General features: G+C 45.0%; 2 protein-coding genes across 6 annotated transcripts; both read right to left on the reverse strand.

Moving 5' to 3' along the window:
- Window positions 1–685: 685 nt before the first annotated feature.
- Window positions 686–20,874, reverse strand: erlin2 (ER lipid raft associated 2). 5 transcript variants are annotated; one of them, XM_069166113.1, is made up of 12 exons: window positions 19,227–20,873; window positions 18,452–18,533; window positions 16,817–16,863; window positions 16,497–16,558; window positions 15,716–15,841; window positions 14,515–14,588; window positions 12,685–12,743; window positions 11,302–11,393; window positions 11,118–11,207; window positions 9,797–9,876; window positions 9,547–9,700; window positions 2,761–2,973 (listed from the first exon to the last, which is right to left on the reverse strand). In XM_069166113.1, the coding sequence occupies exons 1-12, from the start codon at window positions 19,331–19,333 to the stop codon at window positions 2,855–2,857; spliced, it is 1,092 nt and encodes a 363-aa protein (XP_069022214.1). In that variant the 5' UTR covers window positions 19,334–20,873; the 3' UTR covers window positions 2,761–2,854. The 5 variants fall into 5 exon arrangements, with proteins under 5 accessions (XP_069022213.1, XP_069022212.1, XP_069022214.1 ...); XM_069166109.1 differs by lacking the exon at window positions 2,761–2,973 and having other exon boundaries at window positions 6,871–9,700; window positions 19,227–19,334; window positions 20,796–20,874; XM_069166110.1 differs by lacking the exon at window positions 2,761–2,973 and having other exon boundaries at window positions 6,871–9,700; window positions 19,227–20,874.
- Window positions 20,875–37,322: 16,448 nt separating this feature from the next.
- Window positions 37,323–40,678, reverse strand: znf703 (zinc finger protein 703). The gene is made up of 2 exons (XM_069166226.1): window positions 40,012–40,678; window positions 37,323–39,344 (listed from the first exon to the last, which is right to left on the reverse strand). The coding sequence occupies exons 1-2, from the start codon at window positions 40,276–40,278 to the stop codon at window positions 37,839–37,841; spliced, it is 1,773 nt and encodes a 590-aa protein (XP_069022327.1). The 5' UTR covers window positions 40,279–40,678; the 3' UTR covers window positions 37,323–37,838.
- Window positions 40,679–71,439: the final 30,761 nt, after the last annotated feature.

The raw sequence follows: 71,439 nt of genomic DNA on the forward strand, positions 1-71,439 counted from the left end.
ATCGCCTCCGTGTGCCCATCTCCCTCTCCGAAGCGTGTGAGTTGGGTCCTTGAGTTCGACCTCCCTTGTTTGTGTTTGTGTGCGCTCTGTAGCTAAGCTGCTGTCTGTTTGGCGACAGATGGAAGTTGTTCGATGTCTCCGTAGGATCATATGTATATATATATATACACGCTTGCAAGCTGGAATTTTGCTTACGCAACATCTATTCCACATCTGCGTGTGTGTCTGTATGTTTTTGCTTGAGGCAAGTTTATGATATTGGGTTATATAAATTACCTTGACTTGACACTGTGATGAAGTGCAGGAAGCTTGAGCAATCTCAAGCCATTTGTTATGCTTCTTTAATGTTAATGTTAACGAGTGCTGGAGGAGAAGTTGTTTTAAATCATCTGGCATCATCCCAGGAGAACCCGGCAGAAAATAAACTGGAAGAACTCAATTGTTACAGGATTTTATGGTTGTTTATGGACAACTCAAATTATACAGATTAAAACTGGAAATACAAGTAGAGTGGTGTCTGATCTTTAAAAACATGTGTCTTTGGTTGCTCAGTCAAATCCCAACGGAACGAGTTTACAACTTAGACTGCAAACAGCTGAGAGACCCGAGGTGAAGATATTACTAACCGCAGCACAGCAGAAACCTGAACCCGAGGAGACAAAACACGAAACACTCTCTCTTGTCCTGCGTTCATATATTTTTATCATTCACATGCAATATTTGTAAAAACCTTACAATCATACGTAACTGGCCAGATATAGCAGAATATAGAAAACTGCGCAGAATATCCAGGAAATGTGGCTCAGAGAGAAAAGCTCATAAAATATTTACATACAGATGATTCCACTAAAATATTAATTTTATATAAACATGAACTAACAACTCAGACTTGTCACTCTTCATTCAAACTTGCTCTGTAGTTTCATTTTCAGGCATGTCAGTTGTTTCAATCTCGTCCCTGCAATTGAACAAAGAAAGCATAATTTCCCCCCCAAAGTTTCCCTTTAACTGCACATATGATCAAAATTTGTGTAATCCATGTGGTAATTTCCCCTCGGGGATTAATAAAGTGTATAAAATCAAAAATCAAATCAAAAAATGAATTTCCTTACGTCAACAAATCCAATCACACCTGTGTCATGAGGCCACATCAGCTGCACATTACTTCAGCCGTTTGTTCATTGTTACATTTGTCTTGATGTTTGTTCACCTCGTGCTGTTTCGTGAGAAAAATTGTGGTAAATCCTGCGTGTGAACGGGAAGTCTGTCCATGACTTCAGTGAGCTGAGACAGAAGTGGTTCCTTTAGGGTGTTGTTTTCAAAATGCCTTGATACTGTGGGGAATGTAACTGAAATGATAGTCAGTGTATGACGTGACGGATGCACCGCACGACACGCTGGTGGTGAATACAAAAGCTGCAGAAGATTTCCTTAATTTTTATCCTGAAAGCACGGGTGGAACTTGAGTAATCCTCAATTTGCTTCGTTGCAACATCCCCTTCAGTCAGTGAATGCAGCACCTGATGCACCGACGTGGTATCACAGCAGAGCATGCAATACACCGGCCCGTCCACCAGAGGGCAGCGTCTTAGTGTCATGACTTTGCTTTACAAGGCCTCAAAAAACATACACTTAAGGATTGCAATATATAAGGACAAAAAAACACGGTTCGTAAAAAAAACCCTCACTTTGCGTTGTCGTCCCAAATTACGAACTTACGTACTCGCTCACTATTTTGAGTGCAGAAGTGCGTTCACACGTGGTATGAAAGTATGGAAACATGCAGTGCACTACAAGTTCCTGGATAGTGTGCTCAAAACAAACCACTAATTCAGTATGAAACCATACATACTCCTCATCCTCAGTGGTCGCCATGATGGCCTTGTAGCAGAAAGGGAGGGACCACCGACCTAAAGTATTTTCAACCTGCGGCAGACTAGTAAACTGAACGCCACAAAAAGAGTGCTTATTTTTCACTAAGTATAGTTTAATAGTATATAGTATATGTAGTATAATGCTGTCAGATAGAAGCCATCAGTGGGTTTATTTTCTTTGTTTTTTGCTTAATTAGGAAATAGTCTGCCGTGTTGAGCTCACACTTATTGGATAAGTACCTGAGACTTTCACTTCCTGCTTCCTTACGTAAGCATCGGGCCAAAACACTGCTGACATCTTGTGGTTAAAATGACATACTATCTTACCAACACATGTATTGAGTGTGTTAAACTGTGGGGCACAAAACCACGTTAATTTCTGGGTAAAATAATCGAAGCTCGTCATCAATATCCAATCATCAAAACATTCAAATGCTACGGTGTGCGATTTGAGACAACACTCCACTCCACGTGTAAGAGTACTACCACGTAAGAGTACTACCGCGTAAGAGTACTATATGTGAGTGTACTACGTCATTTGGAACAGCTCAGGACTTATTTCTGCATGACGATATGTGACTTCCAGCTCCCACCACCCCTCCAAGCCTCCTTACAGCAACTTCACAGTTTCCGTCTCATGAGCTCCATCGACGGACTCCTCTCAGGTCACCTGTGTCTACTTCCCTCGCCAAAGATACGCTGCTTTCTCGTGGATGGCGAGCGTTTCACGCGCCGTGATACCCGGCCGGTTGCTTGGTATGTGCCGAAGAGGTGGTCCCAGTGGGTGAAGTAGGGGGCGTAGTTGCGGTTTTGTGTGCCGTGGTGTGTTTGGTGGTGGGGGGCTCCTCCCAGAACAGGCAGCAGTCGGTGCAGAGCCCAGGGCAGGTTGTAGCCGCAGTGGTCCTCCACCGCCAGCCAGCTGTTGGTGAGGTGGAAGACGACTTCGCTGAGAGGGTGGCAGCCCACCACCCGGGTGCTGCTCAGAGCCAGCAGCAGCAGGGACAGCAGCTCGGCCGGGCTGGCGTCCTGGGCCGCCAGAGCGAAGGGAATGTGGTGCTGGTGGTGCATCTGGTGGATGCTGCGGTACAAACAGGGAACTCTGTTCAGGAACACACACACACACACACACACACACACACACACACACACACACACACACATCTGTCTCTGTTTACACTGTTCTTGTAATGGAAACACTCCCACAGTGGTACAAGGCCAGTGTGTCTATTGCTCAACAAATATTTACCTCTACTACATTATTCTATCACTGCTCCTACTGCAATGCTAAAACTATTACTAGAAATAATCAATTTACTAAAGGACACCTGGTGACCTAGCAACTTCAGAGTAAACGGGGACACTCCATCAATTTTAGACATGAAGCAGTTAATGTCCCCGGTGATGTCATTGGGTTTGTGTTCACCAGAATAACAAAAAAAAACCAGAGCATAAGATTCTGCTACTTCAGTCCTTTTAAGTCTGCTAACTTAATGGGACTGATTTTGCATTAAAAAATAATTATAAATACCTATAGGTATTATAACTGTGACCACCAGCAGTTAAACGTTCTACTGTAGTTCTTTCTTAAAAAGTTAAAGAGTTAAAATACCTGAAAAACCAGATTAGGTAGCACTTAAAATACAAGTAAATCACTTGAGTAAATGTACTTAGATACTTTCCACCACTGATTCATATGGAAATGTTCGGAACAAATGACATAAATGTGAACATTTAGATGTATTTTTTATGCCATATTTTTTTTTTGTCAATATTTTCCTGTCCTCGACACGATGGAAACGAGTTACTACCAGAACGAAGATGTGTAGATAATGCTTACCTGTGCATCGTGTAGTGCCACACGAAGAAGAGCGTGTCAAACAGCAGAAAACACGCCAAAACCTCCGCGAACAGCTGCCAGCAGGACGGAGCCAGCTCTGGAAACTTGGGGCTCTGCAGGCTTTGAAACAGCGCCGTGGCCGGGAGGACGGTGGTCGCGTACTTGAACAGCACCCTCCAAAAACACTCGAACCACCGCCGGAGAGACGGCGGAGGGCCCGAGCCCGCGGCGATCCTCCACGAGCGGACCGGCTCGCAGACGCTGCCCAGGGCGTCCAGCGCGAGGAAAGGTGCGCTGAGCAGCACGTGCGTCAAGAAGGCGCTGATCGCGGGCAGGTAAGGGGAGAGCGCGATGACCTCCTGCGCAGCTCTCACGTGCCCCCACGCCCCCTGGAGAACAAGCGCGTGTGCGTCTCCGCGCTCAGGTGAGGTTACGTTCATCACGGCGCTCACGGTCTGCTACATCTTCTCAGGCGTGATCTCCTCAGATAAGCAGCAAGTTTTTGAAGGTGGAACTCCTCCTCCTCCTCCTCCTGCAGTTGCCCGACGCACTTTGAAGAAATGAATCATGTTTCGGCATAACATCTACGATCCATGTGGAAGTAGGAGGGGCCCCGGTGCCCACTTTACATAAGCGGATTAAAACGCGTCTGCGTTGCTGAACAGGTGGAACACATTTCCAGATTTCAAACCACTTGCCAGCAAAGCTGGTGGCTGGAAACGCAGGGGATTTCTTGGAGGGGATTGTCACAGTAGAAGACAATGGAGGACATGTCTCTTTTTTTTTTCAAATAGTCTGATGGTGTCCATATCAGAGACTGAAGATACTAAAAAGCTATAAGGTCTCAGGAAGCGAATCACATTTCCTTGAAATCAGGGCTTTTTTAAAAATTATTTCAACTTTTTTTTTTTAGGCCTCTGCTTGAAAATTACATACCCATAATAAAAAAGAGTATATCTCTGCAACCACAATAATTTTTTATATATATATATATATATATATATATATATATATATATATGTATATATATATAAAACAAATATTTGTAATAATAAAATGAGATTTGTTCAGATGTGTAAATATCAATATATATGTCCATATTTTAATAATAGTTTTGCTAAGTCTTCTCCCTGGCCCCCAATTGGGGGCCTCTAGGGCACAAAGGATTAATATTACAATGTGCACAGGTGCCAGTGTGAGTTGTACTTAATTTAATAACCCTTTATATTTGTGTGGGAATTTCCACCAATAAAGTACAATATCAGCTACTTCATTATTATGCCATGAGTCCAGACTGAAATGCCACGTACTTATAAATGCGAGTTCTTCGCAGCTACTTCCCGAGGATATTAAGTTGGCTCACTTTAATGAAACATTTAACTGTTAGATTTCATAGCCATATAATGGAATAAGAGATTTTTATTTTTTATTTTGGAATGAACATACCATTGTGTAGCTACCTGAGAAAACAATAGCACACGTGTTTTTTATTATTGTACTCGATGGCTTGTGTTGGGGAGGAGGGAGGGGGGTAATAAGATTAATAATTATAAACAAAAAAATGTAAACAAAACAAAAAAAAAATAAATGTTTCCATAGAAGCTGGGTGGGAGTCTTTATTTATTCAATAAATAATTTTTCCTCTCACAAGCTCACTGCAGTGAATTTACTCAGTGTCAAATATGGTCACTTCCGGCTCCTCTAAAAAAACAAAACAAGATGGCGACGATAGCAACGCCAAACGTCACCGCGGTAGTTTAAAACAGGCTGATACGGGCCAGAGGATTTTCAAGTCGATTTCAAACCGATTTTTTTTTTTTTTCTTTTTTTAAAGCGTTGAATATCGCAGACTTGAGTTAAACTCGGCGTTCATACTAAATAGTTTCACGGAGGCGATTTAATGGATTTGAAATCTCACAGAAACCGTCGAGGTCAAACGTGACTTCAGGGCAAAACAAACATGGCGGCGGGCCGTCGTCATCGTCAAGTGTTTGGCGCGTGCATGCTAACTTCTGCGCGCAAAAAAACAACAAAAAAACGGAAGTAGAACAAAAATAAAATTGGATAAAGTCACGACTGAGATGACCGAATCAGCACGGCTGAAATATTCTGCGACGTGAACTGGAGGTGAGTTAAGAAATGACGTTTTGTCGTTGGTCTCAAAGCGAGCTCGTGCTACTGCTACGAGCTAATGTTGTCGTCATTTGTGCACGTGGAGGGTGAAACCTGTGAACATTATAAACGTGATTATTTTTATAGTGTCTGACTGTCCACCGCCAAAATAATATTTATAATATTAATATTAATATTATTGTGCTATGACAGGTTTTTTTTCCCCACATAATTATTTTCCTACTTCTGGATTTCTGGTCGAGTTGAAATTGAGATGAAATTATGAACTCTTCTGCAAATAATTTGGCTGCAGACCAGCTGGAAGCACATTCTACCATTATCACCTCAGGTGACTTATAATCAGCTGATTGGTTATGTTTGTAAAAAAAAATATGATTATATCAGTTGCAGCATCTTTCATCTGTTCCCAAGTTACTCATAATTGGATTATCTGAGTAACACCAGCAGCCCATTCCTGAGTTATGATTTCATACTTACAAACTCCCTGAGACTATTGTGCAATATTCTAGTGGGATTTTTTTGTTGTTGTTCTTCAGGGACTTTTAAAATGTTCTCCATAACAAAGTAGTGTGTCTCAGTATGTTATTATCTTGGCGCTTTTTTAACATTATACACATTGTTTGAGGTAACATTTTTAAAAATGAATTTAGAACTGTTTTCCCTGTAGTTTAAATCAGTGACCATGTGACTTTCAGAAACATAGAAGAAACTCTTATCTCTTAAATAAAGTGTTGGCCAAATCTTCATTTTTGGGGCCACGCTGACATGTTGTCAAGTCATGATATCAAGATGTTTTAAAATATATATACATATATAATTGATTCGTAATGAGAAACGTAAATAAACTCAAGTCAGAAGTATTTTTTTTTAAACTTTTAAAATAATCTGAAATGCATATATCACAGTGGTTTAGATACTACGGATTTTATTGTGCCTGAAACTCATTTATAGTTTTATTTTTGTTTTTGATAAGAAACATCCGATACATCACATTGTACTTGTTAATAAAAGATCTTCATAACTCCATTGATTTTCCAAAGAAACAAAGAACACAGTACTTTATTGTACGAAAGACAATATTTTGATTGTACATTCACAATCGAAATCAGTGCAAAAAAAAAAAAACCATTTGCCTGTTAAGTCAGTGTCCGTCTCAATCGATATGAGAAATTGTAATTGAAATTATGACGTGGCGGTCACCTTGAGAGCAAAATGGTTCACTTTCAGAGAGCGCTGCCTGTAAAAAAAAAATTATACATAATGACTATTTGTACAGGAAATGATGCATGGACGTTGCAACGGGTTCCAGGGATAACAGCAATTTCGATCTGGACTAATAAAACACTTAAAAAGGAAAAGAAAAAAAAAAGCCTTCATCACAGCGGCACTGTGAATACTTAAGAAAAAAAAAGAAGCATACCAAGTTCCCAGAAAAAAATGTTTAAACATGCCTCACACAAATTGCTCATTCTTTGCTTAGAGCTACAAAAGTAAAAGGAGTCAGTTCTAATTACCAAGATGTTCTTTGGAAAACATTACCACAGGCATTCTGTTAAACTCGCTGTTGATGTAACGTCTAACATCCCCCCAAAAAAAGCGTGACTCGCTGAGAATACAAGAGGTCACGCATAAAATGGAGTTGGGTTTTTTGGTCCTCATCATGTCTAGATTTCCAGAAGATGTGTCCACAGTGCATAAAACCTCTGTATTAACTGCTGTCTGTGGTTCAGTCAGTTTCTATATCGCAGAATCTATGATTTCTTCCTCCTCCAGGGCTATGACATACTGCCAAAGGCTCAAAGGCAATTTGCTGTACGCATCCTGTAAAGGTTCTTACGGAAGATACATAAAACGTTAACAATGAAAAATAGCTGGTGAAAAGCTAATGTCACACGTCTGTAGTTTGGTTATGAAAACCGCACTAAAATAGCTGTTTTTGAGTCAATATAATCTTTTCAAAGTAAGCAATTGTTTTTGAAAAAAAAACCACAAAAAAAAAACAGCAAAACTAATGAAAACAGATGTTAACGGTGAACGCAATCCTTCAAAACTAATGTACAGCGTGAGAAAAAAAAAAAAAGAGAAGTAAAAGAAGTGCTACGATCTACAGAAATATGCAGTTCGACGTCATACATTTGCAAAAATTCAGTAGAGCCCCTGTGCTTAAAAGAAGTTGTAGAAAACTTACAAACGCAGTGACGATATAACATTTGACAGTGAACAGCTACCGCAGTACATTCATCATCCCTGTGTTGTGTCTACATTTGTGGTCAGTCTGTATTTTTCAAGCAGATCAGAAGGAAATCGCGGCCGGTCAGCTCGTCCTTTTTTCAACAACAGCAACTTGGGCTTCTGCAAAAAGTGAAGTTACTGGATGAAAAGGTTTTGGGACTGACTCGTTTTTATTCTTATTGTTGTTGGATTTCATCGTCGCTTTGGATTTTTTTTTTTGGGGGGGGCTAACTGTAGCAATAGGCTAACATTAGCGTTTTTCAATTTCGGTGAAACACCAACAACCCCGGTCAAACTTTTTATATTTAACTTAGCCAGACATATCGGTTAGTCCTCATCAAGACAATTCTCAGGAAAAATACATTTAGACGATATGAACGAGCATTTAAGCTATAAACATGAAAACAGAGATTTATTTATTTTTATGAGCAATAAAGAGCCCAATAGATTTTTTTTCTTCATAATGCACTATTAATGCTAAAACAGTCTCTGCGCGATGTCTTCTATGCGACTCATTCGCTTGTAAGATTGCTGGCATTTTACAAGGGTCTTGTTTTGAAAGGAGGCAGGTGGAAAGGTACTAAGATGGAAGCAGTGTTTTCGACCGAAGATGACGTTGGTTTAATCTGCAAGACTACCATTTGTCATCCGAATGAGGAGGCCTCCTTAGTCCACCTTTGACCAATTGTTTGGTATAAATTACAATAAATTTCAAGCAGTACATTTACAAACTTTTATCATTTGTAAACTGAATGCGTGTCGCTGGAGGACTGACGGCTTGGCAGACTGTAACGAAGAGAGATGGCGCTTGGCGAACGGTCAATTCATGAAACGAGGACAACGCAGCTGAAATAACTATAACTTTAGTTGTTGGGGACTCAATTCATCTCGATTTAAGATGCACGATCAATAATTTCCATTAACATTTGTATCATGTCCTCTAAAAAAAAAAATCTAAAATGATTCACATGAATGGAAAAAAAAAAAAAAAAGACTAAACGCAGAAAGAGTGATGGATTCATGATATTTAACGGCGTGGCTAAATGGACTGAGCAGCAGCAGCAGATGTCTTTTGAACTATCATTCTTGCTAAATGTCAGTTTCAAAGGAGTTTATTATACACCCACGACTGATGTCATTTTCTCCTAATTCATGGTTTGGTATTTAGATGGCATCATTCTCTTATCGGGACAGACTCCTTAGAAAAGTAACTCAACCTCTGCTCTGATGCTGGACAATTTTACATCCTGGTCGAATTTCCGATGCGATTTCTAGCAGTGACTTTGATATGTTTGAAAATTACAGGCCCTGGCCAGCAGAGCTTCTCTGGGCCAGTGGAAGGACCCTCCAGCCAGCCAATCAGCCGGCCTGGGTGCCAGCCTCCTGTCCTCCAGCAGATAGCCCTCCAACCCTGGAGGTCCTGTGGGTCCCACCGCTGTCCTTGCTAATCAAGGTCCAGTATCTGCTCACCAAGAATGTCCATGGCGGCGGAGGCCGTGATGGAGCTCCCCGCGGAGCCAGAGTCCACAAACATTTGGGGTATGTCATTCCCGAAGTAGATTTTACTGTTGGTTGCGATGGCCTTGTACTTCATTAGCTGCAGGTACTCCGGCGTTAACTTCAGCTGGAAGAGGAGCGACACACAATTCAGGTTATGAAGGAGCCGTGTGGATGCTTCCCGTCCCTCGTGCCGGATGTGTGCTTTGTGTCGTCTCTTTACCTTATTGGCCTCCGCGGCTCTCTGTGATGTGTAGAACTCTGCGTCCGCCTTGGCTTTCTGCCGGGCCAAGTAAGCGCCGTCTTATCAATCACACACAAACACGGTTGAGAGTTAGCAGCGGCAGGGCGGTTTGATTAAAGAGGATTTACAGCTCAGAGCAGGAAGCTGGCGAACTATAAATGTGTGTTTGTATTGAACAGCTGTCTCCAAGACTCCAAAACTAATGCGCTTATGTCCTTTTTCCACTGTTGATATTGGCTCAACTTCACTCAACCCCCGTTGATTTTTGGTATCTGGTACTTTTTAGACCACTATTCAATGTGGTGTTGCACGAAAAACAACCGTTACATCATCTTCAGTCGTCATTTTGTCGGCAACCAAATAGAAAAAAAAACCGAGGTTGCAATAGTAAGTTAGCGAGTTAAATATGGTGGTTTTGTTCGGGACGTCCTGACACGTCCTGACATGCAAGCACCGCGGTGACTGTGATGGTTCTCCGTGTTGTCACCTTTTAGTATTGAGATGACACCATATTAACACCAGATACCATCCACGACTTTTGTCCAACGGTAAACCAAAAAGTTTCAGTGGAGCGGAGCCGAAAAGCGCCTTTAGAAAAAAAAAAAGACATGTTTTGACTGTCTACTCGCAAAACCAATTTTTCTTTTTAATGGCAGTGATTTGATACACAACTTCAAATCTTAACACTTATGTTCAAATGTTCATGTTGGTTTCTTTCTTCTGAGGAATTACTTATTGAATTGTTAAAACTGGAGGAGCTTGCAACATCAGTGATAGCTGTCCCTATAATGTCCTTATTATGGCGTTAGCGTGCAGGACTGTGGAATTAGTACACGCAAGTAACATGTAACAACTCGTCATGTTTCTACACGAATAATGATTTCCTGCCGAGACATGAGAAAACGGCAAAAGGTTTTCTTCTGTCTAAATTTGAATCTGAATCAAAGTTAGAGGCGCTCCATTATATAAAAAAAAAAGACTTAATACGTTTTATCACATATTTGTAGGTAGCTGTACTTTCCTTGAGCGTTTCCAATTTATTGTTTTTCTACACTTTTACATCAAATATAGATTTTTTTTGTTTATAACTTCTGGCAGTAACTTGACAGCTGTAGTTACTAGTATTTAAGAATTACAGTAAAATACATGTTTGCATTTGTATCGTAAAATGAATCAAAAATCATCAAATTAAGCCCAAATTGAAAGAATAATTATTTACCTTTTTTTGTAATTAATAACGAGTAGTTTATCCTCAGAACACTAAACGTAAAGTACGGTCATTAATTCTGTCATTACAAACCTTCAATTTGAGAGATCCTCTTCTCCGTCTCCTTCTCCATGACTTTCTGCCCAAACTTGATTTCGGCCACCTGAGCTACTTTCTCCGCCTCTACAAAAACAAACCGGCACAATTTAGTTTTAGCTTGTAGTGTGAATAACTCCCTAGATGACAGGCTCTAATCATGTCCTTAATCATTTCTCACCAATCACAGCTTTAATCCTCTCTGTCTCCGCCTCCTTCTCCACAACCTTCTGTGTCTGTTGAGAGATCAGCAGCTTCGTCTTCTCACTCTCCCTGCAAACACACGCAAGCACTTTTCTAAATTAAACATGTCAAACATCATAAATTCATATAATAAAGAGCTGGATGTGGTGTGAAAACTTGAACTTGGCAGCTGGTTTTTCCTGTTTCCGTTTTTTCAAGGAAGAAAAAGGGATTTACGGAAAGTATGATTTACAGATTAGGCCATGAGACAGCACTCGAGCACTGACAGATTAAACGGTTTAACAGCTATAAACCTTGGCAAACTTTCCACAAATGCACGTCTTTAGTAGAACAGAAATTCAAATTGGGCCTGAAACTGTCCAGGGACTTCCAGCTCCAAACTCCAAGACCAACATCCTGGGCCATCATGGAAACGTGGACCAAAATCCTTAGTCGTCACATGAAATATTGGATTCAGCGTATCACATCAAACATATCAGCCAGGCTCCAAAGGCCTGTTCATTCCCCCTGCTGAGCCCTTTTTTTAATTGTTTTTTCTTTTATCTATTTCTTAAACAACTCGAGGCTCATTTCCTTAATATGGACCGTCTTTTGTACAAACATGGAGACTTGTTTATATAACTTTCCAGTCCAGCGGAACCAACACCAACACCCATACAGCCTGTAAAAACAGGACTGAGTTTATACATGTTCACAAGCACTTATTAGAAAGAGAAACCAAAAGTATTCTCATGCAAAGTCTTAATCCTCCACTGCAACATGTGCTGTAAATAGAGTTCAGATGTTGTTCTGCAGAACTTTGTAAGATAACATTTTTAATTGTAACACGCTGAATTTGCGGAAACCTGACTGTATTTAAAAAAAAATAATTTACAGAAAGGTTCCTGTAAAAAGGGAACTTCTCATACACTCATCCTGCCTCATCCAAACTCTCAGCATTCACCTAATCCCCAAAACATGCTTTGCTCAATCAGAGAACTAAACCGCAAAGACTGTGACTAAACGAGAGACCAGTCGGAACGGCACAAACGCCGGACAGGTCTGCCGTCTGCAGGGTTTGTGAATCTGACTTAACTTTACTGTAAATCTAATTCGCCTTCTTGTAAATAGTGACTGACTAAGCGCGGCTGACTAAGCGCATGCCTGCTTTCGAGTCGCGAGGCCAAAAGGTAGCCGCTCACTGACTGACACGAAACAGCAGTCTCGCCCCCTCAAACAGAACGTGGCAAGCGGGAGTTGGATGCACAATGGTTTCATTTCATTTGGGATTGGGATGGAAAATAAAGACACAGTAGGGGCTTAGAAGGTCAGGGAACATCTCTTTTTAGACAGGGGAAAAGATGAAGGCAAGAAGACTCACATGAGCTCATAGTTCCTGCGAATGCTCTCTGGAATGTTGGGTTTTGTGACACGAACCGCCTGCAGATTAGAGAAACACACTCAACTTTTGTGAAGATGACATAACAAAAGACTACAATGGGGTATGAGTTAAAAAAAAAAAAAAAAGGTTTTCACAACCCGGGGAGTTGTGAAAGGAAAGACGAAACTAAACACCAAACTATGAGCCAACAGAAAGGACTGCAACTGTTATTTCAACTGTTTCTGGAGATTTACAGGAAACACAAGGCCAGAGTTTAAAAGCCCAGAGAGGCATTTAACAATGTGTGTTTCTCTCAGTGTACCAGGGAGGCGGGTGACTATTTAATATTGTTTTGAAAGTCGGCCATGATGTTGCACAAATTGTCCGAAAAAAATATTCAGCGTTGTGATGATAGACGCTCCGGCAGGGGGTCTTTAATGAGGCTGGGAAAGTTCGGAGACTGTGAAATGGTATTGAGGACTAAATATTATGTTTAATTTGGTTGCTTATTACTTTGTGTGGTTCAGTACTGCAGTTCGGTGTGTTGTGTCCCTTTTGGGAAAGATTTCGGCACACAAAACTTGTTACGTCGGAGTATTTATTTAGCCTCACATCACTATTAAATTACCTTGAAGTAGAGAATCCCATTGTTTGATCCTCAAGGTCAGATAATGTGTATCCATAGTGCCGAAGGCAGGGATTTCCCTCCCATTATAACACCGAGGCGCAGCGCCCAATTGCTTTTTTTCCACAGCTCCTCAGCCAAATGAACACAAACAACTATTCTGAGTGCCGAGGGTGTGTGTGGGTGTGTGTGTGTGTGTGGGTGTGTGTGTGTGGGTGTGTGGTCAAGAGAGACAGAGTATGAAGTTAGCAAAGTACAGCTGAGAACATTACACGGCAGTGTGCCTTCAGGTCAGGCAGTTCGTCGATGAGAAAATGCTATAACTCCTTCAGATTGAAGCCAACTTCCTGTCCAGCTTAACCCCCTGCTGTTTAATGGAAAGGGGGGGGGGGGTAGCTCCCACTTTAGCTCCGTTAGCTTAGCCTGGCAGCAAAGTGGCATAATCCATAAAAAGAAGCACAAACTACAATTTTAGAAAAATACAAAGAAGTTAAATACATATTACAGGATAAAAGCTGCAAAATGCAGGAAGGGGAGCTGGCAACTGTGTGAATAGCTGTCAATACGGCACAAGTAGATCGTTGTGTATCAGATTAAAATAATGTGCTGCTTAGATGTATTTTTATAAAGCGTATAAAATGTTTTGCCTTTATTCTTTCAGCTGCAGCTCCGGTGGCGTCGGACGGACCGGGAAACAAAAAGAAGCATTCAAAGCGGTAAGAAGGCTACTTTCTTATCTTGTAAGTACAACAGCTACACGTCTTCAATCGGTCTCTGTTGTAGGACGGTATCGCTATAAAAAAAAAAAAGCGTGTTGAATTTGAATTGTCTTTTATAAATAATAAAAAAAAAAAAACACGAGGGAAAGTCAGAGGTTTGAACTCTCTGCCCTCCTGAGACAAAAAAAACTTCTCACCATCCGCGCACCGAACCCCCGCGGGTTCTTCTACGGTTGGTGGTTTAATACACGTTGATCCGTCATCTCGAACTTATCCTGCCGCGGAGCAGGTTCGGTTTGCAGCGCGAGTTACCACGGCGACGTGAACCACCATCATAATGTCGAAAACCCTCGATTTAACTTGATGTTACTTGGCTAACCCCAAATCCTGCTGCGCAGTAAAGGCCTTTAGGTGTCGGCCAAAATGGACATTTCGTAACGCCTGAAGTTTACATTGCCTGCAGCCTCTCTGACAGTCTCACCGTACCTGTATGATGAGTCCAGGCGCCATGTTTGTTAGATCCTCTTGTAGTGTCAACTTCAGGTTTTCGTCGATTTGGTCTGTCGGGGGGGGGATGTATTAAAAAAAAAGGAAAAAAAAAAAAAGTTGAGTGAGTTGGTGAGTATAAAAAGAGCTTGAAAAGTGAACAGTGTCAAATAGAGCCCTTTTTAGTCGTGGATAATGTCACATTGCTGGGCTCAATTCTTCCAACTTTTCACAGTGACTCCTTTAACACATTGTTTTTACAACCGCCCGGTAGTAATACATGACTACTGCCAGAGGGTGGCGATAATGCAACTAAAAGCTGTTGGCGAACCTCTATTAAACAACAAAAGGAAGAGAAAAGGGAACACATTGCTTCTCGGTAAAACGTGTGACGATGTGAGATTAGCCGCGACGGTACAAACGGGTGAATCGTGCGAACGACGACGAAAACCTCAAAAAACACTTCCGTGTGGCGCTCCTTCAAAAATGAACAAATATGACGTGCAGGTGTAAAGTCTGCCAGGTTAAACTAACCGTATCATAAGTCTACTACAGCTAGGCACCGAGCAGAAGGTCCATCCACCCACAGAAGAGCAGCTTCGTCGCCAGAAGAAGTCAATTTAATGATCGGCGTGCAGAGAAAACAAAATGGCCCTCATTTCAAAAGATGGGAGCTAAAGACATGCTTCCAATCAGCTTGTTTACGACGTAAGCGAGTCTCTCTCCTTGTGTGTACTTATTTGGAGTCTTTGAATAATAGTCAAGTTCAGTTTTTTTTTTTTTTTTTGCTTGATGTGCCGCTCATCCCTCATTTCCATCCGATTCATACTAACACAGCTGGAAGAAACTTTCAGTTTGCTTGTTGATGCGTTTACCATTTTCTCTAATGACCATCATTTGTGTTTGTGTGTGTTGACATCACGGTGTGGCTTTGTTTACCGTCTGCGCTTAGGTCAGACAAACCGCGGCATTTACAAGAGATGGGTCATTTTTTTTAATAAATAAAAACGTAGCTAACCTCCCCCTCATCCATATGCACAGCAGCTGTTGCGTGTAAGGGTGGACTGGAAACAGTAATGAGTCGAGCTATAAATTCACTGCGTAAAAGCTATAATTGCACTGCACGCTGTTTACATGGAAGCGGTGTGACACAAGGCTGCGAGGAAGCGGTTCAAAGACGAGTAGTTGAGTTTGGACTCACCGAACAGGCCGATGTAGACCTCCTGCAGGGAGTGGACGCTGCAGAACTGGTTGAGCTCGTGGTGAACCTTGTTGAATATCAGAGCTTTGTCGTAGTCTGCCGTGAAGTTCCTCACTATGTCGAACACTGCAGAGGGAGGCGAAAACAAAGAGCTCTGTCGAGATACAGCTCACCGTGCTCTCGGCGAGATGTCTTGCGTGATGCGATAATGTCTGGCGAGTTATCTTCGGATGTGTCTGGCTGCAGCGTCCAAAAGAAATGGGAGGTGGAGTTCAGGATAAATATACCCCGCGTACCCGAATCGAACACTATTTCTTTTTACTTTTTAGTAAGATGCCCTTAAACAGTATGTACTGCTGCATGTAGTATTTCTACAATTGGGACAAACTACTTGATCATAAAAATGCGCCTTGAACTTTGACCCTCGTGGTCGTACCGATCCGTAGCGCCACATTTGAAGTAAAAAGGATGTGATTCGGAAGGAGTACGCTTCCTTTTAATGCCGCTTCTTCTTCTTCCTTTTGCGGGCGGAGCTTTAGCGCCGCCAGCTGTCTCGCCGCGCAAAGGATTGTGGGTCAGAACAGCATGCTCGGCCTGCATACGGCAAAATACGACCGGCTGCAGTAGCGCGTCCTGGTGCTTTTATCACACTAAATTTAACATACTGCGTGTTGGGACGCAGCAAAGCTTTTTCTTGCATACTAAATAGTTTGGTAGTACGGATGCTGCAGCGCAGGGATATTGCTTGATGTTTTTTTGGGGGGGGCGTTGACGAGTTTACCTGCTGATGGAACGAGGTAGTTCACCACTTCTATGCGGTCGAAGTAAATCATCACTCCTCCACTGGAAGACAGAAAATACATGACATTAAAGCACTTTGACCCAAAATGACGGTACTTTCCATCTGGTACTGTGTTTCAACTGGTGAAACTCCTGTGGGGGAGTGCAGTACTCCACCCAAACACCTCGTATGTGTGTGTGTGTGTGTGTGTGTGTGTGTGTGTGTGTGTGTTTTGGATACACGTGATGAATTGTTAAGTGTCACAACACTGGACAGCACATCTGATACTACTTAAGCCAATCAAAACAAAGCAAACCCACCTCGTGCCGCACGGTACGTTCTTCACCTCGTCCGTCTGCAGCGTCGTCTGCGAGATGAAAAAAAAACAACCAAAAAAACCACGGCGGTTAATAATTGTTGTTTTTAACGACACTCCACGTTCTTTGTGTTCCTCACATCATCACACAAAACACAAAACAGACACGCGGGGGCTGAGAGTAAACCCATCGACGCCGAGATCAGATCATTCAATGTTAAACTGCAGAAATGCAACGTAACACCACAGAGGGCTGAAACTACTTCTCTGTAACGCGGTCGGATGTATTTTAACCACCTAATTAAAATCCACTTTGGACAATTTAGCTGCAGATAATTGGAGAGCAAAGCAAGGTGCACGTTTTAAAGGAGTTGTACTGAGCTTCTTTAATTAATTAGGAGTGTGTTTTGGGCAAAACAAGAAATAAACCAATCAGTGTCATCTCCCGCTCTCTTTAAAAAACCAGGTGTGCTTGCACCTTGATGGATTGCTATTATTAACACTTCTCTCCAGAGGAAACAGATCTGCTCGTGCACCGGTTGATCTAAATAATAATCACTTTTCACATTGTAATATTTCAGTTTTCTCGTCTTTTTCTAGTTCTTGCATTGCTGCATGTCGCTGTGTGCGGAACGTGCCGAATGTAAACTCGTTGCGCCGCTGAAGGCGCGTGTTGCAATCTTAATAATGCGCCCTTAAATTTACAGTAAAATACCGAACCGTTGATTTAATCACGCTCGGTCTGCCTCAAGAGAGCAACGCACTAACAATGAGGCTCGCCACACCTCATTTCAAAACCAACAAACAACTTTGGGCCTGGAAAAACTAGGAAAGACACTTTGCTCAAGACCGAACATAAAAGTGGACGTGGCTTTCAAGGTCTGCAAAATGAGACTCGAGCTGCAATACCACCAAAGGTCGGCTCCGAAATGTCTCCGGCTCCGTAGACTCCCTTTCAACTTCTCTCCATAAACTTATCAATTTGTTTTGGTCCTCAATTTTTCTAAGGTTTTATAAGCTAAAGTCACTCCTCCTTATTAGCACGGCTGGATAATTTTAAACGTTGAACAGCTGTAACGGATTACAACCAACACACTCAATTTGAAAAGAATATATTGTTCATTACATTCGGAAAGCACTTTGTGGTGAGAAAGGTATATATTTAGCCTACAGCCCGCTTCCTGTTTCCTTTTCCTGCGCCTGTACTTCACTCACAAATTCTTATTGTCGCAGAGTTTTTCAGTCTCTTGCGTGGATGTAGTCCACGAATGCAGCGTATCGCTATATAACACGATGCAAAAACAACCCAAACACGCATGGAAAACGGACAAAGCAGACATCATCCTATTCAAGGCAAGGCTCCGGATTTCTTTTTAGTTTTGTGTGTCTCATGCTAAACTACGATCCTCTAAAACAAAATATTCACATTTGAAATAGTTTAGTATGAGGAAAAGAAATGGAGTAAATCAGGGAATCATTTTTCACTGCACTGTATATGTTTATACACCACGACACACATCCTCATGTGTCTGCATACTGTGCTGTTCAGATTAGTAGTGATTTATTTATTTATTTATTTATTTTTAAATTTGGGGGGGGGGGGGGGGCTATAAAAAATAACAGACTTCACTTGACTGACCTGAACAGGCTTGTAGGTGGTGATGAATGGAAGCATGAGATGGAAACCAGGGCCGCTGGTGGTGGTCAGGAGAGCCCCCCCCCTGTGGGACAAACACACACACACACACGATCGTTAATATCAGTCAAGGGTACATTCTCCAGGTTGAATTTTAGCCGTTAATAAATAAACGTATGATTACTTGTCGTAAAATCAGATGAAGATTTGGGTTTAACCCCAAATGATAAGACGTTCAGGAGATAAAGAGGGACAGTTGTTGACAGTTTTAACTCTGGTTCTTCTATCATCCGTTATTTTACTGCTGCTGCTGATGACGAGTTCAGATATTGCACAATTTAAAACGCTAAATTCTTGATCCCCGGTTTCTCCGGTTAGGGGATAGATTAATTGTCCCGGATTCATTTCCTGATGACGAATCAAATTTCACTCATCAGGTGGCAGTCTCAGTTAGTTGCAACTCATTGTTTATGTAAAAAGCCTCAGTGAAGCAGGACAAAGCCGATTTAATCTCACCTGCTAAACTCTCAGATATCTACTGCATCTCGGTGCAAGTGAACAGAACGAAAATACACCACGGCTGGCATATTTTGGAGTTCGTAGCGCCCGGGTAAATTATAGCACCCACTGTTTAACAAGGCGGATGTTTTACGGCAAACACATTTAAAGCATGTGCTCTTTTCTTTATTGCCTCAGTTTTACAACGGAGCTCCGTAACACTAATCACAACTTTAAAAAAAATAAAATAAAAATAAACAATGTGTGCCTGCAGCCTCACCTGTAGTAAACTCCAGTGTGTCCCTCATCGATCTTGTGCACGGAGGCTAAGAGCGCTGCTCCTCCCAGGGCGGCAATTATGGAGAAGAAGGCACCCCACTGTGCCATCCTTGGCGTCCAGACAGGAAAGCGAGCATGTGGTGACAATCAGCAGATCTTTTTTTTTTTTTTGGGGGGGACTTTCACAGTACCTCGCTTTTTAATTACATTATAAATGTGCAGACGCTCTTCAAGCTGCAACGTGAAACGGTCTCGAGCAGCCGGTGAACGCTCAGGGCTCTGCGCGGCGCGGCAGTAACTAACTGGAGCAGGCGTCTCGCTCAGCGGTTTATCTCCTCGCAGCTCAGGCTTAGCCAGGCGTCAGCTGGCAGCGGGGGCTCCGTGACCTTGTCACATTTTAAGTCGATCGACGCCTAAAAGGGCAGGAACGTCGGGAGCTCCTCTCGCGATACGCACAATAAACGTGGAAAACAAGCGTCCACGGAAAACGGTCTGCACTCGTTTGTATACGTACGAAAGTTTATGTTCGCCCGGCTGAGCCGAGGGAGTCGGATGAGGAGCGGCTTTGGTTCAGGAAGGATTTGCATGTGCAATCCGGGTCGGCGCTGCTGGACCAACACTGGACTTACCTCCAGTGTTCGCAGAGCAGTTTCATTTACTTTCTCTCAGGATCTGCTAAATATCGACGAGTTAAACATGCAACTTCCTTCAAAGCGTGTTTGATTGTGTTTCAGGTTTGTTTCATGCTTCATATTTTTTTTTTTTTTTTTACGACGAGTCTTAAGGTCACAGCTATATAAAGAAATGACTAAAGACATACAAATACGGAAGCAAGGACCCATTTACAACTCTTGGTAAAAACCACGAGTCATGTATATAAATAGAAAAGAAAAAAAAAGCTCTCTGGGAGCATTTCAGCATATAAATGACCAATAAAACAGAGCTTGGCTGATTTAATTATTATTATTTTTTTTTTTACATTTGTGAGCTTCTTCTGTTTAACGGAAGCGACTTGCATCGTTACAACAGTTCAAAGTTCAAAGTTAGCACTGCATAAAAGTTGGCCCGGTTCGGTGGTGCGTGTGAGCCGAACGGAAGATGTGACTCCAGAAGTCGGTTTGCGAACCGTAAAATAATCCAAATCTGATTTGTTCGTGTGATTTACGAGAAGGTGAACTTAAAGTAGACGCACGTTTGAACGGGATCCGGATTCATGGGGGGGGGGGGGGGGGCCGGGGCTAATAGCATTAAAGCGTGGTGTACGTTGTTATTATTATTTCTGTCTCGAAGACAGGAGCCCTCCTCGAGTGACAGACCTGTCCAGGTGTTTATATCCGACACGTGAATGTCCCGACCTTTTTTTTTTTTTTTTACATTCGTGTCAGCCGTGAAGCACAAGATTAAAGCCCGAATATTCATTCACCTTCTGCTAAGCGTAGCAAGTTAGCATCACAAGCTCAGCACGTCTGTTTACGTTTTAACGTGCTACTGTCATATTCAACAACACCGGAGGTAGCAGATAGTTTAAATAGATAAACAACACGGCTTACTCTTGTTCGGCAAGTCTTACCTGTAATTTTTTTCTTTCTAAAATGAAACCTAAAGAGATGGGAACAGGTACCTCAGGCACCTTCTTCTTCTTCTTCTTCTTCTTCTTCTTCTTCTTTAGAGTTGACCGCTCGGCATCCACAACGTTGCGTTAGCGCCCCTGGCGGTTTGTCAGCAAACAGCTCCTGTCTTCTTCCACACAGTTCAATGCTCTGGTTCTCAATTCGATTCTTTGGGGGCAAAAGGGCTTCAGCAAGAGTTTGAGCTGGACTGATGTTTGTCTTTCTCTTTTTTCTGTCGTCATTTTAATTACAAAAAAAAAACATTTTCATATAATTAATGTATTATTTGACCAATTGAATGATCAAAGAATACAGATGGTGGCAGATTGATTTACTTTAATCAAATGTAATGATTAATTTAGTTAGCAACAACTGTAATAATAACAAATGTGACAAATTTGTTGACAAAACCTTTACATAATAAAATGTCCTTAAATGCTTAAGTGAGGACCGAAAGTACAATGTTAGCCATTAACTATCTGCAATGCTTAGAAATTAAAAGGGTGAATTTATAGTTGTCAAGTCATACACTCAGTATGTGTGTGGAGAAGCCTAAAAACTCTTTATGTGCTTTATTTCTAGTTGGATTTGATCTATTTTTTTTTTGTGAGAGTACATATTGTGCTGCCACATGCAAAGGCAAAGAAAAACAGTTCATGCAACAGTGATTAGTCCTAATACACAGATAAATAAATTCAGTACAGTATGAATAAACTCATAAAATCAGAAAATTACCAGAAATAATAATAGCCAAGATGCTATTGATGTTTTTATGGTTTTGTATATTGCCCACCTGCAAATTTGTATATTTTGTTCCAAATGTCTGTTGTTGTTACCAGTTGCAAGGTTTCCTCATCTTGACTGTTTACCTCATTTTCTTTGCAAGTTTATGAGCTAGAACTCTCAAAAACGGGTTAATGAGCCTACATCACATTTACATCGCTGGTTTCTCATGAACCTAACTTGGGACATAAGTAATTATTTTTATTGCTGAATTTACATCAGAGAAATAAACAACAGCTTCTTCCATTGTAATACCATAAAAAAAATAGTATTATTTCCACCGTGTCTCCTGCAAATTTGTTATATCCACTCTGTCTCTACTCATTTATTTATCAACAGCTTCTATTTAATCTATTAGAAATGCAGAGAGCTTCGTCGGGTGAATTATGGTGACACATGCAGACTGTTTACACCCACCAAGAAAATCTGCAGCAAACGTTTTTTAATATATAATTTTGTCTTCTTTTCCCTTTTTAAAAAAATAAATAAAATTGAATTACAATAGCGATCTCAGCTTGTGTTGCACCACGCAGTCATTGTCATTCACTTGTCCATATTTCTGTAAACATGTCCAAGTTGGTGAGTAAAACTTATCCAACACTTTCCTAGAATGAACAGCAGGGGGCGACAGAGACCATCTCAGATGCACTGGTTCATTTATATTGAGGAGACCAGAGAGAAACCTGCATTACTCTGCTACCTCAGTCTGCCATGATTTCAACATTGTAGAGCTTTTCCTTGCCATCACGCTGCAGGCGTGTCATCAGTTTGCAGTGGATAAAGTTTAGAGGAAAAGCAAGATAGCAAGTGTTTTATATATATATATAAATAAAATTATTATTATTTTTTTACGAAAATTTAAAAAAGGGCAAAAAAAACCCAAGTCAATTTTCTGGATCTTCAATCACCAGCTAGCCACTAGAAGTGACATAGGTCTGAAGGTCTTGACACTTAAATGGCTGTGGCGCTTTATTTTTAGACGTCGGGCCTCTTGAGAAATTTACAAAGGACCAGAGCTAACCCCAAGGTGCTGCAGTGGCAGCTCTGTGTCGTGCATTTTAAACAGGGAGGGGGCGGTAGGGGGGGTGGTGGTGGGTGGTGGTGGAGGGCGAAGGGAACAACAGAGCAAGGGAAAAGAAGTTTGTCAGAGTTCATTAAGTATCAAGGGAACATCGCTGGAACTGGCAGCGTAAGCCGCGCCGGGGCCCTAGTGCCATTAATCACGACTGACAAGAAACCAGGGGCCGAGGGAGGAGGAGGAGGAGGAGGAGGGAGAAGGAGGGTGGTGGTGGTGGGGGGGCAGCTCTGCCAGAGACTCTGGTCGTGATTATAGGACTGGGGGTCCATGGCAGCTCGGGCCAGGGGGTGCTTGTAGGTAAAAAAATTAAAAAAAAAAACCGCACCGCAGCCGGGGCTGAGAACTTCAGCTGCCTTCGCACAGATCACACTCACATAATCACAGAAAGGCTGCGAGGAGAGACATGTGACTGCAGGGCTTTGAAGAAAAAAACAGAAAGAAACATGACGGAGGGTAATTGCAGAGGGAGTGGAGTGTTTTGGTGTGAGAGGGAGAAGTGCAGTGCAGTGCGGAGGCCCGATCTTCTCTCCCTCTCTCCCCCTCTCCCTCCCTCATTTATACGAGCCCGAGCCTTCTGGCTTAATAGCACGGAGGAAGAGTAGTGGAAGCGCGGCGGTGCCATACATCTCTGTCGGGCCTGCCTTACTCCCCCCACCCCTCCTTACTCCCCCCGTCCCGAGAAGTCTTGCGGTAGCTCGCCACAGTGCTGCCACCCTGGAAGAAGAAATAAATGGCAGCGAGAGAGCGAGAGAGAAAAGAAAGAGGAGAGCTCGTGACTCGTGAAGATGGAGGCCTCTGTTAAGTGCTGTGCTTGAAAGCCCGTCCGGCCTCATTAGCTGTCAGTTGTAACAATACTGAGCTGGCAGCGAAGACTGCTCCCAGTCTCGGTGCCATAAATCACAGGCTGACAGGGCCCTGACAGGGCTGGGAACCAACACACATGCAAGACTTGCTTGCTTTCTGTGTCTCTGCTGTTTCCCCTCCTCCCCCCACCCTCTTATTTTTTTTTTCTTCCTCTCCTCTCCTCTCCTCTTCCTCCTTTTTCATTTTTTTTTTTCCCCAACAAATCGTTATTTTCTTTTCCTATTATATCTTTCATTCGCTCTCCCTTTCTGCTCCTCTCTTTATCGGTACCGCTCCCTTTCTCTTTTCTCTTTTATCTCCCCCCCCCATCCCTCCTCTTTCTCTCTCTCTCTCTCTCTCTCTATCACACACACTTAACAGCACATTGCAGCATGTCAGCAGACAGCTCAGGACACATGTGCTAACACACTTGCCTTTTGCAGCACTTTTTTTTTTTTTTTTTTGCCATCCCATATGTAAAGTGTGTTTGACAGGAGGGGTTTGGAAAAGTCTGCGAGTATTTGATGGATGAGATGTGTTACTGGGTCTGTGTGTGCATGTGTAGCTCATTGTCCTTATTCTTGGTTTCTGTAACATTTCCCAAGCAGCCACATAAGTACCGCTTTCTATATATAAGCGGAGTCGGTCTGATCGTACGGCTCTCTTAGTGGAAATATAGACGTTAAAATGTTAAAAAAATAAATCTATTGTTGAATTATCAGCGGGCCAAACTTGTGAAAACCTGTTAAGAAATGTCTGTTCGGCTAAAACTGGACTGGTGGAGATTTGACTCGACGTGTAAATAATGTTTCCCCATCAGCTAAAATGACTAACTAGTGAGAACTGACCCTTGTTCTTTGTTCTCGTCAACATTTTGGGAAATCCCCTAATTGCCAAATCCAAGTCAAAACGATAGATACCACTCTCGTTCTGCCAAATATGCAGAGTCAGCAAACGATTATCTTAGCTAAGCATGGACTGAAAGTTTGACCCTGACCAAGAAAAAAAGGGAAGTAAAACCACAAGCTGTAATTTGTAAGCTATTTTTGTGCGCAGACTACAAAATACGGTATTATGTGATGTAATGTATTCACTGTTTTATGCTAAGCTAGCTAACTAGCTGCTGGTTGGTAGCTTCATGTTAAAATTTCTATAATTTCTATCTTTAGTTATTTGATATTGTAGTTCCTAATAATTCACGTTGTTGAAACATACGGTTACGAAGGTTACATATTGTTAATGTAAAATCATTTTATCGTCTTATAGGGAAATGTAATTTATGATTTGTTACTAATATGGACCACCAGGTGGCAGTAATGTTTTGAGTTACAAGTATCACAAAGAAGTGTAATAAAAAACACAGGAAGTAGAAACTTGAAAACTTTGATAGCAAGATAAAAACAACACGTTTCACAGCACAATGATTTAACAGCTATGTCATAAAAAAAAAAAAAAAAAAAAGAGAGGAGGTCAGGGTGGATGGGTCGGTCAACAAAACCCCGGTTCTCCCTTTTCATTTCTTGATGTTATCGTAACCACGACAGCAATCCTCAATGACCCGAGGGCTGCTTCAGGTGTATCCATCTGCAGTCCATCACTACAGGTGACACATTGACTGATAAACCGATATCATAAAAAAATATCGAATAGCGCCTCTTTAATAGACTGATGCGAGAGCCGTATTGATTTTCCGAGCAGAAAGTTGCGAGGCAGCGAAAGGGAAATATTATTGGGGGGTCGGTTTCCCTGCGACACCGAGCAAAGGCACTCGATTAATAAAGCGAAGCCAAAAAGACGTAAACTTTGAGAAAAATCTTGATTTAAAACAAACCGAACAAAAACAAATAAAAACAAATATTTTCATTACTTGCAAATAGTACCATCAAATAGTTTGACGCGTCGTTGCTTTAAGTTTAAGCAGTCGGTGTGACGGAGAAGAAAACCCCCGCGGTCAGGGGAGGACACGGTTTGCTGACGTCACGTTACGAAGGGGCGACGGACACGCAAAGTTGTCCGGGTCCGGTCTTTTAAAATGTAAACGCGCCGGACGCATTAGCGTGTGCAGGATGTTATGGTATGCGCGTATCGGCGAGGGCCCGAGCGTGAGCCGCCGCAGCTGCCTGCCGGTGTCACTTATGGCGACGTGTGATGATGTGTGTGACACGCCAGGAGGAGGAAGGAAGTTGAAGAAGGCAAGGGTCATCAATCATTGGTCTGTGACACGTGAACGCACACACACACGCACACACACACGCACACACACACACACAGATACCCGTGCTGAGTTTGCAGCTGGAAACTCAACTGAAGGTTTATGTATACACACATGAAGTGAGTATGTACAGCGCATTATGTGCATGTGAAAAACCAGAGAATGAGCTCACAGCTGAGCTACATGCCTCTGATTTATTTCAACTCCCACGCTCCTCCTCCTCCTCCTCCTCGACCTCCTCTTCCTCCTCCTCCATTCCGCAGCTGCATATTTGTACGAAAACCCAACAGGACCCAGCTGGATCTAACAGACTCGGGGTCAGCTCAGGTTGCACTTAATTGTTAGAAAGTTATTAGTAATTTAACATCAGTATTATTTAGGCTTTTTTTGGGGGGTGGGGGGGGGTAGGGGGGGGGGGTTCAGTTTGTATTTCAAATTAGAGCAAAAAAAAAAAAAAATGTGTTGAAACCTGGGTTGGTTAATAATTACTAAACTCTGCCAGGTCATGAGTTCTGCAGAGACCGTCCTCTTCCAAAACAAACAACCGTCTTTTGCGCAAGCAGCTTGTAGTGCTCGTCCAAATAACAACAATCTGGTGTCCGAGCGAGGTGTCGCAACTCAGATGACATTTATACGATGCGAGTTTTCCTCGGACGGCTGGTTCGTTACAACAATTTACTGGTTTACAGCAGACCGTTGCTCGTTTCACGTTTCCAACCACGAGTCGGTACAGTTTTTTTTAAGTTTTTTTTTTTAAAGCCGTATTTACTGTTGACATGACGATGAACATCGCATTAACTTTAAGGACGTTGTAACGTTAACAACACTCGAGTCATCATTTTAACCCCAACCGGGTCCGTAGACCTCACCGGTTTATCTTTGTTTTTCGACACGGAGCAGCTTTAGCATTTATTTGGAGCCGTGTTTCTGGCGGTTGTAGATTTAGTCTCTTTTAGCTCTGTTTCTGGTCTCCACCTCCAAAGCCAGATCGGTTTGTCTGCCGTTTTTTATTATTTTGTTGTTGTTGCTAAAACCGGCCGCTTTGCGTGGCCACCTAGAGTGAACCAACACTGCTGTGGACCAGAAAAACCCAAAACAATGATGCTGCAAACCTCCCCAGAGCACTGAGGAGGTGACAGTACATGTTATTATAGAAATATGTATCGAAGCAGCTGTGAAGTAAAGTGACAAATTCAGCCCATCTGTTGCATCCTGTCGGTTCTCGTCGGAACCAGACGTGAATGTCATCACACCAATAAATCACGATTTAACTTTTAAAGGTTTTGGACACCCGTCCTCATCCTCCTCTCTCCTTGTCCTCCCGGCGTCATGTATAACCATTACTGTTGTGAAGTTTAGGATGTCCTGCTCTTCGTGGTGCTGCGGCATCCCAGAGGAGGTCCCGGCACAAAGTTGCACAACGACATTAATCTTCCGCCCATTGCAGAAATCTCCCTCTAACGTCTTCCTCATGGGGGTGTCCGCCTGCTTTTGCTTATACGGGGAAATTTATTAGAGGACGTGTGTGTGTGTGTGTGTGTGTGTGTGTGTGTGTGTGTGTGTGTGTGTGTGTGTGTGTGTGTGTGTGTGCGCCCGTGCGGGCCTGCGTGGGCGGACGGGGTAATTGGTCCTGTGCATGTGCGTCGGGTTTGCTCTCGGGCAACCCGCGGCTGTACTGTATGTACGGCGCGGCGCGGCGCCGGAGCTGTGGGGGTGTGGGAAAGCGATCGCAGTGGACTTCAGAGGGAAAACCGAGCAAGAATGAGGAAATTGCAGACAGATAGGCCTAATGGTTGTGCTGAAGGAAGAGGTTGCAGGGCCAACAGCTGCTAGCCATCCATCTGGACCAGCCTGGACCGGACCGCCAGGCGGTGACGTATTCACCTTCAGGGGACGAGTGCGCAGGGACTTTCCATCAGAGCCAGGTCACTAAGTATTTGCAATAAATTCATGGAGTTTATTTTAAAATCCCTCGAAGGCCTCATTTATTCATAAGCAATAAGATTAGATGTCATTTATGACTGTGTTGCAGGAGCAAATAGTAAGATGATCATTCTTTGCGTAGGATGTGTTATAGAGTGCCTTTTTCTTTTCTTTTTTTTCTTCTTTTTTTTTCCACAATTTATTATAATATAAACTCCACTACTTCTGCCCGGATCATAATTTGGCAGCAAGGAGTAACACCAGCTCGTGTCAGGAACTCGGGGAAATGATTTCACAGTAATGTTTTTTTTTTTTTTTTTTTTAAATCTCCGGTTCTCATTGCTCTTCATTTCTCAGAGATTACCTGTCAGACGAGCTGTGGGGGATCCTGGGATGTGGGTTTTTTTTTCTCCCCCCCCAATGCTTTGTCAGTGAAGCTTCAGTTTCTAATAGCCGGTTGCACATTTCTTTGTCTGTGCTTCTTCTTGTCAGGTAATTGTTTCCAGAAATTAATTGCATTAATTCTGTGAAAACAGTTTCTGCTATAAAAAAAACAACCAAAACAACAAATCAGTAATATGTCACAGACCAAAAAGTTGAATCCAAATATAAGAGTTTAGAACGGCAAATGTAAAACATTTTATGAATTGATCGGTGGTTTACGTCAATGGACATCAGCACATATGTCAAAATGTTTTGATTTATTAATATAAATCTGTGCAGATCTGAACCGAGTGGAAAACCTTCCGGTACGAGACGAGTGACAGCAGACATGCCGCTTTGTGAAATGTGGGCTGACAGGTTTGGGCAAGTGAACTAACGTTTGTTAAAGTCCGACTGAATGCTTTTTGTTTGTCATTAAAGGAACAGGAAATTCTTCTGAAATTCAAACGTCACTCGGCCAGTTTGTTCACGTCAGCTGGAATGTGCGACCTGACATCCAGCAAATGTTCCCCGACTTGCCCAAAACCTGTTGGCTAACCTCTTTCACGCGACTCTTCGTGCTAAGTTAAATAGCTGGTTCAATTTCCAATTAATTTCCAGTCTTTGTGCTAAGCTAAGCTAATCGTGTCCGAGCTCTTAGCTCATTATATCCCGTAGCCTACAGACACCCAGTAGTGTCGATCACCTCGTCTGACTCCTTACAAGAGTGAGACGCAAAGTGTTCCTTCAAATTTCAAACCAAACCCACTCTGAACAGAAGTTCCTTGAAACCGTGAACTAAACTTTTTTCACGTGTCTTTATGCTAAGTTAACCTAACTAGCTGCTGGTCTGCAGCTTCATATTTAACACTCAGATACACTATCGTACTGATATTGGTCTCCTCATTTACTCTCGGCAAGAAAAACAAAGAACGGTTCCTCAAAGGCATTGCGCTCATCTGAAAAACACGTCGTGACGCCGTGCTCTAAATTTTATAACTGGACCGGTCGCTTGCCCTGCAAAGAGGGTGTTGTTGGGGTAATGTTATCTACAACACGGGCCAGATAAAACATCGGATAAACACCGGTTACAGTTGAGCAATGAGAGAAAAATTGCTCATTCTGTTCCAATCTCATCTGCGCGGAGGCATATTGGCAAGTGACAGATGAAAGCCTAAGTACCTCTGGACAGCTGTTTGATTCGTTCTGGATGTAACATCGATCCCGCTGTTGATGTTCAATCACGGAGCCATAAAATAAATGTACAAAAAAAAAGAAAAGGGGTAGTGGGGGGTGGGGTGGGGGAGGCTCAGCTAACCTGCTCTGGTTTGTGTTGTTGATTTGTCGGAGCGGAGGGTGAAAGCTGATGAGGTGAACGTACTCACTGCTCTCCTCTGTTCTCTGATCCCTCCTCGGCTCCCTCTGGTCATGTAGACAAACATGCCCACTCCACCCCCTCCACCCCCTCCACCTCCTCCACCCCCACTCCATCCTCCTGCTTTTGCGCCAGCGCACATATGCACACATGTGTGCGCACACAAACGCATGGCGTGCACACACAAACCCGCATGCACCCCGACACACACACCCTCTAACCCCGCTATGGTCTCACACAGCAGGCCTGCCATAAATCAATGGGCAGGATCGTGTCTGCCAGTTAGACTAAACAAGAGCATTTGTGAGGATTTGCTCTCGCCCATTAATCATCTTGACAGCTTGAAAAACACATTTCCCCTTTAATGACTGTATTTGGATAATCAGCTCTGTTTCCCTTCCCGCCCTCTCCCCGGCTCGCCCTCCCCCTCCGATCCCCTCCCCATCCTCTCTCTTTTTTTTTTTTTATTTTTTTTTTTATTTAATTTTTTTGGCCTCCAGGCGCACTTCTTAGGCATGCGGGTACCTCGCCATGAGGAGGTGGAGTCGGAGGTGGGACTGTAGAGGTGAGGGGGGAGAGGGGGGTATCTCAATGTCTAAAAGGGTTCTCCGAAAAAAGTTAAAATAATCACAGAGGCCTGTGGAAAAAAAAAAAAAAAGTTTTTTTTTTTCACTCTCATTCAACAAACCACAAGGCCTCTGCTAATATAAACTCGTGTATGTGTGCGCACACTCTGACACTGCCACGGTCCTGCTACATTAACCACAGAGAAGTCATGGATGGAGCAGAACTAACATGAACCATGAACGTCTTCATGTGAAAAAGGTTTGTCAGTAATTACAAAAATATATAAAGCGCCCCGTGTGAAGGTGTGAGGCAAAAAAAAAAAAAAAAAAAAACACGTTGCAGTCAGTAGACCGACCCGTAGACCAAGTGAGTTCATTTTTAAGTAAAAAAAAAAAATACGGATTTAAAACTACAAAGCGCGTGCCTGATTAGTCCCGAGTGAAAAAAACAAAACAAACTCAATGCACTCCTGACATGGTTTCCATCCATCTGCAGGACAGTGCAGCTTATTGCTGTGAAGGAATCGGGCCACTGTGCCACCACTGGACCGTCGGTGTCCGGGGACTCCGGCGCTGTCAGCGCAGCACCTCGGGGAGAGACGGGAAGTAGAGCTGAAAGAGAGGTTTAAACAGCTTCTTCTTTAAGTAGCGTTTGAGCAAAAGGAAAGGACGACTTTGTTAGTATAGAAATAATATTTGCCCTGTTTTGAAATTGGATATCTTCCAGTCATTACTGTCAACCTTCAGTATTATACATGTAAACTGTGGCAAAACCTAAAGACATGTACCCAAACAAAATAATCATTGGTGCAAAGTATTGTTTAGCAGTTGTCAATGCTCTTGCCTGAGTCGAAATTACCATTGTTTAAACACCCAATATACAATTCTTCAAAGCTGTAACGCAGTGATGCCAAGTGGCAGCCCACCGTGATGTCACTTATTGGTTTGGGAAACCGCTGTTTCAAAGCCTTGAGTCTCAAATTTCTGCCGTCACCATCTTTTGTTTTTTTTTGTAGTTTTTTGTTTTTTTTACGTTAAGTCAGAAATGACCATATTTGAACCATATCTGACTGAGTATCTGAGGACATTACGTTCATCCACCTTTAACGAAAAATCTGACAGCACCCCAGGCGGGTCAATCTAGACACGCCCCCAAAACACGCCTCTCGTTGAGGCCTGATATAGTTAGAATATAGTTCATGAAACCATAACGAATAAAAATGTATTGGCTTTGTATTTCACGGGAGAAGTTGATGCATTTTAAATGGGAGTCTATTGGAAGCAGACGTTTTTTTTTTTTTTTGGCGCCAGCCCCTGGTGGTCTTGAGTGGTATTGCACTTTAAAGCACTTCCGCATCGGCTTCACTTTTCAGACTCGATGACTACATCCAAATTATATATAGTCTATAAGAGATATAAAGGCCAAGACAACAAAAATTCACGTTATATTGAGTGTATGTTATATACAGTTAGTATGTGTGTGTGTGTGTGTGTGTGTGTGTGTGTGTGTGTGTGTAGGTCAGGCTCCTGCAATGTGTTGACGTGTGGAATATTTGTGTGTCTCTGAACAGTTGTCTGAATACCACGCAGCTGAGTGACACACAGAGGCACAGTGTTTGGTCCCGGCAGCTGGAGTCACAGTCAGTTAACAAACATCTCGTGTGGTCAAGCGACCCGGAGAGAGAGAGAGAGAGAGAGAGAGAGAGAGAGAGAGAGAGAGAGAGAGAGAGAGCTCGGCTAAAGGACTGTAACGTTACATTACACACACACACACACACACACACACACACACACACACACACACAGTCTCATTTACAGTTATGGACAGTTCTTGAGTAATTCCAGTTCACCTCATCAGCATATTTCCCCTCATTTTCTGTGTTTACATTTCTTTCCTTAAAGTGGCTGCATTAATCCTGCTAGAAAAGCTAAGCAGCTAATATAAAGCGGGTATAAACTGTGTAATCTGGCCGGTAGTGCAGTGGATGAGATGAGAGTAATCACGGTAATGGCACCCTCCGAGTCTGGATGCCCACGCAGACATTAAACAGGCAAACCGACCCGCGGTGGCTGAACGGAGTGCGTTTTGAACCGCGGGCCGTCCCAAAAGTGGAAGAAATAACCAAGATGTCAATCAGCGCACGGTTTTTCGCGATCATCGAGCGATGCCGCTCGTTTCTCGGGCCAAGGCACGTTCGCATTTTCGAAACGCTCGTGACATCCTCGCCGCGGTCTCCCAGCGCGGCCGGCAAATGGAATCCAGCTGGACGCGCAGCCCGAGCGCTATTAGCAGCGCACCGTGCTATAATTGAAACGTTCATTTCTCCGCCGGTGGTTAGGGAGGGTACGTCTATTAACGGTGCTCTCTCACACCACTGGAACTTTGGAGAGACGACAGCAGCTCTGGGCAGCTTTCCATGTCGGGGCCAAGTGAGGTTTGCCAAGGTCAGGGCGGGATGAAAATTAAATCAAAAGCACTATTTGTCTATCTGAAACCAGACAGCCGAGCTGGCAGCCCCTCTTTGTTACTAATCAATAAATGAATCAACCAAAAAAAAATAAAAGATTATACAGACTTTTAGGGTTTAAGCAAATTTTTTTTTTTTTTTTTTACTTAACTTCTTTTGCAACCAGTAACTCAAAGTAGTAGTATTTTGAAAGATTTATGTATTTATGCAACTATTAAATTTGTTTAACTTAATATGTGTGCAGGATTTTTTTTTTTAGGGAAAGTAAAACTTGGTGTGAATATAATTTACGAAGCTTAAGTTTTTTTCATGGCCTTCTCTTTTCCGTTGGCCTCGTCCACGTCATGTGCACCGAAGCCGTGTTGTTGGTTTGACACACTCGCAGTTTGGTTAAATTTAGGCACCAGAACTGCTCGGTTATGTTTGGAAAAGGATCGTAGTAGGTTTCATATAAAAGTCAAATATGTTATGTTTACCTTACCTGAAATAAATCCACTTTGATTTCTGCTTTGGGACTGAAGCAGCGCCGTCCTGCTTTCAAACGTAGCCGTCTCACATTTATTGCGGCATTTTTGTGAAACTAACACGTTTAGGGTGTGGAACAACGTAGCCATTACATATTTTAATGTGAGATTGTGTTGTCTACACATATGTTTATCTATATACGCACCAATCAACCTGTGACGTCACCCACTGGATGATGATGGCCGTTCTGAAGTCTTGAGTTCGGTATTTTGGCCGTCGCCATCTTGGTATTTTGAAACGAGAGGTGACCATATTTGGACGAGCTGGGAAGGACACTATGCCCCGCCCATCAATAGTGGAAACCTCACTGCCCCACAGGCCTGTCAATCAAACGGACACGTCCCCAAGTATATCACTTCTTTTGGCCGAAAAATTAATGAATGGGATTATTTTCAGATGAGACGCCAGACAAACTAATCAGAAGGAGGGACTTTATTATGACTATTATGACTTGTGGAAAAAATGAATTGACTTTGTATTTAATGCCAGAGCCTTTTTGGAGTCAACCCCTAGTGGCCCTCGGTGGTATTGCAGTTTCCGCACTGGCCTAATTTTTCCGGTCTGGAAGCTACGTCCACTTTTATATACGCCCTATAATACGCAGGCTACATCTGTAGACTGGATCACTAAAATCTCCCCCCCTACTGATTCTGGTATCGTCCACAATCGTTTCATTGTTTAATGTTAAAAACGTGTAATTTCCTGCAAACCTGCGAACTGCACTCAACCTGCAACCTGGAAGTCTTTCATGTGGCTATAATTTTTTTTTTTTTTTTTCACCGTGAGCATTTCAGCGTGCCTGGCTGCATGCGTGAACGAGACGGGGGGAGTTGAAACAGGCATGTAAAAGAGTCAGTCACAGGGTTTATATGGAGAAATAAAGCAGAGATTGTGTGACAGGCCCTGATGAGGGATGTGTTCACGCCATCTGGGTTGCTTTAACACTGCGGTCACTGTTGGATGCCGAAGGCTCTGTATTGTGTCCTGATGTTAAACACAGAGGTGGTAGTCATGGAGTTGAGGTTAATGTTTTGTTCTGAAGACACACAGAGAGAGAGAGAGGGCGAGAGAGGGAGAGAGAGATGGAGTACCCTTCCCCTCTCTCTCCCTCTGTCCTAGCTGTCAGCAGCGATGGTGAGCCGGGGTAGAGCTGGCGTCTAATTGAAGAGCAGCTCCACACCCTGTCGTCATTAATCACCAGGCCTGTCAGCCGCTGCTCAGGACCTCACAGTGGCACTCTGCACCGTCTCTGCACTGACGCACAGAGGGGGAAAATATTAGTCCCCTCCATCACCATCACCACCTCCTCCGATACTTCTGCTACTCTGATTCCTCCTGTCATTCCTGTACCGTTACTGTGGCGACCGCCGATACTGTAACTCGTACACCACTGCAGCTCCTCTTATTTCTAGAAACGCCGCTACGATAAATGAATAGACCCGATGTGGTTTTTTTTTTTAGTTAAAACGAACTAGCTGCAAGACGTGAGTGTTTTTTTAGAGATTCTGTTTCCAAAAGATAGAAACTGCCCAAACTGCAATTGAGCTGCGTTCAAAAGCCTTTTCACAAAATAAGCAACTGTAACATTATGTCAGCGTTTTTATTTGGTTTAAGGTTGACATTGTTGGTCACTTTGTATTTTATTTTACATGAACAAAGTCTTATATTTAGTTATAGTTGCTATGTCAAACTATACCTCTGAATTATTTGGCAGCAAACTTTTTTCAGCAAACCCTTAATAGTAACAAAAAAACAACAACACAAAAATGAAAACTCTTTGACGTGGAATACAGGTGAGGCATCACACAAATCAAAGTAACTTCTCAAATTATTTTATTTTTGAAAGAAAAAAGACTCATATTTTAATATATTTTTTAAAAATCAAAACCAGAGTCAAACAATAGCTCAGAAATGTTAAGAAATGCTAATATTAACTCCCTCTACTTAAACAAATTACCGACAGATTGGGGGTAAAAAAAAAAAAAAAGTCCCTGAGGTTTGGTGCGTATTTATATATATATATATATATATATATACATATATATATATATATATACACACACACATATATATAGCTATAAAAAGGAAACGTACTGTTTCCTTTTTTTTAATATTAAGAACTTGCTGTAATATAACGTTGCCATATTCAGGTGAAATTAACATTTGTGTCACTGCAGACCTGCACAATTCAGCCTCACGTGTGTCAACCTCTGTGGACAAAAGATCAGGACTGAATTCACACACACGCACGCACACGCACACGCACACAGGCGACATAAATGGAGTGTGTGGGTGTTGACTCAGCTGCGAGAGCGTGAGGGGGTTTTGGGGGGGGGGGGATAGATGGAGGAGATTGATGAGCGGCGGGATAGGGAGAACAGTGAGGCATTTGATGAACGAGTGTAAACTGGCAACAGTGGAATTAATTCCACCTCCACGACAAGATTGAAAGTTCTCCCCTCTGCACGACCTCCAGTCTGAATCATCTTTGCACATTCAGGCCAATGTAACCAGCTCTCTATCTACAGTTTGTAAAACCGCATCCCAGGAGCCACATTCATACGAATCAAAAAAAAAAAGGCGACATAAGACTGTGGACGTGTATTTACACTGACCGTGTCAGAGGTTCCTTCCCTCCGTAAACCAATTTGCACCTGTACTTCTCCGACGCAACTTTAGGGGGCAACATAATCCAGTTTATCTCTGATGGCACAACTCTGGAGATGACACAGAAATATGTTGCACTAAATACATTTGTGCGATATCGCGCTACAACCAGAGTATCCTTGACCTATTTTGTCGAGACTACTTTATAAACTCCATAAAAAGAAAAAAGAAAAGAAAAGCAGCATTCAAGAAAGTAAGTCCAGACAAGTGCTCGGCTCCAGTTTTCTAAAGAAGAAAAATAAGTGCAGCGGTCCCAAAGAGCTACCCAGAGCAGTGATCAGGACGCCGTGACCTTGCTGGTGTGGCAGGGGCTGTATGTGGTTTGGGAGGGTCATCCATTTTGTTAATGGTCCTGTCAAGTGACACCTGTGCTCGCCTCTCCCCCTGTCTGGAGTGCTAATGAACCACGAGAGTAGAGGAGTCTGGGAGTCGGGGTCAATAGCCACCTCGGAGACTCGACGCTCGGCGTTCCGCGCCACCTACGCCCTGTCAGCCAAGGAGAGTGGAGACACGGACACGTTATCGGGGGGCCGAATCGGTCTAATGGCGACGTGGCGGCTTTAAGATAGACCAACTCCTTCCCGTCGAATTAGTGTCTTAACAGTTCTGAGTCAGGAACGCTGACTTCAGTAAACCAGCAGCGAGAAAATGGCTCTTCGCATCAGGACGGAGGCCTCCGGTGTTTGAGCTTCCTGTACGAGAGCCCGCTCTCCTCAGGGGAGGTGTCACTGCTTTGATGAATATTTCTCTATTAACCGCCTCCCATTGTCAGCTCTGGCCTTTGTGTTGCAGGCCAATCTGTCAGACCGTGAGGAGATCCTGGGTCGACACCTCCCTCAGGTCATTATTGAAGTCCCAGTGACCCGGCAGCCACTCCACGCAGCCCATCCACTCTGCTGAGGAGGCTGTTTTTCTTTTTCAGGCCTCGCAAACAAGAATCAGCAATTAAAAGCTGCACTGGCAACAACAAAAGCCGTGTGAGTGATGGAAGGAGGAGGAGGGATGGAAGTCCTCGGAGACTAGCTAACAGGGCTAATGTGACCCGGTCCTGGCCTCCTTGGGACAGCCCTGTCAACTGATATGAGCCATGAAATATTACACATAGCCACATATAGCACGGCTGTAAGAGGCATAATGATAGATAGCCTGAGATAAGTGCAGTCTGGCAAGATTTACTACATCCTCTGATGCTTGTGACAAAAGAGCTACTTTGGTGGTGCTATATATAGCGTTCAATGAGGAAAAAACAAGGCAAAATGCAATCATGTATCATTTATTTAACAAAATAAGACCTCTTCCTGTTGGTCGGATAGCACAGCCATCATTGTTTTCATTTATGCCCTATCTTTTTACTTTTTTTTTTTTTTTTTTTTTTTTTTTTTTTTATCTCTGCACCATTTGCGAGCGGTGACCCCCAACTTGCTGAACCCTTGTAAGCTTGAAAAAATATTACATCTTTGCATATTTACAAATAAAAATAATGGCATTGTTCAAGATAATTCTCAAGGACATGCAATTCTCCAGAGTCTGAATAGAGGATGAAGAAAAAAAAAGAAAAAAAAAACAACAGCAGACAGGAAAGGAGATAAAAAGAGGTCCCCAGAATAAAGCCTCACAGTCCATCTTCATCGTGGTGCAACATTTTTTATTTTGAGAGTGTATGATAGGCATAATGGTACTATACTTAAACCATTCTTTTTCAGTTAGAATATTTTAGAACAATTTATTTGGACAGCAAAAAAAAAAAAAAAATTCCCCCCAGAGTTGAATACCAAGCGCTTGAGTGAAAAATAAATACAGACTTTCAGTTCTGGGAGACAGATATAGAGAAAAACAAAACCAAAATCAAAACTGTTGTAATAATCCCACAATTTCATCAATTCAAACTCTGCTTCCCGCCGTCTTTTAATCACTAAAGTCTGTTGGTTCTCCGCTGCAGACAATCCATCACAGCCTTTTTGCCTTTGGAGCACCAGTCACAATCCTGAGGCTAACAGGTGGTATTCCTGGCAGGCAGGCCCAGCAGGCATGATGCCCTGTACTGGAGATGACCCCGATCTCAAGAATCCATCTTCGGTGGCTGCTCTGGAGAGTCCAAGCTGGTGCCTGCGGTCTGTGGGCATCAACGCTATTTTGGATATCACTGGTATCCGAGGGCCGAAGCCGAGCCCAGTCTCTGACTGTAGAGGGCGTAGGGGGAGTAGTACGCCGAGGAGGGGAGGGATGGCATGGGAAGTCCCGGGGCTCCGGTCAGGTGGGATTTGCTGTAAGGGTGGTAGCGGGCCAGGCTCAAGCCAGGAGAGCCTCGGAGGGAGAAGGAGCTGGGCAGGGTACCCGGGCTGCTGTGCGGGGGCAAGTGGAGATGACAGGAAGCCGTCGACGAAACCGATGACGGGTAGCCTGACAACAGCTTACTGTCCACCATCCCAGACAGGGCTGTGTGGGTACGCAAGTGGGCCAGTAGCTCCTCGGACGTGGAAAAACGCTTGTCGCAGGGACCTCCGACGGACACCCAGTTACAGGCGTGGGGCATCGGTTCGTTGGGGAGCATAAAACCATACGTGTAGAGGGGGTGGGACAGGGTGGGAGTGGTGTTGGAGGACAAGGAGCCGGAGTGGAGGGAGTGGAGGTGGTGTGAGGGGTAAACCAAGGGGAAGCCAGACTTGAGGCTGGAGGGGTCGTGGACGCAGGTGGAGCAGTTGCTGCTTCCCAGGTGGGGGGCATTGGGGTAACTCAGACAGTAAGGGTCCCGACATAAACTCTGCATCAGAGATGGAGGTGAGGCCCCAGTGAGCGGGCTGGAGCTGGGGTGCTTCCCCGGAAGTCCTAGGCCCAAACCAGACTTGGTCGGATCCATGCCGGGAACAAACTGGGAGGGGTAGCCGGCGTAGGCCCCCACGATGGAGCCATGGTAGCCCATGCTAGCAGGAGGCAAGGGGAAGACGGAATGTCCAGGTTTAAAGGGGGAGACTGGGGCGATGTGCCCTGAGCTCAAGCTGGACTGCGAGGAGGCCTGCAGGTCAGACTTGCTCTCCGGCCGTGGGCTGCTGGCAGAGCTGGCGTTGCTGGAGTTGGCGCTGGCCCGTACGTGGCTGGAGTTGGCTAACTGAGCCCCGTCCATCCCTGACTTAGCTGCATCTGAATCTTTTTTGCCAGCGCTGTTGCTGTTACTGTCCGAGCTGGCCTGCTCCGAGCTCCCGGGTTTATTGTCCATGTGCGAGGCCTGGGAGTGTGGCGGGGGCTGTGTGGCAGGGGAATGGCTTTGTCTGTGGGGCTGGCTCTGAGCGTGCAGGGGAGGAGAGCTGGAGCTGGGTGACCGGGAGTGGGGAGGAAAGGATGGACATGAAGCACTGCCCCCACTGGAGCTTCCATTTGGCACCCTGAACGCTGCTTTATCCGAAGGTCCCTTTGTCACTAGAGCGTCCTTACGACATTCGCCTGATGACTTGGAGTAAGGCTTGAAGCTGGATTTGTCCTCCTGGGACTGGTGCTGCTCTCCAGCCTTGGATGACCGACTAGAGGACTCCTTGTCCCCCAGACTGCCAGAGGAGAGGGAGGCCAGCTTGGAGGAGGAGGGGGGGTCTGGTTTACCAATTTGAGAGCAGGTCTGAGCCAGCAGAGCCAAAGGACTTTTCTTAGCATCCAGCTGAGGAGAAAGTAAGGGGCAAAATGGTGAACAATCTGTTGTTGTTGTTGTTTTTTTAAAAAAAAAATTTTTAATTTTTTTTTTTTTTTTAATGTTAATTCAATAGTAGCATTATAAGACGCACTGTATTAGCACCACTAGAAATATAAACGAAACAAATAAAACTACAGATTATAATATGCAAAAACAAATATTTTTTTTCTGAAACATAAACATAAAATGCGTTAAATACAAAGTAGGACACCCAGCAAAGCAATATCAGCCCCGAGTTATATGTCGCTATGAATAAATCACATTAGAGGATGGAAAGTTGAAAACTAGTTTAAAGAAAGAAAAAAAAAAAAATCAAGAGTCCCAATATACAATTTTAAAGAGACATTTTAGTATGTTATATCTGTAAAAATAAAAATGGTGGTATGACTTGTAAAACTATATTATTCGCTGTAATTTTACGTTTCTTAACTGGTGTTTTGCAAACTTGCCAAAAAAAAAAAAAATCGCTGTGCGTAAAATGGCGCATACAGTATTTTTTTTGTCAGAATAACATTTATCGCTCCTTGCCGTCACGTATTTAAAATGATCTGATGAACACGAGGGGAGAAAACAACATCCGACATACCAACACATCTTGGAGAATGGTTGATTTGTTTTTATTTCGAGTACTTACTTCAATGCTGACAGGCGCGGATGTGAGGGGCTGGAGATACTCCGGGTGCAGCAAGTGGCCGCTGTGCGCAGTCAACATCTTTACGATCCTGATGGGTAGCCTTTTAGCCTGGCGTGAGGGATCCGAAGGGGAAGGACGAGACGTGGGTGTGGAGACGGACTGTCTCTCCGTTCCTGTCCGGTGTGGATCGCCGCTGGCGTCGGCGGCGCTGCGCTCCGGGGACTGTCTGCGTAAAAGCGATTTAGGTCCACCGGGGAGATCTCTCATCTGGATCGGGACGCGAAGAGGAACGAGGGCATGTAACGGGTGGACGCAGGGCTGAATGTCAGTTACCAGCACATTTCATGATGATAAATTCAACAGAAGAGAGTGCGGTAATCCAAAACGGCAGTGCGCAGTGCGCGTCCTCCGACACGGACCCAAGTTGTCTTTATTGAGGAATAAATCGCCAAAATGTCATCCTTTTATGGGCTCTTCGAGATTACCCGCTAATTATTCCTAAATATTCCTTTATCCAGTGTTGGAAAAAAAAAAAGAGGAAAAAAACAAAACCACCATAAGAAGTCACTGCTCGTCAGAATACGCTGCAAGTTGTAGGAATATCCCCGCAGAGGAAAGCGTGTGTAACAGTCCTCCCGTGTACGCGTCTCTCTCCCACTGCAGCAGCCTCACAGTACCTCACTTCTTCCACATACTAAAGATGTGAGGGGAGGGATTTCAAAGCAGGGAGCCGCCGTCCAATCAGAAGTGCCTGCATTCATGAGCAGGGGCGGGACAACAAAAAGAAAAAAAAAAGAAGGAGGCGTGGTTTGTCTCACCCTCGTAACCAGGCTGTAATGTAGGTGGAAATCTGTGTCATTGACCTCCATAAGCCACATGCAAACTAGTCATAAAGTAGCAATAAAATACAGCACCACAGATCTGAGAGCAGTTTACGGGGTGAAGCAGGGAGACGGTTCATACACACAAATGCACCTGATTAAGTGTCAGCCATGGAGAATGAACTGATTATACAGTTCTCGGTGGAGTGCACCAACTCGGTTCTTGAAAATAGTTGCCTTTACTCAGAGTAATAACCGACTGTCCGTGGACATTTCTGGTATGTTAATGGATTCATTTCATCATAGCAACTAAAATACCATTGCTGCTGGGGTTAATTCAATTTCCCCAGCTTAAAGCAAATTCACATGATCCAACTTTGATGTATTTTATTACAACAGTGCATCACAACTAAAGTTTTTGCATTTAAATTCAGACTTTTCCACAAACGCTTCAATTTTAAGAGTTGTTTTACAAGTATTACAGATGCATCTACTTTTAAAAGTCTTTTCCAGCTTGTAAAAAAAGAGAAAAAACCCCAAAAACACAATGGAGTCCCTTCTTGGTTGCTACATTACCGAGGCCAGTAATTTAATTTAATTTTCCATAAAGAACAACAAGCTGTTCTTTATGGGGATTTCCATGCTGGTTAAAAAAACGCCTCTCCAAGTAATCAGATGTCTTGGCTTTAACTACCCGATCCATAATCCAAGGTATTACAACACTGTCAGTCTGTTTTAAAGCACTTTCACGGATCACTGAACGTTGGTGAAAAAAGAAAGATGTGAACGAGCCTTTCTTTCGGAGCTTTAATAGGTAAAATTGTTTGACATTTCACAGCGCATGGCTGGCCTTATCAAGCTGTAGCGCCATCATCCCGCTCCTTGATTATAATGGCTGCTGCCATTTATCTGCTGCCGAGTGGAAAGTCAGCGTGAGGAGGATGAAGTCACTTCAAGCGTCATTCAACAGCATCCCTGTTTGACCTGTCATCATTAGGCTTAGTCGTCACTCATCGCCCCCTCGCTGCCACTCACGCCTCAATGACCTGCAGTACATCTCCGAATATGTGAACGCAAGCGTGCACGCCGCGGGGCTAAGTGAGGCGCAACCCTTCCCTTTTTTTTTTTTTTTTTTTTTTTTTTTTTAAATTTTCTTTTTATGGAATCCGTGTGTTTGTTTAAAAAACTGTCTGTAGTCACCTCGCGGCACAGACACATAAACAGGTGACGTCATAACAACCGCTGTCTCGCTGAGATTTGAAGGTAACGCCGAGAGCTTAAAGAGGGATTTCAGACGTTTCTTTTTTAAAACGCCGACTGACGGTTAAGTTTGCGAGTCTTCCCATCGTGCCTCGTGTTTACCCACGCAGCCCTCCACTTGTTAAAAGGGTGAGTGGGTAAGTCGCTGCAGTGTAGGTGGGGTTGCATAAGCAAGAAGGTAGTGGTGGTGGTGGTGGGGGCGTTTAAAAGGAGGCCAAAGAGGAGGGCACTGGGAAAAAGCCAGACAAAGGCAGCGAGAGAATGAAACAAGGGAGGGCTCAAACAACAGGGAGCAGCTCCTTTCATGTGTCCCCTTGATGTAGGCTGGTAACAGCTGTTTTGGCGTGTCGATGACTGATGGCTGTTTCCTGTTGTGGATATTTTTAAAGGGGGACAGCTTTTGAGTTAAGGAGGTTTTCCCAGCATGCCCAGGTCCCCGCCGGCCCTCTGGGGGCATTTCCATTGCCTTTTCCGTGGTCGTATCAAAGCAGTGGGCTCGGCTGGAACAGCGGCCAAACAAAAACCCCCGGGATGAGCCTGATAGGAGCTGTGAGAGGAGGAGCAGACCCCACATGCCCCCTTGTGATCCTGTGATTTATAGAGCCGCTGAGGCCTGTAATGGACGCCACAGCTCCGCGCTGCAGTCTAATTCATCCCCGTGTTGAAAAGCTGCCGCTCGCCTGACTCCAGAGTAAATATATAATGCTGACATTAGGCAGCCAAATTCTTCAAACCTGGCTCAAGCAAATCCTCATCTGTTCGTTGGTCTTTTTTGCTCCGTGTTTGGAAGCGCTGAGGGCGTTTTGTGGCGCATGCGGGGATTAGCATTGTGTAGATGCTCTGTGTGATTGTTTAATGAGGGGCTGACATTGATGTGAGCTCATAAGAGTCTTGTTTTTTTTAAATTTTCTTTCTTTTCAAGTTATTATACTTCTACGGGCCTTTCACTGATGTCAGCCAGACTTTGACGAGGTCTGGCTGCGTGTTGTACTGTACAAAGAGAAGGAGAGAGAAATGATAAAAGCGCCAGAAAAAGGCAGAGGAGGGGAAAAACGAGTGTAAATAACTCCTATTTAATTATCTGTGACTGACTTATGGGGTGTGTGGAATGGGAATAGAGGCCCGAGGCAGGGGCTCTGCTCTACCCCTAGTGTTTTCTCCAGCAGTAATAAAACCAAAAGGGGAAAAAAGAAAAAAGAAAAAGTGGATTAAGACAGTTTCATGGGGTGTAGCAGACATGGCATTTAGACCCAAACACTTTAAAAGAGCCTCACAGGCAACATTCCAGCCGGGACCGAATGTTGAAACAAGGATTTCCTTGAGCTGCAACGTCCACAAACAATATCCACACAGTGTACTTAATGTATTCACACTTCCTCGTTTATCTTTCTGAGGCTGCCGCTCCCCTCTGTCTTTGACACACACACACACACACACACACACACACACACACACACACACACACACACACACTAATCCGTTCACAGTTGAACGTGCGTGCGCTCAGATGTGAAAATGTAGCCGGTGTGCACAAACATAAACAGACAGGCCACAGCCTACTGTACATGATACCATCTTGAAAGTGTGTGTGTGTTTTTGAAGTTCGGTTTAACTGACTGTGGTGAATCTGTGTGTGTGTGTGTGTGTGTGTGTGTGTGTGTGTGTGTGTGTGTGTCAGAGTCAGAGCTGACAACCTTATCTCTGCAGTTTAGGAGGGAGATTGTCTCTCTTGTCAGCTCATCACGTCTCGCGAGCTAACGCTCTTATCCACTCTGCCTACCTGTCGTCTATCTGTCTGCATTATAATCACGCCGGGATAATAGCCCCCCCCTCCCCCTCTATCCCACTCACACACACACACACACACACACACACACCCTCCTCCGTGTTCTCAGATTGGCACTTCTACTTGCGAATCCCAGCACCGTGCACGGGCTCCTGCCTCGTCGTACACTGGCTCCACCTGAAACACGTTCTCAGACGGGCACGTAGGCTGCTCAACGCCCACATGCCTGTTCGCTGCAACCTCAAGTCCTCGGCTCGGCACTCGGGGAAAACAAAAGCCGCTATTGTCCTCCACGCTGAGAAGTTATCGAGAGCACGGAGGGAGGAGGAGGGTGGAGGGTGGAGGGTGGAGTGTGGAGCGGGGGGGCGGGGGGGAGCGTGGATGGAGGGGAGAACGGGCCTGCACCGCCAGACAGCGTCTGCCTCAAATCAGATCATCCTGCATTGTTGTGTGAAATTTCAGATGACATCAAAAGATGTTTTTTTTTTTTCCATTGGTCTGGTGACGGAGGGGCGGGCGGGGCAGGAGGAGGAGGAGGGGGGGGGGGGCGGATTTTGATAGAAGCACAATCAAGGTATTCACAAGCCGGACCCGTGACAGGTCTAGTAAAAAGGAACAACAGCAGGCCGGGCAAAGAAAATCTCCCCGGCACATTCCTCACGCTTGTTAAAGTCAAGCGTTGCTTCCTGTGCTCACGGTCAGAGTCACCGCCTCTGTGTCTTCATCAGCCCAACCTTTGTTGTCGGGGAGGCTGCTGGGAACGTCCACTTTTATTTTATTTTTTCTTTGAAATCACTGCTACATTTTTTTTTTTAACAGGAAAACTTAAAAAGTTGAGTTTTGGAAAAAGAAAGTTGCTCAGCCGGTTCAAAACTGAGCCCCCCGTAACTCTGTCGAGAGAACAACTCGCTGGCATTTGTGACCTGATGCACAAGATAACTGAGGATGATGATGATGATGATGATGAGGGGCGGGGCCGGGTACACGTCAATCACCACAACCCGCAGTGATGACGAGTCACGTCAGCTGCCAGCGGCTTTGATGTGACAAGGGATGGCATCGCTCAATTAAAAGCCTATCAACGTGTAAGTAAATCAGCGGCTGTCAGGCCTGGCACATCAAACAAACGGTTATTGAGGCGGCCCCGCCCATGCCCTTAATCTCTCTGCATGTGCTTGCCAACCTCTGGGTCACTGCGACGGCAGGAAAAAAAAAAACCTGCAACGGTGAGAGTCTCGAATACGGGGGGGGGGGGGAATCTGACAAAGTCAATTTACAAGCCCATTTTTAGGCTCGGCGGGGAAACAACGCACGCAGTGTTGTTGTTGTTGTTGTTTTTTTTGAAACTATCCTGCTTTACTGAGCTGAACTAAACGCAGTCAGGCAGAAAGGTAGGATTTGCTTTTATGAATTCTCCTTAAAGTAAAAAAAAAAATAAATCGAAAAAAAAAATAAAAACAGGCAGCAATGGAAAAAGGCAATCCAGACGCAGACCTGGTGTGGCCAAAATATTTTTCTCAACTGGGTCCTTGCGGTGACAAAGCACCGGGCCTGTCTGCGGCAGTAATTCACCGGCCGGGATGAATACATGAAAGTGAAGCACTGCCATATATCAAACCCCCCCCCTCCACACACACACACACACACACACACACACACACACACCCCTCCCGCACCCCCACCCACCACCACCTCCCCTCCACCCCTACCCGAAGTGCTCCATGTGAGCGCTGTGAAATCACACACACTCACACACACACACACACACACACACACACACACACTCACAGCCGTTTGTTATGCGACCGTGCATTCTCATTTGGAAGTCTGCGTTGAGGGCTACGGGCCAAGCTGACACTTATGAAATATTTCCCTTGCTGACCTTAGCTACTGCCTCAGCTGGGGAGATTAATCCTCTGTCGGCAGACACTGGGAACACACTACAACAGCACACACACACACACACACACACACACACACACACACACAGACACGCGCACACACACACACACACACACACACACACACTACTTCTTGTTGACTCGAAAACACAGCAGTAGCAACAGCAGCGGCAACAACTCTGTTCTCGGTCGTAATAATTACAGCTTCTGTTGATTTATTTCTGCGGCACTTGATGGTGTGCCAGTTTCAGGGGAGGTGGGAAGAGAGATGGAATGCGATGCAGGTTATGAACCATTATCATACAGAAAATATTGCGCGCGCGCACACACACACACACACACACACACACACACACAAATGTGCAAGGTGCCGACTGAACGGGAATACAGCAGCAACAAATAAAGGACATTTTTGCCCTCTGGAAGTACTACGGGCTGATTGCATTTTCAGCAGTGTGGTGGACCGAAAGCAGCAGCATGCAGATTCAAGACAAGCAAGGGAGAAGTTTTTATTTATTTATTTGGTTTATTTTTTTTTACTAAAAGTCCAAAAAGAGTTGAGAAAAATGATTAACAGGTAGACAAAAACACAAAACAAAGGCTGGGAGGCTCCAGTGAGTCCAACACATGCAGCGAGGGGAGAGCAGGTGTACTGAGTGGGATCAGGTGACCGGGGAAGGACTGAGAGCCGCTTCTGGTCAGGGGAAGAGTGATGGGGTCTGGAAGGAGAGGGAAGATGGGTATAAATAACTGAATGAAGAAAAAAAAAGGCACATGTGAATCATCAGGATAAATCTGCAACAGTCTGGTTTTATTTGAACTTTAATGTATGGAAGCAAATAAAGGCCTGAATCGTAAATCAAATTCCTAATTTTGAAAATATACCAAAGAGCTGGATTTTCACGTGACTTGAGTACCGAAATCTGTAACTCTGAGAGTCATCTGTCTTGACCTTATGCGCTCTGAATTTCCTGCTCCAAAAAAAACCCCGTCAAATATGAGAAAAAAAAAAAAAATCAAGTAAAAAAATTTAAAAAAAAAAACGTTTTCATTGTTTAGATGTAAAAATTCAAGTTCGGTCAAAAAAAACAAAAACAAAAAAATCTGTTTGCTCAAAATACAAATTTAAGAAGAGCACGAACGTGAAAACCCAATCTGACCTTTGACCCGTCAGGATTTCGAGCAGCAAAACTTAACTTGAACTTAAACTGAACCAAACAAAGGAAGAGAGTAGCATTCTTGAAATTGAACGTGCAGAAATATATTTAAATTGTGACCTTTTTCTTCGTTTCCGTATTGCGGCAACGCTAACCCCGAGTAGGAACAGTGTTGTGGACTCGTCTCCACGTCGCCCCTCCGGATGACACCTCGTCACCGCTTTCTTTCTTTCTTTTTTTTTTTTTTTTTGGTTCTTCCTCCTGGAGGTTGATCTCGTCGCTGTCCGACTCCGTCCTCTCTTAATGCGCCGCAGCAGATGACTTGGCCGAGTTCGGTCTTTTGTAAAAGGTTGTTTAGTTGCCAGGAGAGAGAGAGAGAGAGCAAGCTGTTCTCGCAGTTCCTGCCAGAAGGTTGCACTACCGGTGTATCGTAAATTACTCAAGACAGTGTACAAGAAGGGGGGAGGTGGGGAGGAGGGGGGGGAGGATTTGAGGTGAGGGGGCGACGGAAAATGGGAGAGGAAGGAGAAGGGGGTGAAAGAGTAAGTGCAGTTTTCTTTTTGGTCCTTGGTGATGAATGAGTTTCTGAACAAGGCAGAAAATACATCATATCACCTTTAATGGGTACACATTTCTGCGGCCGTAACTCAGCGTTTAAAAATAGGGAGGGGAGGGTGAAATACGACATCATATATTCCTCCGAACGACACTTTTACGAGCCCTCCCTGCAGTATAAAGGCATTGATTGCTATTTCAAAGCTCCGTGTTAGAGTCGGTGAGTGCTGAGTACCTCCAGCTGCCAGCGACTTTAACGCATGGAGCCCAAAACGCCCTCCCTCCCCCTCCTCGCTCCTCCCCATCCCACCCTCCCTTTTTTCTTTTTCTTTTCTTCTGTTGAATAAAGTGGTGGATTTTGCGGTTCATACGTAGGTGTTCACGTGGAAAAATTCTACCTCGAGTCTTCACAAAAAAAAAAAAAAAAAGTCTTAACCGATACGAGCGTTTCGGGGGTGTTTTCTCGATTCGCCGTGGGTGGTCGTAGGAATACAATGACAGTTGGATAAAAAAAAAAAAAGAACAGAAGAAGAACATCCTGAACTCTCAGGCGTTTCAAACGATGATGGATTTAAAGTTTATTTGGCAGTTGGGTTGCATTTCGTCCCGGCTCTCAGTCAGCTACTGAGCTAAGACACACAATGTTCTTCCTGTCATTGGGAAAAGTTGGTTGACAGCTGAAAGTACTGGAAGGAAGATTTTTGATATGAAAAGAGGGATGCTGCGTATCATCTCTCGGTGTTCTCGGATGCATTGTTAAGCGAGGGGATTGGGATCAACAACATGTATCTTAATTAACTCCAGTTGTGTTCCCCTTATCATCCGTGTGCACCAGCTTCCTGCAGTAATTTGTCTGCGGGCCTGTTGTGGCAGGAAGGTGCGGATCGAACAAAACAGATTTTCAAATCGAGCTTTCGGATGACTCTCTGCTGTCTCTGCTGTTTAATGGATTTCTTACTGACTCTGCTGTTTGTATGCCGCCGAGTAATGCTGTGGTCAAGCGGCATCCCTCTGGCTGTGACCGTAGACATCTTGTGTTTTTTTTTTGTTTTTTTTGGAGCCAGAAGTGACCATATTTGGAAGCCGATGACGTTATGCCCCGCCCACCTGTACAGACGAACCCAGTGATATTTCATTTTCAGACCAGGAGACTACGTCTCTTCTTATGTATGGTTGTAGTATTGTTGGCTAAATATGGGCTTATATGGGCAAATGTATTACCTTGCAATGAACTAGCATAGTAAGAAAATCACAACATAAATGTTATTTTACAGAGCTACTAATAATGCAACGGACTCTCACAAGTTTTAGAAGAAATACTTCATCAATCAATGTGACTTCTGCGTAATTATAATTTAAAAAAAAAAATGGATTGATTGATTGATTAATAGGTGCTGATTTTGATCAAGCGACCAAACTTGGAGTACTTAATCCTGAAGTGAGAGTACGTCATGCACCGTTGATTCACCCTCGTACTTCTAATTTTGAGAGTTATACGACTACATCGCTGCTAAATGCTAATGCCAGCATGCTAACAAAGACACCGGCAACATGCCGTTGTTTAATATTTACCATGTTCACTGCCTAAATTTAGGATGTCAGCATGCTAACATGTTCTAATTAGCACTATTGACCAGGTTGCAAGTTTCACCCAATCGTTGTGCTCCGTGAAAAGTCACCAATGTTGATAATTCATCCTGAGGTGAAAATCAATGGCTGTACCAAATTTCATGGCGATCCGTCCGACAGTCGTCGAGACATTTCACCCGGGATGCAAAAAATGTCACCGTGACGCGACGTTGAAGGTCAATCAGAGGATCATTGAGATTCATCCTCTGGTGACAATAAACATCTGCACAAAGATTAAACCCTCCCCCCCAAAAAAAAAAATCGGAGACATCTCGGTCTGGACTAAAACTGATTGACAGACCGACCGACGTCGCCAAGGACGGCTTTTTAGTTTTAAACCCCGCTAAGCTCACGAGTCTTGTGCGAACAGCTTAAATCATTCAGAGAGCGGTCCGGCGTCGCTGGTCGTTCGCAGGTTGAACGCTTTAGTGAGCGAGAAAGACAGAGACAGTCACTTATCTACTGAAGTACTGTCGGGAGGGAGAAGGGGGAGGTGGGGGGGTTGAGAGAGCAGAGACATGGTCAGAGGCAGAGACTGCTGACTGGACTTATGGCTTTGGCAAATTTCAGGTTCTTTTCATTGAGCGGTTCCCGGCTGTAAATTTATAGTGTTTGTGCGAGCTGCTCTTAAAACCAAATCCGCGGGCCCGGCCAAGGTCGTTCGTTTCTGCAGGGGAGGAATTCTTCTCTCGACAGACCGCCGATCCCTCAGCGAAAGGGGGGGGAATGAAAGACGGGAGAAAATGAGAGCGCGCGTATCACCCCCGTCCTCGCATGTGATTTACAGTTATGTTTCCATGATGAATGTAAAATTACTGTAATTTTTTTTTTACGCCATGACCTACGGATCGGGCGAAACAGGAAGTGGAGCCGAACGGTAGTTCGACGAGAGTGTAATGATGACGGTTCTGGAGGGTGGGGGGGGGGGGGTGTTAAAGTTTGGCCCGTCTTGACCTTTTTCTACCTTTGCACCTCAAACCTGAGATGAGTCCGTTACCTCAGACTACCAATGTTTGTATTCATACAGTATAAACTGTGTTTGCGTGTGGACGGTTGCCACGTGAACGTGACTTCTGTCAACAGTCTTGCCCTTATAAGGTACATTTACGAGAGAGTGTGTGTGTGTTTGTGTGCTCATTTTAAGGTGACATCATCATCTAACGCAGCTGTAAAAGTGTGAGCGCGTGTATGTACATGCGCACACCTGCAGAGCAGCGCAGCAGCGATTTCGTCACGGCACACGAGGCATTTTTCTTTTACATTTTTTTTTTGTAAACTCTCTATTGTCCAACAGGGACGAGACTTCACGTTATCTTTTCCTCTTCGGCGGTCGCGCGTCGGTGTTTATCTGCAGCGAGTGCGGTGGAATCTGCCCTTGAACATCGGGGACACAAGGTCAAGGCCCGGCAGCCAGCGAACACGCTCTCTTCTGAATCACCCTCCGAGCAAAGGCACAGAGTCGCTCCCAGTTCGAGGGACTGTGGCTCCGGAGCTGAAAAACGACCTCTGACCTTCTCGGCCCTGAGGGGTGGGGGGAGCGTGGGGGAGAGAGGGTGGGGAGGGGGGCGAACAGAAAAAGCCCCCTCGCTGACTAGTTATTCTGACTTTTCCAGCACCTTTTCTTTTAAAATCATGATTAATTGTTTTGCTAAATCCTGCCTCTGACCTGTGTCATTTGTCTGTGCTTTTCAAAACCATTACAATAACTGTTAAAGTTATTTCTGTTTTATGGGGTTACAACGCTGTGGTCAAGGTCTGGTTATGTTTAGGAGCAATAATGACTTTGGTTATGGTTTAAAACGATCACTTGAAAATGTGGTGTGGGTTGAAGTTAATGCTTAAAAAAACCCAGCCCGTTTCCATGAAACCGCCTCAAAATCGAACACATTATGCGCCACCGACAAATAATGCGTTTTTAAGAAGGTGTGGTCACAAGCTTTTGAAAAACCGACGACGCGGACGTTTGCTTCCTTAATGGGTCTTATCGGTCACAGCTCACGTTCGGTCATCAGACGACATTGAGCGTTTTTTAAATTTATTTTTCCCCTAAATGCAGTTGCAGCCGTTGTCGAGTGTCGGCTGGCGCGTTGCTCCGATAGTTTTAAAAACAAATTTTTTTTTTGTCCGAGGTCGACGCCCAGTATGGAGCGTACCCAGACCCGAATATACGCGCAGTGAGTGTAGCTCTGGCCGCACCGGGCTCGGTTTTCAAATGAAAAATAGGAATTTAAAAGCCAACGTCAAGAGTTGCAACAACTCATCCTGAGAAGACAAAAAAAAAAAAAAAAAAAAAAAAAAAAAAAAAAGCAAAACGGACGTGTATTTATTTAAAAAATTTAGAAGAAGTACAGCCTCCACTTAGGGGCCTCGTTTTGACATTAAGTAACGCGATCTCTTAACATCCCATCTTTGGAGTCGGGTCTCCCAAGTGCAGCCCCCCCCCCTTCCCGTCCCCCCACCCCAACTCCCCAACCTCTGTTTCTGTGTCCAACTCCGATCAGTCTATTAAAACCTATTCTGGACACTCGCCACAGGCAAATCATTTATTTAAGCCGAGTCCAAGGAGAATTATTGTTGCGTGAAATCCCAAAGCCTTTTAGAAGATCAAAGTTCCTCGGCATAAATCACGCTTCCCTGCAAGTCCAAGAGCAACGCTCGCTTCCTTTCTCTCTCGCACACACACATATACTGTACTTACACAACGCCACATAGATCAAACCAAGGTGTGCTCAAATATGTTTGGAGGGGAAAGACCACAAGCTCTTCATTTAATGTGGTATTTAGCGTGGGAGTGTGTTCAAGTGTTTGAAACGTGGTTCTCAACCTTTCACTTTTCTCCCACCGACAAGCAAACCTCGATCTGAAATACGTCTTTTCGGGTTTTTGGCTTTTGCTCGTAACCTCCTCTGCCTTTTTCATTTCTCTGCATCGACCCTCTCTGCGCCTCCTCTTTCTCTTCCTTTTTTTTTATTTTTTATTGTTTTGGGCCTCTTTACGTCCCACCGCTGTCTCCGAGGGACATCATCCAGCGTATCCGCGGATAGAAGTGTGGAAGTGGATCAGCCGTACAGAGGCCCGCTGAAAGGAAGTTATTTTGCAAAGAGATTTAAAGCCTGTTTGACCCTAAGGGGAGGAAGACAAAAAAAAAGGATGGCGCCAGTACACCCCGCGCAGGTGTATGAATGATTTCTCAGACTCACCCTCTTTTATATCGAGCGCTGAATAAGAAAAAGGGCCGGTAGGATTTACCTCTTCGTCAGACGAGGATTTTGACATCGGCGGGATAAATGTTCTAAACAATGACGAGGAATCGAGGCTCTCTTCTGTCTTTATTCTCGGTCTTTTCTTTCTTTCTGCTGGATCAGAGTCATCCCTCAGGCCAACCCATTATTGCAGGCAGAGCTTTCCGGAGTAAATCATCTGCTTAATTCCTCGACTTACTTTCTCACCGCTCGTATTATCGGTCGCTTTGAGGCGTTGCTCTTCTTTGATGAGCTAGCCGGGCCGACTTGTCGTGCCGCTTGCCGTGAGACTGACAACAATAAATTACAGTTGCTCATGATCGCTTATTATGTAGATAGGCTACAAAACATCTCCCCCATTTTTAAAAGAAATAATTGACTTGTAACAGGTAAATTATAGGGGCAGTTCACGGGCTGTCAGGGCTGTCAATGCCTGTTTGCGGTTGTTTGGCAATTTTCACAGTAACTTCTTTTGTGTTTTTGTTGTGAGTCATTTTAGTACCACCTTTTAGCAGGTCCCTAAATCTTTTATTTAGACATATATTAATCTTACTTTTGTTCACATGAAAGGAAACTGCCAGTGGGCTGGAAAAAGACTCGAGCCTTTGAAAGACGGTTTCGCTCAGCAGAGGAAAATTAACTTGAATTAAAAATCATCTTCGCATACGTCCTCTGTGTTTGTTTAGATTTGCATACTTTTTTTTTCTCACAGCAGTAAGAATCAAAAGTAGAAATTTCAACTTTAATTAAATGCTAATTTCTTGCCAAAGTTCTCCCAAGTTTTTTTTTTTTCGAAGCTCTGAGTGCACGTATGTTGATCAGGAAAGGAGGTTTATCCACAATTCAAATAATAGTTATACTGCGATCAGTAATATTTCCCCTTATATTAACATTTAATTTCTGTCCAAGTATTGTTTTGTTTTTTTATTACTGCATTATAAAATTAGTTTCACGGTTGGTTCTTCTTTAATAATCCTGGACCGACACAATTACCTACTTTACATTTAGGACTCCTTCTGACAATAACACAGCGAGACAGCTGTTTGATAGATATCATTTCCAGTATTCTACTTTAACAAAAATGTAAAGCGTTTTTTTCTCCTCCCGGTGGTTAGCTGGTCTCAGTCGTAGATATATTTCCATGCATCTTTCGACGACTATCGGTTGTCATTGAAGAGAGGCGTTCCCAAACGTCGACTCAATAATAAACTGATTAGAATTTGGTGGTCAAAGGTCACTTCAAATGTTTTTAGCCGTAACTCAAATTTGTTTTTGTGCTAATTATGAAAAAAAAAAACCTCAAATGTCTTAAAAAGTGGTGTAAAAACTTTTCTGACTATTACTTAGCAGCATAACTGGGCTATAGAGGGGACGATACTGAATCGGTGACACTTATCTTGAAACTGTGATCTTCTGTGCTGTCGTGTTGACAGTACGTGGGAAGCATCCGCGTTTTAGAATCTGTGGCTTCTTTGCAGCAACATCCATATTTGAAATAATGTCTACTGCCAAGTTAGCTTTATCGGCCAAGCATGTGAATACATGAGGATTTTTTTTTCAAAGCCTTCATTGCATATATCATGAGTCTCCAACTTGACTGGTTGATTACCGCAAATGTCAAATTACACATCATAAAACTACAATTCAAAGTAAAACTAAAACAACAAAAAAACCGACTTGTTTATTAATTCACGGTCATGTCCTCTCTCACACGTCTTATATATCCCTCTGTTTGTGTATGTCCTTTCGCAGCGTTCAGGAGGATGAGGTGGGGGTGGAGTAAATGCAGTAAAGTGGATGACTGTGAACATCAGTTTTACGTGAAATTAAAAAAAAAAGAAAGAAGAATATTATGATGATTTATCTGCGGCTGTGGAGGCGAGCGTCCTCCATTCTTCTGTGCGATCTGCCACGGCTCGCGTCGGCTGTTCAGATCGTATCAGCGAACACGGCGGCGGTACGTACTGTACATGCTGCGAGACAAAATAAGAAGAAGAGGGTTTAGTGATAAAACTGTGAAGGATTATCTGTCATTTGGCGGGCCCGTGGTGATTTGCTATCAAAACGGATTTTGCCGGGAAAAAAGAGGAATGACAGGGATGGAAAAGGATGGAGAAGAGGAAGAGGAAGAGGAGGAGGAGGAGGAGGGGTGGGGGTTGTCATGCAGGGAGGATTTTGTTTTCTGTTTAATTTCTTGCCCGCTTCCCTCCCTTCCAGACACCCCCTCCATCCAATGAGCTGAGTGTCAGTCACATTTTGAACTTGCCAAGCAAACACAGTGGAATGATTGGAGCTGTCAGTCAAAGTAATGTGCTGTTTGCCACTGGGGGAACTGGGGGAACTGGGGGGGCGGAGGGGGGTGGGGGTGGGGGTGGGGTAGGCGAAAGAAGAGAGAGAGTTGTAGCCGTGGAGAATACATTACGTCTTATAGATCTCACATCTTGAGAGCGCAAACAATAACTTTGAAGGCGGCAAAATATATACGAACGGCAGCGAAAGCCGTCCCTCGACTGAAACGCGTCTGATCTGAGACACTGCAGCTCAACTTTAACCCGAGTTTCTCGCCTTCGGTGATGTGGCAAAACATGTTCTCACATGAGCATGTGGGGTTTGTTCTTTGTCAAAGTTTTGCTGCGTGGAAGCTCATCAGGGCCTTTGAAATAACCAAACTGGAACTGTAAACAACCCATTGGACATGCGGACTAAGGGCTCCGTTCCAGTTCCCAAAATTGTTTAGTTTCAGCCAGTAAGGCTAAAGGGTAGAAGTGAGGACACGAACGTGCTTTGAACCCAGCCCAATAAAAAAAGAAAAAAAAAAGAAAAAGAAAGTTTGCCTGTGTAAAATTAACCAGCAGGAGCTTAACGGCATGTGACTGATTCTCTCCGACCCCTTTGACTCGCCCGATACCTCCGCTCCACCCAAACTAACCCTATTGTGTTAAAACTCGTCACCCCACTGACAAGCTAATATCCTCATTCCTGGGAGCTGAGTGGTCGTCTCTTGAAGTTTTGAAGGGAGGTGCGAGATGAGGCACCTTCGCTCATCAAAGACGGCACAATCATCTCTTAAGCTCACGACACTCCGTGCTGAAGGTTACCGAGTGCTCAGGGTGGTTTTATAGAACCCAGCTGGCTGCCTATTCAGCAGGGCTGACTGACAGAGGGGGTCCAGGAGGAGCCCCCCCCCTATCCTTTACAAACCATAGGGGGGTGCTCGTGTGGAATGGAAATTCATCCACGCTAATGCGGATAAATTTGCAAATGCCATTTCCACGTTGACATTTTTCCATCCACGGTGGCATTTTCAGATCCGTTTCTCAAAGCTGGTTGTCCGGGTGGCCCCCAAACCTTTAATCTTTCATCCTCGTAGTCCCTGCCGAGCAGTTTCGGGCCGTGTCGTAATATAAAAAAAAAAAAGCAGCGTTAACATTTCTGAAACGACAACTTCTATTTGCAGCCTGCGTTAGCAAGCCCAGGTGTATAACTAGAGACTGCCGAGGTGGCAAAACTGTCCAACCCGGAATCGCTGCAAAACGTGAAATAGACACGCCCGTCCACTGCAGCAAAATGTGAGATAGCCATGCTTTGGGCCGTCTAGGCGTGAAAGTTACACATTTTTTGTAAGCGTGAAACTTACACGCACATGAATGTCATGTGACGAAGGATCATGAGATCAACTACGCAGGACATTTTTCGGTGTTAATCGCAGACTACCGTGAGGCTCAAATCCGGGAGGTGACAACGTTGTTCTTGAGTTGTTGTTTGTTTCCTAACCCCAACCACGTGTGTTCGCGCCAAGTTTAATTTTCCTGTAAATCACATGCCTCGAAGCGTGCAGTAAGTTTCATTTTCATCCACTACGACTGGACGGCCTCAAAGCGCGGCTACGTCACGTTTCGCTGTAGCGGACGGGCGTGTCTATTTCACGCTTTGCCGTGATACCGGGTTGAACTGTCAAGTGCAAATATAAGAAATGTGTCCTCAAGCAGTTTGTCCATACATCACACATAATCTTAATGTTCCAACTGAAAGACTGTAACTGATGCTATTTCACGCCGGCGCTAAAATGCATCGCGTCACCCCGGACGGATGCCGGAGACTCGGGTGTGAACGTGGCCGCGGCGCCGTAACGGCCTAACCAAGGCGTTAGGAGCATTTCCTCGTCCGCGCTTAATCTAAATGACCCACCGAAGATTCACAAACACCGGTTTGTGTTGTCAGACGGGTTCAGGTTGACTGACGTGTCTGTTCGAATGTTGACTCTTCACCTCTTTAACGGGCGGCTGCAGTCGCAGCACTCGTTGACGCCGCATCAGTTGTCTGTCAGAAAAACACGTGAATGACTATTGTATTGTCAGACAATGCAAGTGAACGTACAGCTAAGAGGACGTATAAACCAACATATTTTTCTGTTGTTTTTTTTTTAACTGATTTCTTTTTCAAAATTGACTTGAATACGCGAACTGTTTTCTTATGTCGGGGCGATTTTTTTCCCTGCTTTAATGAACAAAACATAAATTCACAACCTAGGTTAGATGCGTGACCATAAAAAGGGAGGTCGAAATCACAAGTGATAGCGAAACCACAGACTTGACTCAAGCAGATTAGAGTGGAGATTGTTAAAAGCATGAGGACGGCCTGAAGGAAACAGCTATTTAGCCTCACAGTAGCTCGAGGAGTTCGCTTTTTTTAAAAAAACTTTTTATTGAGCATTAAAAGCGAGTTCAGAGGCTCGTTATCACACAACAATCCTTTAGCTGAGATGCTAATTGTCACTTCAAAAAACACAGGCTACGAGCATCCTCTGTTAATATTAAACTAGTTGAAGCCTTGATGAAGGAAGTCACAATAACTCCTCAGGTTTTCCGCCTTCTAAAGGAACAGATGAAGCCGTTCACCTGCTTTGAGCCGTCCCGGCACCGCCGCAATGAAGACAGATAGACAGGGGGGGAAACTGATGGATGGGGGCTGGGCCGGCACAGAAAGGTGTAATTAATGTTTCACAAACTCAATCCTTTCCCCTCAAGGCAAACTCTCTCTTTCAGAAAATTAAATGATACTCCTGTTGTCTTCCCTTTTTTTTTCTTTTTGCACCTGCCCTTCTGTCACCCGGGCGTCTTTGTGCGAACTTTTTAAGGGATTAAGACTTGCGAGGGCTGGCTGGTATAGTTATGGCTTTGGGGAGGACTCCTCAGGTTTCACTCAGGGCCTCGTGTCTCCCCGAGGCGACAGGAAGATGTCAGCGTCTGTCAGCCTCTGTCTGTCATCCGAGCCCACGTCAACGCCGACTCTGCCTGCGCTCCATCACGGCTCTGTCGCTGCGAGTTTCCTCCCGGCTTATGATCTGAGGCACCCAGACGGTGCAGCCGGCTTCAGCGATCCAGACTCACCGCTCACCCTTTCCCAGGCCCCCCACCCCCCCACCACCCCCTCCCATCACTCCCCTCCCGCTAACCCTATTTCTTTTTTTTTTCTTCTTTACGTGACACGACAAACACAAGGTCAAGGTGTCTGTCATGTTTCGGCGTGTGGGTTTGAGTGTAAATGGCGTCGCGTTGTTGCCGGTGCATGAAAGCCGGGCGTGTCACCTTTCCTGTGTTGTGTGTGTTGTGTGTTGTGTGTTGTGTGTGTGTGTGTGCGCGCGCAAGTCGGGCTTGTTTTTGAGTGACAGCGTGAGTGAGGTGCAGCCAGGCGGCGGCTCTTTGTAAGAGTGCACCTACCTTCTCTTCCCACAAGTCCCTCCCGGCAACAAACTGTCACGGCTGACAGCCCTCACAAAAGAAGAAGAGGGAAGGGAGGCAGGGGGTACGGGGATTAAAAAAAAAAAAAAAAGTTTAAGAGATGAAATTAAAGCAAAGAAGGGAACCTGACAGCACCTTGAGAAGAGGCATTGTCTGCGAGGGGAAATATATCTGTGCGAGCGGGCTTTGATCAGTGGAGGATGAGAGCAGGGAAGAGCTTGTAAAGCTGGATCCTGAAGCCCGTTGAAAAGAGTGGAGAGAAGGAAGACGAGAGGGAAAAGAAAAAAGAAAAAAGAAGAAGAAAATCAGCCCCGCAATTACTTTCCGCTCAGGCTCAGAGCAGGAAACAGCACTCTCATTACAAAGTACGGCGTGGACTTTATTCTCTCTTGGCCTTCGTAGTTGCGCTCACCTTCTTATGCTGTTTTTCGGGGGGGGGGGTTTACTTCCTCCGGCTGCATGACTCGTTGAAAAAAAAAAAAAAAAACACCAAGATGAAGAGACGAACATTTTTTAGTAAAAAAACGCGTACTTTTAGTAAAAAAAAAAAAAAGTGTTTTCCCAAGAACAAAACAAGTGTTTGAAGGGTGGCAGAGGAGGAAGAGGAGGAGGAGGAGGAGGAGAAGTGAAGTTTTAAGAGTGAAAGCTTTGAAACACATGAAGGAGAGAACACAGAGAATGAGGAGCTGGAGGGAGGAAAGAAAAAAAAAAAAAAAAAAAAAAAAAAAGGAGCAGTTGGAGGTGCTGGTGGGGGTGGGAGGAGATAATCACCTTTATTTTGTGATGCAGTGTCAGAGGAGGAGGAGGAGGAGGGGGGAGGGAGGGCGGAGGAGGGGGGGGGTGTAGTGACCAGGCTTTCTTGTATGAGGAGGGAAGTGTCAAGGTGCCCCCTCCCCTCCAACCCCCCCCACACACACACACCGATACTACGGGAGTACTTTGATAGACAAAGCAGCGTGCTGAAGGGGAACCTCCTGCCAGCAGGATCTGAGGAGGCTGTTTACAGAAGAGCTTGTCTGATCTAAAGCTGCGCTCGCCCTCTTGTATGGAAAACACTTGGCCTTTGATGTCTCTCTCCCTCTCTCTCTCTCTCTCTCTCTCTTGCCTCTCCTAAAATTTCTTCTCTCACTCTTACCCCCCCCCCCCACCCCGTCTCTCGGCGCTGCTACTTCCCCTCGTCGGCGTCTGACACGTATCCAGATCTGCAGTTGCATTATTCAGTTTGAACCTCTGGAGACGTAATGTATTCTGGCTACGTGCTTTAAGGAATACAAGTGCACGACATTTTCTTTTCAAATTTACCCACTCGAGATGTAATGATACGTGTGTGTGTGTGTGTGTGTGTGTGTGTGTGTGTGTGTGTGTGTGTGTGTGTGTGTGGGTGGGGAGGTGAGGGAGGGAGCGCTCTGGCAGGGTCAAGCGGGCCTTGTCAACAGGCGGCCTACTTTAATATGACACATTGATGTGGCCTGCCAGTCCCAATAACTCCGCACAAGCAGCACATGTGTGCATATTTATTAGAGTCCATAACTTTTGTTCCCTTGTAAAATATTAAAAAACCGCTGCCCGTGCCCAGGAACCGTCGAGTGTTGTTCGCAAACCGGCGATCGTGTTGTTGTTGGTTTTTTTTCAGTCGACCCCTTAGATACGGGAGTAAATATGTTTGTGAGTCGGCTACTTTGTGTGTGTGTGTGTGTGGTGTTTTTGCAGTTATACAAGAGTACAAGTACAAGTTGTTCCGTGACTCATGGGTGAGAGCGAAAGTGAGTGAGAAAGAAACGAGTTCCTTTTTCACACAAACTTTTTGGGATTCTCAAGAACTTTACGTGCATTTTCTCAGAGGAACCAGGCTGTACGTTTCAGCCAGAGTTCTTGGGCCTCCAAAAGATCCTCGTTTTTGGGTTGGTTTTTTTTTGTAGCAGAGGTTTTCAGTCGTCGGCACTCAAACGTTAAGCATGCACTTGTTGACACTGGTAACTAACAACAAAATGATTCTGTACGGATAACACTGCTGTCCAAGACAATACTTTTTTTTTTTTTTTTCCATACCAATGTTATAAAATCCATCCTACGAAAGGGAAAATTACACAATACAATCCAAATCTTAAAATTACACAATACAATCCAAATCTTAAAATTTCCATGCAGTTTAGAGGGGGAGAGTGTAACCCAGGTTATTTTCTGTTGCTACAACCAACAGACGTCCCTTAAACGCCTCACGTTATTATGTTATTGTATGTACACGAAGCTGCCGCCGAAGATGAGCCTGTGTTTGATAAACGTCGATGGGACCTCCTCCCGCAGAAACATAGCCAAAATGACGTGTTTTAAAACGTTAACGTTCGTGTGGCTGTGGCCTCGCTATCCAAATTTGGTAACGAATGACAAAGGTAGCGTTCGATAGTAATAATAGCATTGAGGCACATCGGTCGGTGCCACCAAAGTATTAAAAGGTTCGGCACCAGCCAAAGCCAACGGTAAAAGTTAACGGTAAAACCTGCTCTGCCGATCTCCGACATCGCTTTCATCTGCTGCTCAGTTGTTGCGGCGGGAACGACGTTGGCTTACTTCAGCGGCGACTCGTCGGGTGACAAAATTTCAAATGAATTGCCGAGAGAGTCTGCGAGAGAAGAGGGGAACGCCTTCTCCTCGATGCCATTATTTTTCTACGCTGCCGCTACTCCTGCCAGTCTCTATTAGCGCCGCCGTCGTTACGAGACGGAAAACGCGTTAACTCCTTCAGAACGGTCACGTGTGAATTGCTCCGTACAAGAGACATGCGCCAGAGCCAAAACCAAAAAAAAAAACACCAAAAAAAGAAACCAAACCACTGACTTACACGCGAGTTTAACGAGCAACTCGGCATCTTTCGAGCGCGAGAAAAGAGTTATTGAGAGAGAAGAGAGAGCGACTCGGAGAGATGAATAAACTGTTGTGTACGCTCGTGTGTCTGCTTTCCAAACTAATGGTGCACATTATTGAAACAACAGATCACTCTGTTCTGGGATTGATTTATGCTGCCTGTTATTTCACTTTAATCTATGGACATTATCTACACAGGATTTATGGACCATTAGCTGTATGAGAAGCTGGAATGTAAATGAGGCATAATAAATCAAGTCAGATGAAACACTCGGAGCATGACAAGTTACTTGCGTTTACATGGATGCCGTGGCAACTGCATTTTGGATAATCAGGTCCTTGTGCTGTATCATTTGTCCTTTGTAATTTGGCCAGCTTCATGCTGGAAATAAGTATGAATAACGATGACGACCGATGGACGTACTGCCCTTCAAAGGATTAGTCTTGCATCAACGGCGAAGTGACAAAAATAAATTGTTAAGTGCCTTACGCAAGCATGAAGCATTCAGGATTGGAAACGAAACACGCTGTCTTTGCAATGCGACCGCTGTGCTCCGTCCTGTATGAAAGGGCTACCTGCTGTAGGCACTGATGAATGGAGGGGCACGTCACTCTCTTGGATTTGACAGTGTATAAGGAGTACGTGATGCAGGCAGCATTGCTTTGACATGTCGGGCCTTTTTTTTTTTCTTCTCAAAAACTGCAGGTAGCTCAAACTTCGTTTTTTCTTTCCCAAGTCCAAATTTTCCAGGTGGAATTTTATTTTCCAAGTTCGGGCCAACGCTTTGAAACCGTTGGGGGGGGGGGGGGGGGGCGTGTTGGCCTTAACATGAAACAGCTCCTTTATTTCATTTGGTTGCCAGTGGTTCTGCTTTTTGTTATTTGAAGATTTTTTTTTTTTTAAATATATTTTCATCGTGTTGCCACGACTACAGTCAGACTGACAAGTGTGCAATTCTGAGACAAGACTTGCAATATCTGCCATGTGGTTTTTGCCGTGTTGTTCTTGTGCAAGATGACTCTGGTGGAGCTGAGTTCAGCTACACCGTACAGAGTTGCTTAACCAACCAGCTGCAATGGTTGGTTAAGCAACTCTGTTGTTGACTTGTGTAAAAATATAATATAATGGAGGTGAGGCTTTGCACGAGGGCTGGGTAATTAAAACTTCGGCCAGGTACGGTATCACCTGTTGGAACTTTTCTGTGGCCCTCGAGAAATGCTCGTCTGGATACCGTTTCACTGTTTTCACCTTTTAACCAGAGACTGTATATAAAAGTGAACGTACCATCCGGGTCTGAAAAATGAGGTCAAGTGTCTTAAACTGCAATACCACCGAGTGCCACTAGGGGTGGGCTCCAAAAAGCATCCGGCTCCATAGACTTCCATTCAAGTTCTCGTAAAGTACGAAGTCAGTACATTTTTTTCTCATGAGTCATTATGGTGTACCTTCGCTAAAGTAAATACTTCTTAATAGTTTTCTGGCCGTTCATCTGAAAATAATCACGTCAAAATTAAGGAATTAAGACTAAAAAAACATGTATTCGGAAGGGGAGGGGGGGATCTGTTTGGCCTGTGGTGCAGTCAGGTTTCCGCTATCGGTCGGTGGGTTGTAGTGTCCTTGGGTTTACCAATCAGATGGAGTCAGATCCACCGCTCGCTCCTCCCCCACCCCGTCCAAATATGGTCGCTCCGAACTGGCAAGATGGCGCCGGCCAAAATCCAAACTTGACGCTTTATAATGACAGTTCGCAAACCAATGGATGACGTCACTTGGACATGGACCCGCTATAGGCACATTATGTCTGCTTTGAATTGTTTTGATAGTATTATAAACAGGTTTTGCTATGCTCATCCTTTTGCGTTCTTAAATTGATACCATAAAAGCGATTACTTTATTCCCTGTAGTAATATATCTATTATCATTAAGAGTTATTTGTAGCCATTAATTGACTAAATATTCTGTGAGTTTGAACATCCCTGCACTTGGGCTTTAATTTGACATGTCATACGACCCATATAGCGCCATAAAAATACATCATATCCACTTGTTGCATTTCCTAGTGGCGTTTTCACATCTGCATGTGTCTCAATGTTTTGCCGCCCAACAGCAACATCTAACTACAGAGAGAGCTGATGAACATACAACTCTGTATTCACTTTAACACAATTCTTTACGCCCCCTTTGATAACGCGAATCCAGGGCTGTTCAACTGGATCGCTGTACTAATTACGTGAGCGCAATTGCACTTTCATTGACTGCTCACTCAACTGGGAGCCAATTAAATTAGCTACTAATACGGGCAAGCTAAGTCGCCTGTTCTTGCTATAATACGACGGTACTCAAGAACCACTGTTTTTCCTTCAAGGTTGCAAACTACTTGGAAAAAAAAAAATGTGGCTTTCGGGAAGATGAGATTTGTTTTCGGGGTCATTGACTGGCTACAGAGCAGCCCTCCGATGGTGGGGAATAAGTTGGTATTGACAGAGGAGATCGAGATGAAGAACTTGTCATCTACCCAGCTGGATGTCTCCGGATGTCGGCGTGGGCTCGCCGCCGCCGCCGCCGCCGCTCCCCTCCTCCCGTGTCTGTCACCCCTCACTTTTCCCCCGTTGTTTCTTCTGCCGACCAACACCGGAGGTCCGTCCGAAGAGTGCAGCTCGAAGTCCTCGGCCTTCGACAGACCTGCCGGGGCTTTATCGGCAAGCGCGTGATCTATCGGGACGGAAGACGGATGGCGAGACGGAGCAAGAGACGGATAAATTTGGAGGGAGGTGAAGAGATAAAGGGAGGACAGTGATTACTCAGCGACGCCTGAATCTGAATGGCTGTAAAAACAAGACTCTCAGGAGGGAAGAGAAAACAGGGCGGGTTTCGACTCGATCGCTCAAAACGTTTCGGCCCCGCTCGCGCAACAAAAAGACCCAACTTCTACCAATTCCTCTGAGTCATTCCACTCAATTGGAGGACAATTGGCTTTGACTGAACTCACGCCCTGCCCCCCCCCCCACCCGCTCTCCCCCACCCCGCCCCACCCCCTCCATCCCATAACCCCTCCTGTCCTCTCATTCCCTCTTGTCAGTCCGTATCTCCTCAATTTACCCCGTCTCGTGTGGACTTGAGCGACTACACAGACTTTTCCTGCACAAACCCGGCGGCCTCCCTACCCCCCCACCCCCCTCCCCCTCCCCCTCCCCCCCCCACTCCCCCTCTCACCCCCCCCCCCCCCCCCCCCCCACTCCCACATTTCGACACGGTCTCCACGTCAACCGCTGTGACAGATTGGACGACGAGACACATGACATCAGTTCAAACGGGAGACATGAATGAGATTAGACATGTGATTCAGTGCGAAGAGGTCAGCAGGGTGCGATTGCCCCGGCCCCCGTCGACACACACACACACACACACACACACACACACACACACACACACACACACACACCATCCACACCCCGACCAATACTAATTGTAAACATATGATCGGTCCTCTTCGCTCTTCGCCGCGCTGTAACGGCATCTCCCTCCGCTTGCCGCGTGCACCCCGGCTGCAGCCTTAGTCACTATCAAGCCCCAATCAAAACAGAAATATGAAGAAAAAGCCAGAGACCGCCGCGGCATCGCGGTGGCTCAAATTGAAAGTGACAGCTTGACACATAATATGGCACCCGTAATGTGATTAGGCCAGCGTGGCACTCTCTTCTTAAACTCCCACATCCCAAAGAGGGAGCCTCACGTCCAACTACGCCAAACACACTCAGGCTCTTGCCTCCGAAAGAGGGAGGAGGAGAAGGAGGAGGGGGGGAGAGGGTGAGGGTGAGGGAAAGGGGGGGGGGCGGCAGAGAGGGCCGTCTTGTCTCCCACTTTAGTTTCTCCTGCGATGCTTCATGCTTTGAGACGAATTGAGATGATGCCGCTGTTGAATCATAACCCCCCGGAGGGGAATTGCAAACACATGTAGGGGGGGTGAGAGAGAGAGAGAGAGAGAGCGAGAGAGAGAGAGAGAGAGAGAGAGAGAGAGAGAGAGAGAGAGAGAGAGAGGCTTTCTGGGTTTAAAAGCATCGATGCCAAGAACAGAGGAGCTGAGTGGGAGAAAGTACACAGTGGTATGGATTAGATCAGCCATTATCAGAAGCAAAAGCTGGCCCGCGTCCTCCTGTCAATCCGCGTGATGGAAACGAGCAGTGACATGACAATGATATCACCCACAGCTACTCTCCACGGCCGATGGGCGAAACGCGCAAGAAATATCAGAGAAAATAATGAGAAATCCAGATGAAGAAATAATGATTGCAACCGATGCAGTAGGAGGGGAGCTTTAGAAAAATGTCTGGAAAGGCTTTTAGAGGTCTCGACCATGTTGCGAAAAAAAAAAAAAAAAAACACGACTGTCAGTGAAAAGAAAAGTAAAACAGCAGTAGGGAGGTAAGCATGCTGCAAAATGGACTTCAGAGCCGAGTCCAGCAGGAAATTCAATAAAATACTTCAAAAGATCGGAGCTGACAGTGAAAAATCACAAAATTATCAAATTAAGCCGGTAGAAATGAACAAGAATTATTGCATTTGGCAAAGCGGAGAGAGGGAACAAGAGCCCACGGCCACATTTCTAAATGAGCCGTTGCAGATTGAGAGATCTTGGACGGGGAGCTGGTACACACTTCTGCTAGCCTTTCCCGATGAAGTTCCCCTCTTCATCCCGAGGAATTCCCTATCATGTGAGCGATGACAGGATGAAAGATGTAGTGAAAGGGCTTCGCGGGGACACAACTCGGGGAAATGAATGGATGGCAGGCCCAGCAGTTGACAGGCAATTGGGAATCCAAGTGAGCTGCGTGGCTTTGCCAAGCACAGTAAAATTGAAAGGCCTTAGGTTTCCAGAAATGAGGGTCATTTCTCAACTGTGTTTAAAAATGTGTCAACAACCAGCAAGATGGACTCAACCTGCCAGTATTTCTTGCCCCTGAAACCATTTATATCCTTTTTGCCTCCAAATGAAATGCAAAGATTTTTTTTTTTAAAGGTGCGAGCCATGCCAAAACCTGCCCCGTCATAAAACTAAATGCGTGGCTCCACATCAGCCTGCAAAGGCCCCGCGCTCGACTCCTTCGAGATGCATTTCCCTCTTTCTCTCCGGGCTCCCGTCTCTCCGACTCCCCCCTCCCCTCCCCGGCCTTTTAGTTTAAGAAAAGCCTGTCAGAGGAAATCAAGTCAAGCCGAAGACATAGTTGAGCGCCTGTGACAGGCTGAAAGCCACTCAAATGGGTCTATAATGAGTCTAATAATGGTGCGGGTAAGCATAATTTACCCGAGCCGGGGCCCCGGCGAGGGCCAAGGGAGCGGAGGAGGCATGACGACTGCAGCGCCGGGGTTGGCAGGCGATGATGAGCTCTCGTTCCCAGTGATACGACAACGGCCGGAGCAGAAGGCGAACGAGCTCCAAGCTCCGCCGGTCTCTCCGCGGGCCCCCCGGGGGGCTCCGGGGGGACCCGGGGGCTGAGCCACGGCCAGACCTGCTCATCACGGAGCACTGGACTGGAAAATCACACATGACTGGTTGCTTCCACGGGCTGGCTTGGCGGCGACCCGGTCTCCTTTTGAAATAGAGAACTGGGTGACCTCACGCTGCCTGGGGAGTACACGTACACATATATATATATATATATATATGTGTACGTGTGTGTGTTGGAAGTAAGTTTGTGTGTGCAGTGATGTGTGGGGGGAAGAGGGAGGGGGGGGGGGAATCGGTGACAGGCTATATCCACAGGCTAATCACCCACGCTCCCCGGGGAGATGGCTCCCTCAGGACAGGATAATCAAAAGTCCCTCGGCAGAAACCAGCAGAACGATGTAAACAAACACACACACACACACACACACACACACACACACACACACACACACACACACACACACACACACACACACACACACACACAGAGAGAGAGAGAGAGAGAGAGGGGTAGGGAAACAGCAGCAGACGTACGTGTCCTTGTTTGTACTCCTGGCGCTGTCCCTGTTTGCAGCCTGTGCGGTTGGTGAAAGGTGGCTGCGGCTCCCCCCTCCCCCCTCCTCCCCCCCCGGCCTTTCCCACGAGGCCTCCACGCCGGGCCGACCTCCGTTCTCCTTCAGTCGTCGTGCCCTTCAGCGCGAATGTCGACAACTACTGTTCGCTCCTACCTTTGGACAAAAAACGTTGATGTGGCGTCACAAAACATCACAATTGAGCGGATGTGTCAGTTCCAGCGGGGTTGTTTGTGCAAAGTGGAACGAGCCACTGGTTGTAAAAAGTCACTTTTTTTTTTCCCATTTTTTTTTCATTCGTCCTCTACGAAGAATCTCTGCCTCAATCTGTTTATAAAATTGGATAATTTAAGCTCTTTCTTTTTAGATAAATTGTGCATTTTCCACGAGTTTGCTACTAGGCATGACTACGATGTCGAACTATGGAGAATCAGAGGAAACACAATAATGCACCATAGTTAATAATAATAACAATAACAATAATAATCAACTTTATTTTGTGTGGCACCTTTCATACAAAGAAATGCAACTCAAAGAGAATTACATGCGGTGTTTCACATACAAACAGATATAAAGGGAATGTTTAAAAAAAATATAGGAAAGAAATAAGATAAACACAAATGGAGTTCAAATATAAAATAAGCTTACGCCATAGTTCCTCCGAGATGTGAAATTAAGCTTTCTCCCAGTACGAGCTGCTTCTTCGTTGGAGAAAATGAATGAAAGTGAATTACAGTCATCCAGCTCCCATGAATCAGATGAACCTTTCTTATTACTGCGAGGTCAGCAAAATCACAACCTCATGTCGAACTTAAAGCATTTACAGTATGCTGATAGGTTGCGCGGTGAGTTGCAGCTCGCTTAATGAATGTTTCTGTCTCGCATATCCAGCAGCCAGATATCATTCTATCGTTTTAATCTGAAAGTAACAAATAATATGAATTAGAGAGACTGAGTCTAAGTCTTGCTGGCTGCGTTGTTCAATATTAATCCCTGAGAACATGTAGAAATGTCCGTTTCCTCCTCCGCGTTGGTTTCAATAATTTCAAAGGTTTCAACGAGGTCGTTCGTCACTTTCTGTATTTTCTCAGGGGGGGGAGGCCGCCATGTTGTCTGTTCGTTGTCCTCGTGTGGACGCTCAGGGGTTCCCAACGAAGTGCCTATCCAAACCTTCGTGCCATTTTCCGACTGACGTTTCTAACTCCAGGTTGTTGTCGCTGTTTTCAGGGGTTTTGAAGAGAGGGAGGGAGCTTGGCATCGTCGACCGTCAATCGACACCGGGTGAGTCAAACTACGTGAATGTAAGAGAGAAAAAAAAAAAAAAAAAAAGCCCAATTTTCTGCTCTGAGTCAGTGGAGTATTAAATCGTCAAAAAAAAAAAAAAAAAAAAGGGCAAATATCAAAATGGGACGAAGTGATTGAATTAGAGGCCGCGTTCGAGACCTTCGTGGTCTTCTAACAACGCCGCTTCAACGCGAGCGTTCCGACGGCCCCCGAACGTCCGCGGCCTCGCCCGTCATCTCGGCATTTTGTTTAAAATACCTGCAACAGCTGCTGTTGGTGTTTTTCCTCTTTACGCCAACGTAATTAGCCGAAGCCGTGTGACGGGAGGCTGCGTTCGCCCAGAGGTGCGGCGCGGCAGAACAGCGGCGTGTCTGTTGCAGCTGTAGGACGCCGTGCGTAGCTGGGGGACTGTGTGCGTGTGTGTGCGTGTGTGCGTGTGTGTGTTTAGGGTGGGGGTGTGGGTGTGGGGGGAGGCGGCGGCAGCAGCAGAGCATGGGTGGTGGTGGTGGTGGTTTGTGGGAGACAGCCCATCAGGCCCGGGTGCAGTGCCTCCAGTGGAGCAGGTAGACGCCGCCTGAACTTGGCCGGCCGCCACCCTCGTCAAAGTCACTTTCCCAAAGTCGCGGTGACGCGCACCCCCCCCCCCCCCCCCCCTCTCCCCTCCACCATCCCTCCACCCTCCGAGCCCCGCGGTTTATGTTACAGTACCGGTAAAAGGGATAATGGCCTGGCATTTGACATTTCTGTTCGGGGGACAAGGTGGGGAGGGGAGAGTCTGATTTAACCTCTTCCTGTGGATGTGAATTTTTATATATATATATATATATATATATATATATATATATGATTTTTGTCTCACATTCGCTCCGTCTCCATCTCGGTTTACATTCCTCTCATCCAGTTCAGCCTCCTCTTCAACATCTTCTCTTTCTCAGAAGTCTACACACACACACACACACACACACACACACACACACACACACACCTCTCTCTGTCTCCCCCGTTGACATTTCCCTCTGTCTTCTCTCCTGTCTAAGGACAAGCGTGTCCCAGTGTGTTTGGCACTGTGACTGTGTCTGATGGCTAAACCGAGGAGACAGGCTGCTGACAGGCCCTGTGCCAGAGCCGAGCATGCCAACAGGGGAGATTTGGGAAAATATGCCCTGTGTCATTTCCTCTCCATTTTCCTGACAACTTCACTCTGTCAAAAAAAATAAATAAATAAAAGCGACACGGCGAGGTGGGCGGGAGGGGACGGCGTGTTTTGTTTGTGCGCGCGAGCCTCACTCTGGGATAAGATGTCTCGACGTGTTGGTGGGCGAGCCGAGCCGAGCCGAGCCGAGCCGAGCGGGAACGCGATATATCTGCACGTGTGCGACAGAGGAGCGGAGAAGGAGACGGACCGGGTGAATTATGCCCACGTCATCACAACAAAGCCTGCAGAAAGAAAAAAAAAAAAAAAAAAAAAAAACTTGAAGCCAAAATGATGAAATCTGTCTACCAGGCATGTCTTGAACGCATCTCGACCTCAAAGTTCTCCTTTTTTTTTTTTTTCTTTTGCAGCTCGCTGCTTCAAACGCAGATCTAACCCCCCGAATTTAATCTTTGATCCCTCCTCTTGGAACGCGAGCTGAAAGATAACATTTCACGCGAAAGGCAAAGCGGAAGAAAACAGCCTGCAGAAAGCCAGCGCGCCGAACATGCTCGCTGTCAGCCTGCTTTCGCTTAATTTGATGCCTCTGTCTCTACCGCCGCCAGTTGAGTCTAATCTCGTTGAGCGCTAGAAATGAGCGTCGGTGACAGGGATGTCAACAGCGGTTTGTTTCGAGCTCGGCGGGAGAACAGTACCTGCCTGTGTGTCTCTGTTGCACAAGTGCCCTCCCCCACCCCCTCTCTCTCTCTCTGTGTCTCCCCCCCCCCTCCACCCTCCCCTTGTGTGCCCGAGTCAGTCGGCGTTACTGTCAATCCCGCGGGCCGGCAGCGACGTGCTTAATCACTACACACACACACACACACACACACACACACACGCACACACACACACACACGTCCCTCTGGCTGACAGCTTGAAAAGAAAACCCACCAAAAACATCCCAGCCGAGAAAAAAAACGTATGTTTTCATTTTGCTTCCAACATGGCCGCCAACAGGTGAGAGTGTCGACGTCAGCTTGTGTAACTTCGCAGATGTTGACCCCGGAGTTTTTGCTCCTCCCTCCCTCTCTCTCTCTCCCCCTCTTCCTCTCTCTCTCCCTGTCTCTCACTGTCCTCCCCCTGGCTCGATAATTCCCCCCACGGCTGTCAATCACCCAGTGGGGCCTACTGCAGAGACGTCCTGCAGAGAGACTCTGTGTGTGTGTGTGTGTGTGTGTGTGTGTGTGTGTGTGTGAGGAAGAGGAGGAGGAGGAGGAGGGAGGTGGGTGGGGGGGGTGGTGTTGTTAGCAAAGGGTCACAAGTTCAGAGTAAACTGATGAGGGGAGTCGTGCTTTGACTTCAGGAGGAACATGTGCGCGTTGAGGTGCGAGTGGGGAAAACTTTCAGCACCATTAGGGCTGTACGCGCGCGTGTGTGTGTGTGTGTGGGTGTGTGTGTGTGTGTGTGTGAGTTGAAGTCCTGGTTGCAGCAGCAGCAGCAGTGATGGTGTGGGGCAGATCCGGTGCAGCAGCGAGACAGTGAATCCGATTCATCCTGATCAAAGGCTGCTGTCAGCGACAAAGGACCGTTTGTTTAGCCTCAGCATGACACGTATCTGAGAGCCATAAATTACAGGGAGAATTAGAGGAGGTTTGGTGGATTTCATGCTCGTGTGCCTGTCGGTCTGACACACACACACACACACACACACACACACACACAAATGTTTTCGGAGTCACACGGACCACACACACAAGGTCCGGGAGGTAGGGGGAGGGATGGGGGGGATGGATCTAGAAGTGATGATGGGAGATGGGAGCTGGCATGTGTCGGGGTGAGAGGTTCAGGAGCGCAGAGGAGGAGGTTTCAACAAAGACTCCGGCCTCCGCAGGCGTTCGAGATATGCGTCGCATTTTTTCGACGTTGCTCACGGACACACAAATAAAAGCTTGTCACTGGCTTCTTGGTGGAGGATGAAAACTTCATTTTGAAATCCAAAGGGATAGTATTTATTTGCGTTAGATGAGGAGACGCCGTGA

The sequence above is a fragment of the Embiotoca jacksoni genome, unplaced genomic scaffold (genome assembly GCF_022577435.1).
Source record: "Embiotoca jacksoni isolate LCO1_2020_lvr unplaced genomic scaffold, fEmbJac1.0.p SCAF_37, whole genome shotgun sequence".
Lineage (NCBI taxonomy): Eukaryota > Metazoa > Chordata > Actinopteri > Embiotocidae > Embiotoca > Embiotoca jacksoni.

Bases quoted from the DNA above. Each gene is read 5' to 3' on its own strand.
- znf703 (XM_069166226.1), bottom strand. From the start codon at position 40,278: ATGAGAGATCTCCCCGGTGGACCTAAATCGCTTTTACGCAGACAGTCC. The intron at 39,345-40,011 runs GTAAGTACTCGA...CTTTCTCCTCAG, and splicing joins CCGCGCCTGTCAGCATTGAA to CTGGATGCTAAGAAAAGTCC.
- erlin2 (XM_069166113.1), bottom strand. From the start codon at position 19,333: ATGGCACAGTGGGGTGCCTTCTTCTCCATAATTGCCGCCCTGGGAGGA. The intron at 16,559-16,816 runs GTGGGTTTGCTT...TCTGTCTTCCAG, and splicing joins AACGTACCGTGCGGCACGAG to TGGAGGAGTGATGATTTACT. The intron at 12,744-14,514 runs GTACGGTGAGAC...TCTAATCTGCAG, and splicing joins CGCCTGGACTCATCATACAG to GCGGTTCGTGTCACAAAACC.